Source organism: Gossypium raimondii, chromosome 3 (genome assembly GCF_025698545.1).
Source record: "Gossypium raimondii isolate GPD5lz chromosome 3, ASM2569854v1, whole genome shotgun sequence".
NCBI classification, from domain to species: domain Eukaryota; kingdom Viridiplantae; phylum Streptophyta; class Magnoliopsida; order Malvales; family Malvaceae; genus Gossypium; species Gossypium raimondii.
This window is the reverse complement of record NC_068567.1, coordinates 20,923,665-20,985,984: the sequence shown is the minus strand read 5'-3', so window position 1 is coordinate 20,985,984 and position 62,320 is coordinate 20,923,665. Positions and strand designations below refer to the sequence as shown.

Sequence of the window (62,320 nt, the reverse complement as noted above, 5' to 3'; positions counted from 1 at the left end):
TTGAATTGAATTGTGATTGAAAGTGAAAAAGTGAAATTATGAAAGAGTACATTTAGCAATAAAACAGTTTAGACAGCAACAATTGTGTGATTTTGAAAAATCACCAAAAATGGTGGAGATTGAATTAGAGGCTTAATAATATATGAAATTGAAGCTGAATGAGTCTATTTTCACATAAAAGAAACATAGCAAGCAAAAAAGTTATATATTTTTAGATATTTGAAGTTTAGTTAGACAGAGTCAGAATGAGTTCGGAATCCCCTGTTCTGAATTTGGAAAATTTTCAAAAATTGTAAAAAAATAATTATGGGATAAAGTTTATATTTTTAGAATCCTCAGTGAATCTATTTCCAATAGAAACAAACGGAAAGAATATCTGAATCATGTACAATGAGATAATTAATTTTTAGTGAAGAGAGGTCAGAACTATCGAGCAGTGAAACAGGGGAAACTTTAAAGAATAAATTGTACTATTTGGCTATACCAAAAATTCTGAAAATTTTATGGTAAGAGGATATGTGAATTTAGTTTCAGGTAAAATTTACGGATCTTAATTTGGAGTTCTGTAGCTCCGGGTAAAAATAATTTAGTGACTCTGACTCGAATAGTCAGCTTTGAATATACATGTGAGTGAATAGTGAAATTGTAGTTAATGTTGTTTAAGTGTGTTATACACATTAAGGATGTGGAATGGAGAGGAGGAGGAGGAAAATTGGAAGAAAATATGAATGATTTGTGTATAATTGGCCATATGCTCGATTATAATCGATAAACGATTAAAAAGAAATGATGTTTATAATTGTGCATTATTAGTTATAGTTAAAGTTCATGTGAGAAAATAAAATTTCATAGTATGTGTATGTGGTAACTTGGTATATGATTTGGTATGTAGCAATGTCAGAAATGGTTTATGAATTAACTCATGTTGATAAGTTTGATACATAAATAAATGTGGTGCTTATCCATGCTTATAATGCTTATACTATATGTTTATTTGGCTAGCATGTTTGGTGTGTATGCTTAGGCTTTGGCCAAGTTGTGGCTAGATTACGCCACATTAAATTTATAAAATTATGCATTGAGATGGTAAATGTCTAGATGAAAATATGCTTGTGATCATAAAAGGGTGGTAAGGTTTAAAGTTTGTAATCTTTATTAAAATGGTTTATCATGTGGTTAGTCTTCAAAAAGGCTAGCTTGCGACTACGGTTTAGTGTAATGTTTATATCTTGTATGATATGCATAGGAAACAATAGTGGAAAGGAAATGAAATACTAGGTTCATGCTTGAAGTGTAAAATGATGCAAAAAGGGGACGTTAAGTTAAACGATAAATATGTATTAGTATTGAACTTAATGAAATTGAATTGTACGTGAATTAAATGGAAATTGCAAATGATATGATTTGAATTAAATGAATTATTGTGGTATTGAAATGTATATTGAATTGAGAAATTGAATTGAATCGTGAAAATGAGAATCGTGAATTAAATGAAATGGAAATGAAGTATTGAATTGCATGAGTATGTATTGGGTCTCAAAAGCCCTATTTGTTACAAATATAGTATTTTGAAGTTATAACGTGAAGATTTATAAAAGCATGTTAAAAATTTGAAGAATTTAATTTTGAATGAAATTTTATAACTCGGTCTAACATGTTTATAAGTGTATGTGTTCTGATAATGCCTCGTACCCTATTCCAGCGTCGAATACGAGTAAGGGGTGTTACAATGTGACATCGCTAGATTCAGTCATAACGTTTAGACCAGATTTGGAGTGTTACAAACACCAACATCATCTCCACCATCATGGGCGGCAATTAAGGATTGACCACAAAGTTTGCTGAAATTTAAAAAAAAATAAGTGTAGGGACTTGAACTTGAATTTTAAGAATGAATTCACTAACTTTTAACCATCAAGCCAGTAACTCATTTATGTTTAAAAACGCATATAAAAAATTTATAAAAATTGGGGTGTGACAAAAACTTTAACCAAAATGATTGGTTCTCTTTTTGTTACCTATTCTGTTTCTTTAGTTATAAGAAAAGAAATTTTCAAAATATAATTTGTTTGTAAAATTTGGATTTTGAAAAATAATTTAAATGAATTGAATATTTGAATTGAGTTTGAAAAAGAAAAATTGTGGTATATTTGTATATATGTTTTGGTAAAAATGGCATAAGAGTCGATTTCACAAGCCACTATAATATCGATTCTGAATGTTCTTCAAAAGCATAGAACTTAACTTGAAGATATTATTAATTTGGTTTTGAGAAACATTGAGGAATGTAATGATCTAAATGTTTTTGGTTTGTTATTGGATTCGACAATTTTTTATTATTTCCCATACAAGTTAATCCTTCAACAATAACATTTTCGAGATTTTATTTTTCTAGAATTATTATATAGAACTTTCTATTTTAAAATAATTTTGCATTTTTAATAATTTTTATATAGAACTGGTATCAAATTGACAAAAAATAAAAGTGGACTAAAATTATTATTATACCAACTACAAAAGTGTCACTTATCAGCTGAGTCACTAGAAAACAATTTTGAAAAATTTTAATAATCGGATTATAACTTTTTAATTAAGCGACCAAATAAAAATTTAAAATACAAAACTAATTCTTTTTAACCTTAATCTCACTATAGATTCTTATCATATATGTTCTTTTTATATTCTTATCATATATGTTCTTTTTATACAATACTAGAACAATCCATAACCCTCCAACCCTTAAATAGGAGAATAATCTACACTAACAATAATATCGATGCCAATTCACAAATATAAAACTAGTCATAATGGTAAAAATAAAGACAGCATTGAGCAACTTTTATTTGACTGTTTATTTATTGCATTCATCGTATCTCATTAATTAAAATTCTGAGTCTAGTCACGTGCCATGAGGGATCTGTCCAAGATTATTTGATTTGTTTGGTTCCGGTGTCCCACTGGGCGGGGTGAAACTAAGATTTTCATATTAGGATCGACCTAATATATCCCTCTTTCATTTACCAAAGTATATACATTAAAGTTTTGTGTGTAATGATAACATTCTAATGTAAATCATTATGTAAAATACATGTAAAGTAATTAAAGCATGTGGTGTCATAAAATTATATATACACCATTGCAATTTTTATAAATTGAATCATTATAATAAAAATCTAAAATACTAGATAATTTAAGACATAACACTAATACAAAAATCAAGGTTTACTTTGCACTTAATTCAGTTCTTGTCAATAATCAAAAGAAATTTTAATGAATCCTTCTATTAACCATTTCTGTCTTTAATCATATTGGCTATTAAAATCAAATAATAGACTAATTAGATGGTGACATGCGACACTCATGCTTTAATCTTTCATTTTATAATAAAAAGTTATTAAAATTTATAAAAATACTAAAATTTATATAAACTTAGAAATTACAAAATTTATAAAACTTAAAAGAATCATAAAATTTATAAATATTATAAAACTTAATAAAAATTTTAATAAATTATAAAAAAAGCAATAAAATATAAAATGAATTTCATTAAAATCTTATAAAATATTATAAAAACTTAAAAATTCTAATAAAATATGAAAAAATTATATAAAATATTCAGTTATTAGTTCCTTATTTTGGGAATTAAACCGTGATGGACGTCGAAACCACTAAATATAAATTCCTATGACAAAATAACAGTAAATGGCAGTATAGAGTAGTAGGGTCGAATCCACAGGGGCTAGCTATCTAATTTCGCCTTTTTCATGACTAGAATCACTGTCACGGTCACAATCGTACCCACGACCTGTGCGTAGCAGTGCTGAAAAAAAAAGAAATAAAAACGGGGGATTTAAATTGATTAAGATAATAAAATAAGGAAATATGAAGTGTAATAAAATAAAATAAAATAAAAACATATTTGAAAATGCAAAAATAAATTTAAGAAAAGAAAACAAATTGGTAAATAAAATATTTTTAAGCTCAACATTAGCCTCAGTGTACTCCAATCTTGAATCGATCCTTGAAATAGATTTTCTCTTCCAATCGATAAGCTGATTATAGCAATCTAGGATCCCTCAAACCGCCAACTCTTCCTCTCGTAGCCGATCTTAGTATCACCTGCAAATCGAACCTTATTGAATTTCTAACCACGCGGCACGTACTCGTAATTTAAGACTTCGACAGCCTTGCGATCTGAAAATCCCAACTCAAATTAACGGCCTCAACCGAGTGGGTCGTTTAAATCCGATCACTATCTCCCTTGACGGAATCCAACTAGCTTTTTCCAATTGAACACGCCATTTTGTTCGCGGGATTTAGAATACAACACCGCCGACTTAACTTCCCAATTGTACGCCAAATGATTCCAACCCAACACGCACTTTTTGAATTAAAATCGAATCAACTTTGAGGGACGAATTTATACTATCCCAGATACAGGAGAGATAGTGAATATCGAATTGCAAAGTATTTAGTGTGGGTTCATATCTCATAATTACTTTATCGAAGCGATAATCGGGCTAAGGTTAAAAAGAGTTTAGTTAATCATGAACAATATCATGCTTGAAAATAAATGGTTTAAATGAAATTGTAAAAAGTGGGAAGGGGAAGGGCTTGGTAGGCAATTAATCAAAAAGTTGAAAGTAAAAGAAAAAGAATTGAAATGACATAATAGAGTATAACGCATGAATGGAATAGATAATTTATTAAATGCTAAATGCAAAGTGTGTGTTCAATTGGCCGTAGCCACTAGGTATTTATACACACTTTTAGTGCTAAAATTTAACTAGATTTTTTCTAAATATTATCACTAAATAATCCTAAATATGATCACTAAATATTATCACTAAATAATTCAAATTTTAAAAATCAAATTTAAATTAGAGATTAAACTTAAACTAATTACAGAGTTGTAACAATATAAAAAATCTTTCAATCTTTATCCAGCCACTTTTTGAATCTTCAATCCTTTAATCAAGCCCTCCTCTTTGTTTTTTGTTCCAATTTAGTCCATTTTTGTAAGAGTTTGAATTCAACACGCCAACTCCATTCCTGATAAGAAATCCAAATTTAATAGCATTTTATTCAATAACTAGCCAAAAATAAATATATTAAAAATATGAATTTATCTTGCTATCAAATTCCCCCTACTTAGTCGATGCTTGTCCTCAAGTATGATATCTACTAAAAATAATTCGTCAATCCTTTTCAAAATCAAAACCCCCTTTCCTAGTGAAGCATACTACAAACAATTAGGTGAATAAAAAATAAACAATTGCTAAACTCAATCAATAAACATTTTATAAAATCTCGAACAATATGTCAAATTCAACAATTTCACTAAATTTAGGCTTAATCAAACATGCGAAACGATCATACCCAATATACTTTTATTTATATTTTTTATTATTTATTATTTATTTTTTTTTCGAATGTAGTCAAGTCTTTTGACGCGAAGTGAGATGACAACTCAAGTACCTCACCCCAGTTACTCAACCTGACACGTTCTCTTTATTTAATTATTTATTCTTAAAGAATTCGAGACATAATCAAACCTTTTGATTCGAAACGAGATCACAATCCACACACCTCATCCCGGTTACTCAATTTCACATATCCCTAATCAATTTATTTCTCCTTTCTCAAGGCAGCTCGGTTAGCGGAGTGTTACAAGTTTCGGCTTGTCACCAAACCTTTTGATGCGGAATGAGATGACAACCCAAACACCTCATCTCAATTACTCAACTTGGTCACATTTCTGAATCTTCACTCTTAACCAAGCTATTAGCAAATTTATTTAAAATGAGTACTTTCATTAGGTAAGTTCAAAAAAAACCAACAATTTAATGAAATATTGACTAAGTCATCACATTTTCAATTCAACAAAATATTCATTGATCAAGCAAGCAATAGTTATTCATGATTCACCCACTTATTTAAGTAAACTAACATAAGAATTAGAGGTTTATTTCCGAAATGAATTAAGAATTTATTCTTAGCAAAACGCATGCAAAAAGAAATTATGGCATGATACTCCCCTACTTATCCCACATTGTCCACAATATGCAAAAAGAATAATAAAAGTTGAGGCAAAGTGTACCTCCCGTGTATATTCAATGGGTCGGAGGATAGTGGAAGTGACCTCTTTGTAGTATGTTGAGGATGCTTGAAATGTTTGCTTCTATTATTTCGAGGTGAGCTTCAATGCGATGAAGTAGTTCATCCATAATTGAAGGTAGTTGCTCATCTTTTTCTCTAGTAGCTGGATTGCATCTTCGTCGTAGGACTTTATTGCTTTCAGCAGTTCGTATACCTAAAATATAATGCGAGAAAATGGATTAAACAATATTTTATTTAATTCTCAAATTAAACTAGAATTCAAAATTAAATTAAATAAATGAAGATAAATATGAGTTGCCTTCCATAAAGCGCTTTTTTTAACGTTGTTAGCTCGCGGACTTGAGTGTTATTTGCTTGGTTCCTTGAGAATTAATTCTTCTACTATGTGCACTTGAAAGTTCTCGTAGAAAGATCTCAACCTTTTCTCATTGTCCTTAAAGTATTTCCAGGATTCCTCCATTATAGGTGGATTAAGGCATTTTTGAGCTTTTCTGTTCTGGTTTGGCTTTTCCTCTATCAGGATCCTTAAATATACTGATAACGGTTTGAGTTCCAATTTCGAAGCTTGCAAAATATAAGGCAAGAGTTTAGTTTTAGAATTCGACAGTTCAAAATATTTACCTTGACTTCTAGGAACTTGTGGAGTCTCCAATAGAACAACAGTTTCACGAATCGATTCTATGAATGTCATTATCTCCTCCAATTTATCCATCGTATTGAGGTCTAAACTCTTGCAAAGTACAATTTGTAACCTATCCTCTTCATATTACTCAAAAATAAAATTTCGTTAGTGGTTCAATAATATCAACACTAGAAATATTCGACATTGTGTTGGGTTGGCCCAACACCTCAAAAACATTAAATTTTACCACCTCACCGTCGAATTTCATGTAAATGTTCCACTTCGAACATCAATTTTTGTACGTGTGGTACTTAGGAATGGTCTCCCGAGTAAAATATCAGAAGCATTTCTTGAGTGGTCGTCCTCCATATCGATTGTGTAAAAGCCTGCAAGAAAAATTAGTTCATTTACCTATACGAGGACATCGTCCAATACCCCTTCTGGATATACGCAAGACCTATCTACCAATTGAATAATCACACCTGCTTCTTTCAAATGACCCGAGTTTAGAAATTTAAAAATAGATAAAGGCATTACATTAATAGATACTTCTAAATCACACATTGCTTTCTTTATGTCAATATTATCTATTTTGCAGGATATAGAAAACATACATTGGTCCTTACACTTAGGTGAAATTTTCCTTTGTAGTATTGCAGAAACGTTTTCTCCCATATTTACCCATTCGTTTCCTTAGAGCTTATTTTTTTTGTGCACAGTTCTTTCAGAAATTTTGCATAGCGTGGAACCTACTTAATTGCATCAAGTAAAGTAATATTAATTTTTACCTTTTAGAATATATCAAGGATTTTTTTCTTTCGTTCCTTTTTAACTTGGGCGAGCCTTCCAGGCTATAGGGGAGGTACAACAAATGGTTTATGTGGTGTCGGCTCTATGGTAGCTACTAGTTTGGCCTTTTGTTCTTCTTGTTCAACATTGTGGTCACAACTTATGCCAAGCACTAGTCCTAACGCATCCTTTATGGTCACAACAATTGTATTTTGACGTGGGTTTGGCTCAGTTTGAGACGGTAGTTCCTTATTCTCCAAACAACTAAATGTAAGTGCTAACTTACTTATTTGCTGATCCATTTCCTGAAGATACGCTTCGGTCTTTTGTTGGAACTTTTCGGTGCTAACGGCTAACCTCTCTACTATGGTTTCAAGAGATGGCTTTGGAGGTTGATACTGTTGAGGTGAAGGTGGTCTTGGTTGATATCATTGATTATATCGAGGATTCGATCCATAGTTTAAATTTGGGTGGTCCCTCTACTTTGGGTTGTATGTGTTCGAGCATGAATCACAGCGCCTTTGAGGTAGCCCCGGGAAATTCTTAACAGCATCTACTTGTGCAGTTTTGTCCTCTAGTAAAAACAGACACGAGTAGGTTGGATGATCAGGTTGAGTGCAAATCCCACATAACCAAGCTAGGTTCGATTTTCCTGCAAGCATATTTTAACCACATTAGTAAGTTCATCAATCTTATTTACAATGGAAGAAGTACTTAGCTTATGAACCCTTCTCGTAGGTTCCATAGGTGGTCAATACTATTGAGAATTTGCAACCATAGTCGAAATTAATTCCCTAGTTCTTTAGGGAGTCATATTCACAAGGGCCCCTCCACTAGCGGCATCAATCATCTTCATCTCCATTAGGAGTAACCCCTCATAGAAATACTGTAAGAGCGACTATTCAGTCAGTCCATGTTGTGGGAAACTTGCACACAACTTCTTATATCGCTCAAATATTTATAGAGTGATTTTGCTTCCTTTTGCTGAATTTCGACTATACTCCTCTGTAATTCGGCTGCTCGAGCTACTGGGAAAAACCTATCAAGAAATAATCGAGACATATCAGTCCAAGTATTAATAAATCTCGAAGGTAGATAAAACAACCATTCTCTAGTAGAGTCAGCTAATGAAAAAGGGAAAGCTCGTAGTTTTATTTGATCCTCAGTTACTCATTATGGTCTCATACTTAGACAAACCATGTGGAACTCTTTCAAATGAGTATAGGGGTTCTCATTTTTCAAATCGCAAAAAGTAGGCAGTAAGTGTATTAATCCCGACTTTATCTCGAACAGAGTTTCGCCCGCTGGATAAGTTATGCATAGCGGTTGTTATTAATTTGGTACAGCCACAAGTTGGCGTATAGTTTGATATTCCATATCGCCTGAATCTTCAGATGAGTAAATATCTTCGGTGTAAGATCCTTCTTCAAATTCAGGTTGTGGTTGCTTATCGCACTGAATAGCTTCTTTTCGAAATGTTTGAGCCAACTTTTCTATTTCTGGTTCAAATACTAGAGTCACCGATTCTGACCAGGTCATAAAGAAAACAAACAAAAATTAGAAATTTTTACCAGTCCTGGCAACGGCTCCAAAATTTGATGGGCGTCAAAACCACCAAATATAAATTCCTACGACAAAATAATAGTAAATGTGTAACAGCCCGAAATTTTGGGCTAGTCGGAATAGTGGTTTCGGGACCACAAATTCGACGAGAAAAAATTATTTTCATTATATTTTTACGGTCTACGATTTCACAAAATGATTTCGTGAAAATTTCGTTCGAAAATTTTGACGTTTGGGCACTCAATTTAGTCAAAGGAACTAAATTGTAAAAAGTGCATAAGTTGAGTTCTACATGTTAGAAGTGTCCAATTGTTATGAAATTTTAAGTTGGATGTCCTTAAATGGTAATTAGACCATTGGTTAAATTTTTGGACAAAAATGTACAAGAGATAAGTGAAATAGAAAATTTTTAAGTTGGGGGAATTTTGGTCATTTAGTAATTAAAAGAATTAAAAAGGCCAAAATAGCCAAAAATTTGTCCATCTTCTCCATGGTGAACGAAATCAGCAAGGGGGAAGCCATATTTAGGGTTTTCAAGCTTCCAAGCTCCATAGTAAGTGATTCCAAGCCCTGTTTTTAATGTTCTTTACGTTTTTAGAGTCCCGATAACTTGATTTAGCTTATTCTAGCAATAATTTAATCTAGGGTTCATATTTGGAAAAATACTCATAGGTGAAATATGTTTATTTTGATGTTTTATGGTAGAATATGAAGCTTTAAATTATGTTAAATAACTTTTGCTAGCCGATTTTAAGTGAAAACGAGTAAATTGACAAAATCAGTAAAAATACCTAATGTTCATAAGTAAGTGTTAGAGTGAGAATTTTATGTTGCCATAGAAGGAAAAAATGTTCAGCATGTCATAAAACATAATAAAAAGGAATAAATTTTAATTTCCGAGCTTAGGGGCAAAATCATAATTTTGTGAAACTTTAGGGGTAAAAATGTAATTTTTCCAAAATGTGATTTTTGGACTGGATTGAATAATGTGAGTGTTAAATAAGTTAAATGTGTTATTATAAGTCAAGAAAGACAAGGAATTGACTTTGATTAGTGAAAAAGGAAAAAATGAGAAAAAAAGACAAGGAATTGACTTTGATTAGTGAAAAAGGAAAAAATGAGAAAAAGTGAGAAATTTCCCGATTGAACATTCGGAATAAAAAGGGATACGAATGAAGTGATAGAAATGATCACATATGTGGCATGGACTGTCTGTAGGCCACTATGTGAAAGTGAAAGTGATGGTCACGTGTGTAGTACTATGTGCAGGCTACTACGTGTATCGGATAGTGATGGTCACATGTGTAGTACTATGTGCAGGCTACCATGTGAACCGGTATCATTAATTATAAGGTGGTTGTTATGTGCTGATCCCACCAATATCATTGATTACAAAGGGTGGTTGCTATGTGCTGAATCCACCGTGTATCTGTTATTATTCCGATGTGTTCATCGGGAAATTGACTAAGTGAAAATACATGAGATCATGTAACGATTAAGTGTGATTGAATGATGAATATATATGTGTGGAATTGAATTGAATAATGATTGAAAGTGAAAAACTGAAATTATGAAAAAGTAAAATTAGCAACAAAATAGTTTTGGACAGTAACAATAGTGTGACTTTGAAAAATCACCAAAAATGGTGGAAATTGAATTAGAGAGTGAATAAGATATGAAATGAAATCTTAATGAGACTATTTTTACATAAAAGAAACAGACCAAGCAAAAGAGTTATATATTTTGAGATATTTTAATTTTAGTGAGGCAGGGTCGGATTGATTTTGGAATCCCCTGTTCTAACTTTGGAAAATAATTAAAAATTGTACAAAAATAATTATGAGTTATAATTTATATACTTAGAATCCTTAATGAGTCTATTTTCAAAGGAAATAAACAGAAATATCATCTTAATTCTGTACAATGAGATAATTCATTTTTAGTGAAGATAGGTCAAAGATGTTGAGTAGTGAAATAGGGGTGACTTTAAAAAATAAAATATACTAATTGGCTATGACGAAAATTCTGAAAATTTTATGGTAAGAATATATGTGAGCCTAGTTTTGGGGAAAATTAACGGAACTTAATTTGGAGCTCTGTAGATCTAGATAAAAATAATTTAGCGACTGTAACTTGACTATATAGCTTTGAATTTAAATATAAGTGAATAGTGAAATTATGTATAATGCTATTTAAGCATGTTATATACATAAAGGATATGGGATGGAGAGGAGGAGGAGGACAATAAAGTATATGAATGAATTGTGTATAATTGGTTAAATGTCTGATTATAATAATTAAATCTTGAAATAGGAGTGATGCTTATATTGGTGCATTACTGGTCATGGTAAGCTCATGAGAGAAAATAAAGTTTCATAGCATATGTGTGTGGTATATTTGGCATGAAATAATGTCATGAGTGGCTCATGAATTAACTCATGTTGGTAAGTTGATGCATAATTGTAGTATTCAAATATATACATATTTGTAATATTTTGCTATGTGATTTAGAAAAAGGGAAATAAATAGCATACTGAAAATCCGGCCATGGTGCTAGTTTATGTTAAAGGAGGGTTTTATGGCATATCTTAAGTAATGGAATGTTATGAATTTTGAGATTAATTTGCTAGTCAAATAAATGACAAATGAATTGATTACATATTCGTAATTTTGACATATGCTTGGTATATGAAATGTAATAATATATGCTTGAATAAAATTTAAGTATTCGAATGACATGGATTTGATGGTGATAAGATTCGAACATTGAATTCATGAAGCACAGGTGATGTATTATTGTTGTGTGATAGTTTGGTTTGAGAAATTGGTTAGGTAAATGGTAAGTGAAAGCATTTATGGATATAGAAGAAAATTTGGAGTGAATATGAAATTTAGCTCAATTAACTTTCATCAATTAAACATAGTGTATACCAGAATGTGTTAGTGAATTACATATTCGTAAATTGACATTCAAAGTTCAGTTAGTGATATATGAAAATAACATGAAAAGATTTATGATTGTGATTAATATTGATTCTGACTTAAAGTGGATTCTTCAATATTGGATTGATTTAACGGATATATTTAGCATATGAATAGGTATGTATTGGGCCTCGTAAACCCTAATTAGCGACTCGAAGATAATAATTTGAAAGTTTTTAATTTTGATGAAATTTTATAACTCAGTTTAATATGTTTATAAGTGTATTTATTCTGGTAATGCCTCGTACCCTATTCCAGCATAGAATACGGGTAAGGGGTGTTACAATGTGATATCACCAGATTCCGCCCTAATGTTTAGACCGTGTTTGGGATGTTACAAAATGGCAGTATAGAGTAGTAGGGTCGAATCCACGGGGACTGACTATCCAATTTCACCTTTTCCATGACCAAAATCGCTGTCGCGGTCATAGTCGTGCCCACGACTTGTGCGTAACAGTGCTGAAAAAAAAAGAAATAAAAATGGGGGGTTTAAATTGATTAAGATAATAAAATAAGGAAATATGACGTGTAATAGAATAAAATAAAAAAACAAATTCAAAAATGCAAAAATAAATTTTAAAAAATAAAATAAAATAAATCGGTAAATAAAATATTTTAAGCTTAGTCTTAGTCTTGGTGTACTCCAATCTTGAATCGATCCTTGAATTAGATTTTCTCTTCCAATCGATAAGTTGGTTATAGCAATCGAAGATCCCTCAAACCGCCAACTCTTCATCTCGTAGTCGATCCTGGTATCACCTACAAATCGTACATTGTCGAATTTCTAACCATGTGGCACGTAGCCGTAATTTAAGACTTCGACAACCTTGCGATCTGAAAAGCCCAACTCGAATTAACGGCCTCAATCATGTGGGTCGTTTAAATCTGATCACTATCTCCCTTAGCGGAATCCAACTACCTTTTTCCAATTGAACACGCCAATTTGTTCGCGGGATTTTGAATACAGCACCGTCGACTCAACTTCCCAACTGTACGCCAAACGATTCCAACCCAACGCGCGCTTTTTGAATTGAAATCGAATCAACTTTGAGGGACGAATTTGTACTATCTCATATACATGAGATATAGCGAATATCGAATTGCAAAGTATTTAGTGTGGGTTCAAATCTCATGATTACTTTGTCGAAGCGATAACCGGGCTAAGGCTAAAAAAGGTTTAGTTAATCATGAAAAGTATCATGCTTGAAAATAAATGGTTTAAATGGAATTGTGAAAAGTGGGAAGGGGAAGGGCTTGGTAGGCAATTAATCAAAAAGTTGAAAGTAAAAAAAAAAAAGATTTGAAATGACATAATAGAGTATGACGCATGAATGAAAAAAAATAGAGAATTTATTAAATGCTAAAGGTAAAATGTGTGTTCAATTAGCTGTAGCTATTAGGTATTTATATACAGTTTTAGTGCTAAAATTTAGCTAGATTTTTCCTAAATATTATCACTAAATAATCCTAAAGATTATCACTAAATAATTCAAAATTTAAAAATCAAATTTAAACTAATTATAGAGTTGTAACAATATAAAAAATCTTTCAATTTTTATCCAGCCACTTTTTGAATCTTCAATCTTTCAATCAAGCCCTCCTCTTTGCTTTTTGTTCCAATTTAGCCCATTTTTGTAAGAGTTTGAATTCAACACACCAACTTCATTCATGATAAGAAAAATCTAAATTTAATAGCATTTTATTCACTAATTAGCTAAAAAGTAAAATATTAAAAATACGAATTTATCTTGCTATTAAACTCCTAAAATTAGAATGAACATGTGGCATTAGACCAAGCATTGGACATTAGATTGTTGGGTAATTTTCATGTTGAGAATACTCATTCCTTTGATACCTCAAATGTTAACTTCATTGTCATAATCCAGATAAATTCTTTTTTATAAGACTACAACAAATAACGTAACTCTTTAAAATTTGATTTTCATGTTTTTTTCTTATGATTCTTTATTTACGTCATAGTTGGATTTGCAGGCGAGGAGCCTAATAGTACTCCTTAACAGCTCCTTAAACATCATTTGACTCCATGTAGACATGAGTACAGTGAAAAGGGTTTTTTTGAATCTATAGAAAAAAAAAAGTCCCGCAAGAAGAGAGTATTGATACCGTTTTCTTGTTTTTAAATTTAACTATAATTTCAAAAAATGGAAATAAAAGTAAGAAGAAAATAGAAATATATTTTCATTCAACTGAAATAATATTTAAATAGAATAAGAAAAAATTAACAACTTAAACCTACAATCATATGATCAACAAATGCATAAAATTAATAACTTTGTTGATGCCATTTAAGCTCTAAAGTCTGGGCTGAATTTTAACCATAATTATTGGATTAGGTCGATTCTGAAAAAACGTGTCCTTTAGTGAATATGGTGAGAAAACACTTCCAATTAAATGTGCTTTCAACTTTGACCATATGTTTAAATATTAGTGTTTTTATGTTTGAGTCCCGGGTTCGATTCTTCCCCTATTCACATTTGTATTTTTTAATTTCATGTTAAGATTTTTAAAATTTTAATTAATTTTTAACATATTAGCTCTTTTGTTAGATTGTTTAATTAGTTGCAATTACATCCTTGAGTCTCGAGTTTAATTTCTCTCTTACTCATATTTTTATTTTTTATTTCATGTTACTTTAAGCTTTTTAATTTTTAATTAATGTTTTTAAGATATTAATTTTTTCGTTAGATGGTAAGATAGTTGTAATTACAACATTGAGTCTCGAGTTTTATTCTTTTACTACTCACATTTGTATTTTTTATTTAATGTTGCTTCAAGTTTTTATTTTTATTTTAATTAATATTTTAACATATTAACTCATTTTGTTAGATGGTTAGATAATTACGAATGCATTCTTGAATTTGAGATTCTGTTATTTTTATAAGCATATTAATGTTATTTTTATTTCATATTATTTAAATTTTTTTATTTTTAATTAATGTTTTGATGATATTTTTTTAATTAATTTTATATGTATATTATTATTTTTCTTTCAATTAATATTTGATTTTATAAAGTCTGGCAGCATGTTTTCCTCGTGAGTTTTCATAGGCTGCTAACTGGCACTTTCAGATGTTGATTGAAATCTTATTTCTTTTTTCAACTTTGGCAGAGGTCTTTTGAATTTCGTGTCAGCTTCCTTGAAATTAGTTGCGAATGACATCGGTGATGGAAACCCAAGCCTAGTTTGCCTTATGTTACGTCAACAATATGAAAATGTAGAAAACAAAGGAATTTACCACAAATTACATGGGGAATGGTTTAAATGTAAAAAGAAATAAATTGGGAGCTCCACCGTACGTACAAAGAATCTGAATGGAAAATAGTCAAAATTTTCTCCTGCATAATGGGCAAGATTTATGCCCCATTAACCACTTTTGAACACACGATATATGGAACGTATGGTGACATTGTGGCAACCTATGAACTGTTTCCCACGGTAAAAGGTCCTGGAATTTTGAAACCAACCATCAAGAAAAGCAATCATGAAAATTGATAAAAGAAAAAAAAAAGAAATAAAAAAAAGAGAACCTCAAGGCAAATGGAACAAGGGTTTGTGTTGCTGAGTACATTTTCTTCTGTGATTCTCATCTTTGGAATTTTGTCCATCGAATCCTCTGACAACCCTTCCTTATTCCAGGGGACTTGGATGAATGGAGTAGTAGATTCAAATACGTTTATCTAAAACCCAAAACCAAGGATTTCAATGGCAGCCGCAGGGACAAATGCTTTATAGAAAGATGGTATCTTACCGGTTGAAGGAGATACCTCGTTGCCAATGCCGAATCATTAGAACTGCAAATTAGGAGTGAAATCTGGAACAACTTGATGGACAAAAAACTGCCTTCCATCACTCCAACTGCGACTCCATACATAAGACCCATCTTTGTTTTTGCCCCAACAAAAGCTCCGGTCAGGCCTCCTAAAGTTGCTCCAACTGCATGAACAGATTTTTTCTTTAAAAAAAAAAAAGCAAAAAAAAATATGAAAACAAAAGGGAAAAATGAACTAACCCACTGCAAATATGAAGATGAAGATTGCAAAAAACAGTTCAGTAATAACTGCCGAAGCTGCTGAGCAGCAAAATTTCCTGGCCTCTTGAGCCAGAAAGCATGGCATGATAAAGGAAGAAGAAGGGCAGATGGTAAAGTCCATTGGGAGAAGTTTCAAGTTTAGGTTTACTGTTTGAAGACACCTAGAAATTTATAAATTGTAGGGCAATTGAGAAGGATTTATGGCAATGGAAATATATGAGACTGAACCAAAGGAGAGGTCAAGGAAGGAGGACCAACTTGGTGGGAAGGGAAAGAAGCGGTGATGGGTGAATTAAAAATGATATAGGTGAAACGGAAGGGATAGATAATCACCTAATTGTATAATACATTACTCTGAAACTCCTACTTGGTAAACCTTTACGTTATTTTTTCTACTATAATTGAATAATTATAATATTATTTTTAAAGTTCTGAAGACGTGGTCAAAGTGGTGGGCTATAATCTCCCAACTGAATCTTTTACTGAACTAACAAAAGCAAATGGTACATGTACCAAAAAAAGGCAAATCAAACTTATCTCCTCAATTTCTTATTTCTCTATTTCTTTGTTTCGAAAGCAACGGTTGTGGATCATTTTACAAATATTATACATTATTACTACTCTTCTTATCTTATTTTTTATTAAATTTATATGTGTTTAAAAAAAACGTTTCCTGTTTGTATGAGTTGTCAATGGGATTGGAGAGTTGACTTATCCCCAAAAAAAAACCGCGTTATTATTATTTTAATAATCTTCTTACAAGATCTTATCTATTTTTTTACACAATACCTATAACTAGTCATAACTCATCCCTAATCTATGAACATGAGGATAATGCCACGTTCTCTTATATTGACAACAATGTTCATGCCAATCGAGTTAGAACTCAATCGGCAAAACCATATTACTATCTAAAAATAATATTATATTTAAAAAATTTATATTAATCTTTATATATTTTACTAATTAAATATAAATAAAACTATTTAATTGAGAACAAAAAATTTATATTTAAAATAGTGAAAATAATTCACAAGTTCTTGAAAAAGTTTAAAAATTAAAATAAAAAATTAACATAGGAAAACCAAGAACCAAACTAAGCTGAAATCGAATTATAATGGATGCTTCAAAAAGTCCTAAAAACCCATTCAAAACAAAGCGATATCACTCCTACATATAATTAACATTATGGTAAATTATAGTATTTACAATTAACATTATAAAAAGAAGGTAGATTAGTAATGATGTGTAACCTTAAATGTGCATCTAACCTTATAGCATAATTGGGTAGGAACCCTCACTTGCCTATAAATACCCTAAGGATCAACTTGGTATCGGGACTTCTCTCTACTCTCAACCCTAATACATTAAACCCTCTACCACACTACACCAAAATAGGCTTTTAGCGGCGCTTTTTTAAGTATTTAGCGGCGCTAAAAAACGAAGCTAAAAGTGAAAGCGCCGCAAAAAATACCGCTATTGACAACGTCGCTAACTTTAGCGGCGTTTACGTGAAAAAATGCCGCTAAAGATCATGGTCTTTAGCAGCGCTTTTCACACAAACGCCGCTAAAAATCATGACCTTTAGCGGCACTTTTACCACAAACGTCGCTAAAAATCATAACCTTTAGCGGCGCTTCTATTACAAACGCCGCTATAAAAATAACTTTTAGCGGCACTTTTTCACAAATGCCGCTAAAAACATGACTTTTAAAAAAATTAATTAAATAATATTTATTTCTATGATAAATATTATATTATGTTTTATTTTTGAAATTTAAACTTTAAACTATATACTTTTAAGGATAAAAATATTAATTAAATAAATTTTCTATTAAACTTTTAACTTTAAAGCTAAATATAAAAATTAATGAATTTAAATTTAAATTTAAATTTAAAATATTATGTTTAAATAATGAGCAATCTACCTCACAGCTCATCTGATCTATATTAACTCGGCCAAATATAAAAGAAGCTAAAAAACATGTAATAATTAACAATCATGGTTAAAGAAGCTAGTACACAAGGTAGCTACAAAACCCTGTTTCAATAACACCAAATTCAAGTTCCGACTAAGATAAACGACCATGAAATGCAACATTAAATAACACTCCACTTGAAGAAGTGCCAAGCCTTGGCTTTTCCAGCTTGAAGAGATTGAATCCTCTACTACACCTTCAATATCTAAAGGATGCAAAACCAAATGATCAGATAAACCCCAACAGCATAAAAGTTCAAGAACTCGAGCCCCAACAGCATACCCTGCATCCTCCAGCCTGATACATTTTTCATGAAAGATATTAGATTCATTGACAATAGAAGAGCTATTTACTGAACTAAGCATCATCCCAAATCCCAATATTAGCTTTAATGTTAAATAATCAGATCTCAAGATCAGTCAGCAATGATGAGATTCAACTACAAAACATTAAGAAAAAATACCTTCTTTCTAATTCAGCAATGTTGTCAACCCGAGTTTGATTGTACTGAACAAGCTCAGAGAACAAAAATGCAAAGGCACTCAAGCTAACCTGAAATGGAAGCACAACATTCAACAGTTCAAATTTTGACTCCAAATTGATTTAAAACAAATCCCCAATAAAAGCTACTATTGATTTCGTATTAGCTTTGGTTTATGTAAACACCTTTTCTATTTTCTAAAGTAATAAGATCTCAACAGATTTATTTTATTCTTATTTTGAGACTAATTTGCCTCATTTGATCATAATTTCTCGACTAATTTAATGGATAAATCAAATAATTCAATGAGAAAATAAAAGTTAAAGGAAACAAACTCAATAGATGTCAAATATTGCAACAAGAAGAAAAAGGTGAATTATTGAAACGATCTAAAACTCAGGTTTCTTGCTAAGAATAGGAATTTACAGTTTAAATAAAATAAGGGAAAAGAAAAAGCAAGTCTCTAGTTTAAACTTTATCATTTTCTGATGCATTTCAGCATAACATAAGAGGAAGAGATATCAAGAGAGAGTGAAGGAACCCCTTGTTTGTCCCAGCATCTAACCTTGTCCCAGCATAATGTCAACAACGTCTTGAAATGAGAGTTAAACAAAAATCCCTGCCAGAGACAGAAAGTTTCACTTGGACATCAAAGTTGGAAACAACAAACATTAGATCAAAACTTTAAACCATGCACCAAATGGAAACAAAAACTTCTAGCTAACTTGGATGAGAAAAATTTTGAGGCAGAATCTAGTTCATCTTTAGTTACTACTTTTTAAGGTACCTAATGCTATAAGAGAAAACCTGGTAAATGGTCAATGATGCTCCTTAAGAATATTGACAAACAAACTCCATTCAATAAAATAAAACCAACGAAATTGTAAATATAATGGTTGGTCCAATAATATGGATTAAAATTTTAAAAAAGCATTAGTCAATGCAAGACAACAAATAACATTCGACAGCTACTCCATAACCAGAAACAATTTTGCATCGCTGAAAGTGGTAATAAAGTTCAGGGTTACCTAGATTTCTCTAAAGCAACAACTTTTAAGCAAAAACCAGACATAGAAACTGAAAGAAACTAAAACAATTATCTGAACTTAACAATCTTCCACCAAATATTACTTCCATTATCACTTATCACAAAAATAAATGAATAGGAAAAAGCCTAAAGTGTATCATACCTGCTTGAAAAAGCCATATACCAAAAAAAATTATATTAAAGATATTGAACTCTAATAAATTTGAACTCTAATATAGCACTTGGATATCCTTTTAAAGATATTGAAACATCTTCCATCTCTGCAAAAGCTTCTTCTTTGTCTCCAACCTCGTATAAGGCCAATGCCCTACCAACTCTTGCATAGTCTAAGAATGCAAAATCTTTATAATTTTCAACTACCTGAAAGCAAGTGATGAAAATTTATTCACATACACTGCTGCATCACAACTTCACAAGCTGGTCTAAGTTCATAGGCATCAGAGGTGCATTAAAAATATTACGTTGTATATATGTAATATGCTATGGTCATAATAATCCTCTTGCAACAAAATAAGGTCTGAAAAGGGCAGAGACACATTATACCTTCATATTTTACGATATATTAGACAGTAGAATTCAAATTCACAAGCAAATTGCTATAAATCCTGTTATACCTCCACCCCTTGGAGACAAATTTATGGCTAGTATTTTCTTCAACATCTGGTCCATCATCTTTCAAAAGAAAATCATTACTCAATATGTGATAAAGGCCCTCTGTGCCAGCACAGAGGCGAATCTTATGACCTTTTGAAAATTTAATTACATTTATCTGATTGCTAGCTGATGGAATGAAGTGGATCCAAAAGAAAACAACAAGGAGCCATTGCACTCATCCAAATTGTGGGAGAAAGAATTCGGGTCTTTTTCTTAAAAAAAATTTTTGATCAAATAAAATATTTTAAAAAATTTCAATAGTATTATATTAGTTTCTAAGTAATACAAACCTCTGCTTCTTCAATAGCATCCTCTCCCCTGCCCCATGAGATACCATCAGAAAGAGATGCTTCTGCTCTTGCTCGTCTAAGTGAAGCTTCTCGGTCTAAAATCTCTTCTCGGATCTTAGCTTCTCTTATGACTTTCAAGTCTTTTTCCTAGAACACAAAAGCATGAAACAAATTACAGCAATCAAACACAAAAAGACCCTTGGAAAATATACAAACGAGTTGAGCTACGAAAAAAAAGAAGAAAAAATTAATCTGAATCTGATATAACTTTTTTCTTCCAAAAGTAAACAAGCAAATAAGAGTGCAACATGGTAAAGGTGAGAGCAATGAAACACTAAAACTTTTAGAAGTTTAGAACCTTTTGAAAATCATTACACTGGCATTGGGTATAAACAAAAGGGTGTTTTTTTGTTAAAAGTTTGCAGCGGGGATAGCCATTGGAGAGCAGAAGAAGAAGGGGAAGTAGAGAAAACGATGAAGAAGGAGTTCAAAACGTCGTCGTCTGGTAGCGAGATGGAAAGCTGGGTTCATTTGATAGGGTCAGGTGAAGAGGAAAGAGAGAAAGAGAGAAGGGAAAGGGTAATAGGAGAAAGGGAGAGCAGAGTGTTTGTTGGAGAGTGGTAATTGAGAAAATATTGTCGGCCATGGGAAATTAGGGATTTCAGGGGGAAAAATTTGGGGTAAAATGGTGCCATTTTTCAAAGTTGAATATTTTTGCGGCGTTTTTTGTAGAAATGCCCTATTGCTTGTTTTTTGTGGCGTTTTTCATATAAATGCTGTAAAAAATCATTTTATTTTGAGCAAAAATCATTTTATTTAAACTAATATTTAAATATATTTATTAATTCTATTTAAACTAATATTTAAATATTTAAATATATTTTATTTAAACTTAATTATTAATTTTATTTAAACTAATATTTAAATATTTAAATATATTTTATTTAAACTTAATTATTAATTCTATTTAAACTAATATTTAAATATTTAAATATATTTTATTTAAACTTATTTATTAATTCTATTTAAACTAATATTTAAATATTTAAATATATTTTATTTAAACTTATTTATTAATTCTATTTAAACTAATATTTAAATATATTTTATTTAATCTTATTTATTAATTCTATTTAAACTAATATTTTTAAATTTTTTAAATATATAAAAGCATTAATTAATGGTATAAAATTTTATCATTTAACACCATCGTATCTTTTACAATTATATATGAAATTATTTAATATATAAATTAAAATGAATCAGTCATGTTCCCCAAAAATTTTAAAATTATTTTAAATAATAGTATTTTAAATTTTCCATTTTTAACAAATATTTTTCTATGTTTTTATTTCAAATTATTTCAAATATATCCATTTTTAACAAATATTCGATTAAAAATAAATTGAATTTTAATTAATATAAATAAACAAATTAAATAGTAAATAGACAGATAAAATATTTTTTCGGCGCTTTTTCAAAAACGCCGCTAAAGCACCGAGAATTAGGGGCGCTTTTTCAAAAACGCCGCTAAAGTTCCGAGCATTAGCGTCGCTTTTTCAAAAACGTCGCTATATCCCCGAGCTTTAGCGGCGCTTTTTCGAAAAATGTCGCTAAAGCCCCGAAAGGTCAGACGCCGTTGGGCTTACGTTTTTTGAAAAACGCCGCTAATACTCGATTTGTAGCGGCTTTTTTTTATCCAAACGCCACTAAACATGCCGCGAAAAGCCTGTTTTGGTGTAGTGCCACCTCTACCTAAGTCCCTCTACCTTTCCTACTCTCAACCCTAGAACAAGTGAACCTGCCTTCTTTGACATTTCCCCCTGTCCTCCTTCTCCACTTCTGTTGATATTATGCATCAACAATTATAAAATATACAATTAGCAGAATATAATTAAGGTAAATTACTAGATTCGTAATGATATGTAATCTTATACAACTAAGTTGTTATAATGCAAATTGTTATATTAATGATCTTAAACCCTAAGTTCAAATCTTGTTATAGTATTATTTTACTAAAAAATGAAAAGACAAAAAGCATCCTTAAATTAATATTTGTTAATATGTAAAGTAATAATAATTTAGTAATTTCGAACTGAGTTGGTGCTCATCAAGAACTTAACATAAGATTACAAGTATAAATATTAAATAATGGATTTGCTGACAATAATATAATAAATAAATTTTTTTAAAATTTGGTATTTAAAATCTAATTAATCAATAGTTTTAATATGAAATTTTAAATACTAAAATATTATAATTATTTTTAAAGTTGGGCACATAAGCATAAGTACAACATATACCCACATCATATTAAAAAAAATCAACAAAACCCAAAAATCATTAAAAGAAAAATAAAATAAAATTTCCCCAATTGAAAACTCCCCAACCACGAATCTCAAGTCCCATTTCCCATGCCAAAACCTAAAATTTCCCCCAAGACCCCCTTAAGCCTCGACTAACAAGCTGTCCTAACCATTGTCTAGCACTGGTCAGGCACTGCCGGCCGTCAACCACCGACCACTAGCCTCCATATTTATGTCTGCTTTCCATTATTCATCAAAATATTGAGCACATATATGAATGTTGTCCTTAATTAGTCCTTACTTATTTCGATGACTTGATCAATATTTTAATGTCCTTTTCAATAGCATGTTGGTGACTGAATTGTTCTGGGAATTTTTCCAATGGGTTCAGATTTGCATCGCTATTATTTTGGATAACTCATTTTCTAAACTACTTTCTATTAACCGTTTGAAGTAATTTTAAGTAACTGGCTAAAATATTATGAAATATTTAAATTTCACAGGTTGAAACTATTATTTGAGATTGTTGTATGTTTTTTTGTTTGCAATTATTATGTTTCTTTTATTTGGGATTGTTGTGGTAGTATCTTTTCAAGCTTTTTTTTAATACGTTAATATTAGAGTTGTGCATGGGTCAGTTCAGGTTAAGTAAAAAATTTAGACTCGTTTTTTTAGGTTTGAGTCCGGCTTGACCGAAAAATGGGCGTAAAATTTTGCTCAAGTCAAGTCCAGATAAAAATACTAAAACTCGAACTCAGCTCAATCTACCCATATGAAAATTTTTATATTATTGTTTTATATAAAAATAAATTTTAAAAATACAATACATCAAGCACACTAAAAACATTAAAATAAGTGTTTTTCAACAAATGGAAAAAGATAAAAAAAATATTTAGATAACACTAAGATAAATACAACTTAGCGAACAAATACCTCTAAAATAGTAGCAAAATTAATAATAAAACAACAGTTATACAAGATCCAAACAATAATAACAAAATAGTAGCAATATAATAGCGAAATGATAGCAAAACAATGAAAAAACCAATGGCAAAATAATTAAAAAAAGCAGTAGCCTTTTTTTTTTTGCAAATTCGAGCTAGGCCAGAGCCGGGAAAAAAAAGCTTACTCGAGGCCAGAACCGTTTAAAAAACAGGCCTTATTTTTTTTATCAAAACCCATTTTTTGGACCTATATTTTTACTCAAACCATCCCATTTTTCAGGCGGCCCAGCCCATGTACAAGTCTATTTGATATTGTGTGATTTAAGATATTAAGTTATTTGGAGTTATTATTGAAGTTTTAGTTTGTTTGGAATTTTTATGTTTAAATTGTTAGGAATATTTAAATTTTTGTTAAATTGTTATATTTAATTTGTAACATCCCTCGCTCGATCCGATAACATATCAAAATAAGAGATGCTATATTTAAACACTAAACCCATCACTTAAGCTTATTCTTCTATTATATTTTTAATTAACATAGCACTTTATCACTACATAATTACAACTCCACATTTTAATGAATTATTTCATATCGTAATGGTATGAAATTTCATACTAATATTAGCACCATTAAACACTTATTTATAATATTAAATTTCATAAATCCTAAGCTTACAAACTTAGGAGAAGGATGAGTACTTATGATACTTACCTCAATGAATGCTCTATAATGCTTAATCAAGCTTCCATAAGCTTTATTCCATTATCAATCAAGCTTGAAAATCTAGTAATCACTGTCTCCTCATTTTCTATAAACCAAAATATATTCAAAATTAATATAGATTCATTCTAAGCTTTCTTAAAGCAACCATTTACAAAATTTAACTTGAGATGTAGGAAGCAATTTATTACCTTGTTTGAGCTTTCTCTCTTTAATTTCAACTTCTCTCACAAAAGCTCCATAATCCCTAGGTTGAGAATGATAAAATTGATGGTGGAAATGAGTTTAGGAAGTTGTTTCTAAAAAAAATTTAACAAAATCTCGAGGTGGGTAGTGAAAATTTTGGAAGAAATTAAAGAAGTAACCAAAGAAAAGAAAAAAGAAAGAATGGAAGCCATGAAAAGCTTGCTACTGGCTAGAGGAGAAAAGAATGAAGCTGGTGAATTTTTTTCCCATCTTTACAATACCCATAAATGGGCTTTGGGCCCATGTCAACATGTTTCAAGTCTATTTTTTTTGTTAAATTGAGGTGTTACACCCCAAGTTTTTCTAGTTCGCGTTTTGGTTGGTTGACTAAGTAAGGTTGGTGATGACTCACATATGAGCTAGTCAAATTCGCAAGAATTGACTTGTTTCATTTGGCAAATTTTCTCTTGCGAAATACTCCGCTAGGTTCTACCATCTTGCAGATTCCTATTCCGTATTTGGTGAGATTTTTCGTTGTGAACCCGCCATTGGCGAGTTCAATTGTGGTGAATAGGTTTGTTGTTTTAGAATCTAGAATGGTAGGACACGTACAGGAAACGTGTCAAGTCCTATATAGGAAACGTGTCATTTTGCATGACAACTATAGTGCCTCGGTAATGGTGTCTGATTAGTGGAACCGTGTGTGATTAGTGGAATCGTTATGTGCATGTAAAATGATTAGGTAACAAGTTATAGTGGAATTACAGGCTAATTCCTATATAAATAGGATAAAAGCTTAATAGAGAAGGACTTTTTTTTTGGAATTACAGGCTAATTCCTATATAAACAGGATAAAAGCTTAATAGAGAAGGACTTTTTTTTTTTTTTTTACTTTTCTCTATTCATCTTTGTTCTTTCAAAAGAAACCTAGTGTGTTCTTCGCTGCGTGAAAAATGTACCAACTTTCAACTTGATTAGTAACTGACTTTTTCAAGCCAACTGTTTGTACATTCTTGAGTCCTCAATGAGTTTAATATCAAGGAATGATAGGGGTGTAGGAAAAAATTATATAGGTTTCTACTGGAGATTGAAGGGAAGGAAACTTCTTTCTAGTTAATGTTTGCATATTTCCGATTCCTGTTTTTACATTAAAGTTTAGCTGTTTTTGAACTTAATAAAGTGTGTAATTTTATTTAGCTAAAGAAATGGTAGAAGGCCCTAATGCAAAAGGGAAAGAACCCATAAATTAGGCAAAGCTTTTTTTCTAGTACTCTCTAGTGAGTTCTTTTCATTTGTGTTCCTGTTAAATCCCAGCTAATTTCATGATAATGTTGTCTTCCATGTATGTAAGTTCATTTAAAATGCATGTCTGTGTTAACAAACTAAAATGATAATAACAGTATATGCATGGATGATTGTAAATTGATACTCTTCCTTAGCCCACAAGCTCCGTATCTGGAATGGTGGAAGGGGGGAAACGGTGGGAACCGTTAAGATGTGGTGGGAGAAATGTATGGAGATTATGGTATGATATAAGAGTTACCTCTGATAGGGCATGTAATGCAAACCACGATAGGTGAATACACTGACCTTACAGGAGAACATGTAAGTGTTGGAATTAACAAAGAGGATTTGCAGATGTTCAGTTGGATATATGAAATATCGGCTCAATGGAGCAATACCGTGAATGTGAAACCATGGCTCTTTGGAGTGATATGTGGATCAAAAGCTACCACAAGGAAGGGGTCCATGAATAGTCCATGCAAAGCATGCAAGTGTTATGTAAAGTTAATACACGTGAATAGTGCTTAGATGAATGAGTATCCGCATGATTTGTGCTTAACAATGAAAAGTATCTAACTTTGGTTGTGGTGTGAAATTGTCTATTTTTGGGATTTGACATAACTAATATTCGCATAAAAATTGAAGTTACTAGTGATTGCATTCTGCGATGGATAGTATCCGCCAACGAACCCTAATTGTTTGGTGTTATGAATCTGCCAACGAATCGTACACAACTATATTGGTGTATCCGCGTGTAAATTGTTGGTATTACTAAGTGCTGTTAGAGCCTAGCTTAATTTCACTTCTTGAAGACCTTGTTTGAAAGTTTATTATTTATCCTTGGAACTCACTAAGTTCGTTATGAACTTACTTAGTTTCCCTTACCATGTTAGGATCTGTTGAGAATGTGGACTTTTGAAGGGACTTAGCTAGACAACAGACTCTTTTGTAAGCCATTCATCATACTGTCGTAACATGCATATCAAATCGGGACTATTGTTTAAGTCTCTTGTAATTGAATTGTGTAAAAGCAAAATTGAATCTTTTATATAACTGTTGTATATAACGAATGATGGCACTTTACCAATTTATTAACTTTTATATTATGTGAATTAAGGCTTACTCTTATTTTCCCTTGATTTATGCCTTAATTCTTTTAATCCACCGAGTGACATTTTGGAATGTATACCTTTATTTTCTTTTGGTTTTGTTTTAAAAATACTACTTTGCCAAACGTCATCTTAAGGTTGTTTTATTAAAATCATATTGATTGACTTAGCTACTAAAACCAATGTTTTTGTCATTACGAAATGATTTATATTTTCTGATAACATCACCATTCGTCAGTCAGATGGTCAAATTGGGGTGTTACAATTTTTATGATATCAGAGCTTCGGTTTAACCAATTCTCGAAAGATAGAATTTAGTAGTAGCCCCCGATATACATGTTACAGGTGTCTAGCTAGTCCTCTTATTGAAATGCCAAGTTGAGTTTGTGTTTTGTAGTTAATATTGAACTTGATGTCGACAAATTCTCGAGATGCTATCGGTGAAGGATAGAGAGCAATGCTTCTTCACAATCTAGAGGTCCCAGCTAAATAGTGATAAGAGTGTAGATATCACAAATAAATTGTTTCATTTTGGGTACAATTTAATATATCAAATACAGATTATATTAAAATAATAAAATCTTGGAAATCTGAAATCCATCCAACTATTTTCAGCATTTCATCGTTATTTGCTTTTGAGATGCACAACGTAACTAGTTTTGATAGCAAAATAAATCAACCACAACAAAAGAGAAAACCACCTTGGGTAATGAGATGTATTCATTCATAATGTAATTTCTAAATTTCTAGAGGCCGCCACCCATCTTCCTATCTCCTACATTTTCTCACTATTACCATGGGGAAACACCCAAAACAAATATGAATCTGTATATAAATTAGGTCAAAAGATACATAAAATTAAAGAATAATGGACCTCAGTGTAAAGAGTTACATGAATCTGAATCGCACTTTTATCAGTACTATACCGCTATGACGTGTGTAGCCAGGTGTCCTGTCAAGAAAAAAGCATCGCCTATCAGATTCAACAGCTACAAATAATAACACCAATTATCCTTAAAGCGAGTATTTATTTTTGTTAGCAATGGAGTCAAATTCCAATAATTAATACTCACAAGCTTAGTTGTACATTTTTGTTTTTATTAGCATTGAAAATTAAGTTCGAACCAAGCATGAGAACTTGAGCTCCATAGTTCTATCTTTATGTTGAACCAAGCTCAAACTTTAAGATCCTAATGACCTCAAAAAAAAAAAACACTCCTCCACCATTAGCATATATACTTACATTTCTCTATGGTAGTGTATCCTCAAAAAACACCGCTATACTTACATTTCTTGTACTCATTAACATGCATCCACTTGGTAGAGGACCATTTGTCCCCCACAATCACCGGGCACCCACCTGCCACCAGCCATAAGACAGTTAAATTCTTTTGTTTATTTGGCTGTAGATAACTAAAAGTTGTGATGAATGAGAAATGTTTTTTAACATAAGTGTCACAATATTATAGTATGGCTGCAGATATTTTTCCCATGGAAATGCAAAACTGCTCAATCATTCTTGAACCATACAAGTAAAGAAAAGCCCAAGAAAGGTAGGTAAGGGATTGACTGCAAACCATGCAAACTTGAAGGATCTACTGTGGCATCCGGTTTCATGCTCCAGAACAGCAATGCATCACCCATCTTAGGCTTCACAGCAAGACCACCTTTGCCACATTTGGACAATGCATCCCACCATGGAACAGCGCTAATATTGCCCTTGGCATTTGGAAATATTGTCTCCCCCCCTTCTTCAACATCTGACCTGCATCAGTAGCATTGACTAATGTAAGCGGTAACATTTCTTTTTCTTTTAACTTGGGTTCAGTTTCCATAGGCATGTACAGAGAAAATTATAAAACTTACAAATACATGAGCATAGTAGCCAAACGCTGGCCTCCATGTCTAGTATTGTACTCATCAACGAAGTAATCAAAATGTGGTTCATATTTCTGTCCAACTTCATAATGGAGAACTTGAAGACCTTCTCCATGCTCTGTAGATTATGAAATTAGCTAACTCGTCAGAAAAAAAAAAGAAAAACAATCAGCCACAAGAAAGAAGCAATAATTGGAAAAACAAGGACAATCCATTTAATTGCAAAAGGACATTAAAAATATGTTTACCAAAATTATAAAAGTATCCCGTTTGCATGTGGCCGCTAAGGTTTAATTGAGACTCATAACCAGGAGATTACAGGGAAGAAAAGAACATGTCAACAGATTTTTGCACAAAAAAGGAATTTAATTATTGCTTCAGAGGATAATATCTGTAGAAGGTTATGCTTTGTGTTAGAATCTCATACCTATAGGAATGAAACTGTACTCTGCTATCCTTTTTTCTATATCACTAATAATTTTATCTTGCCCTCTTTTCAGAAACATACCCGAACTTGTACGCACCCTGTGAACAGTACAAGTCTAACGTCATAAGATGTAACATTGGGTCCAGTGTTCAACACATAAACTGGTCTTCAAACAAAACAGGGCTTCCTCAAATAAGTTTTAGAACTATACTTGAAAAAAAAAAATTGATTTTCAATATACATCTTTCGTTAGCATTTATAATTACAACAAAAATAGAGATGGAAGGATAAGAAATGCAAACCTGCTATCTTTACTCTTCCCTGTTTTGCTATCAACAACACTGGACTTTTTCATGAAAGGTTTAGCAATTTTTATTAGGTACTCGCATTCTTCTTTGGACTGTTCAAATTAGTTTAAACAGTAAAAAAGTATTACATCTAATGAAATTGTGAGTGGAAAATAGTATCAACATCATCATCACCATCATTATTACTACAAAAATACATATGCCGTTAACTTTCTTAGCTGTAAATATATATATATATACTTGAAGCAAAATGAAACTGAACAGCACTACAAGAGGATCATGATTATGAAAGCAAGTTGTGTTAACTAGGCAGAGTTATATTAGTTTAGTAACAAGAAAAGGGACTTGAAAGGTTTCCTCCGTCTTTTTTGGAGGGGGGGGGATAATTTCAATTCTTTTAATGTTTAAAGGAAAATTTCGTAGCGTAAGCACATTAAACCAAAGGGATGAAATTGGGAATTTCAAATAATTGATACTGACCAACAAATCTCAAGGATATATGAAACGTTGATACATTTTAGGTAAAATAAAGATTAAAAAAGAAAAAGAAAAGAACCCAACCAAGAAATTATGATAAATGGAAGCTCTAGGTTCCCAAGAAAGGACTTCAGTCCACTTCTCCCTTCTGTTTCCCAATCTTCCTCTGCATCAGCGCAAATGTTAAACAATTAGAAAATGCTAATGAAAAGAGGTGTCAATGCGACGAAGGCTTTACCTTTCAGAAGCCATGCGTCTATAAGAAGTGAGATCATAGGACGAAGAATCGTCGGTGGTCATTGGGAGGGAGAAAATCCCTAATCCCAAAAGCATCAACAAAACGATTGTTAACATAAACAAGATCGATAATACAAGTGTTACTGTCAACCTTTTCTTCGCTGTGAATCGAGAATGTCTCACTTTCGCCATTCTTGAATCTAAACAAGAAAGATTCCAGCTCAAAATCCTAAAGGTCAATCCAATAATACCAAATTCCTAATATTTTTCAGATTGATAAACTTTTGACAAATTTCCTTCCGAAAAGGAAAAAAAAATGAAAGAGAACTATTTGAGGACTAACCGAATTTACAACGTCCATTCAAGAACGCGCCTTTTTATACAACAAGACGGTTAAGAAATGACAAGATAACCCTTGTTTTTATATTTTATTTCTTTTATGCTTCGCAGTAAGATTGAGCGTAAAATAAATGCATAATTGTAAAAAAAATACAGAGTTTTTGAGTTTGAGCCTTTAATCTTTTTTTATTGGCATTCTCAGCATTACGATTTTTTTCATAAATCAGCCTAATTTTAATGGAAAACGTGAGTTAACTATCAATCAAACCGCAAATCAACAAAGTAACCTATATTGTTTGCCACATAAGTACGAGGTTATAGATAACATCATCTGTAAAAACAAAATTATTCAACAAAATTCCTTTTCTTTTCTTTTTTAAATTTTATTTTCATCTTCTTTGTTCTCCTCTTTCTCTCTTCTCCTTCTAGCTACTATCGTCGTTGTGCCCAACCAACGATCGATCATATTTTCACATCGGCTTATTTATTATAGTGTTTGAGAGAGAAAAATCAGAGCCATAGATTTCTAATCCTTTTCTTCCTCTCTTTTTTTTTTTTGTTAGATCTAGCGGTATCTAAGTAGATTTTCTTTTGTTTTCGTTTTAGGTTCTCTTGAAAAGGCAAAACGACAGAGAAGAGGCTTTTTTTAGCGTTGTTTTCTTTTTGTTGGAGGTTTCGGTTACATTTTGGAAGAGCTAAGGGAGATTGATTAGTGGATTTATGTTAATTGAGTTTGATTTGGTTTTGGTATTTTCATGGTATTTCCATGGATTGGACTATAGAAGAGCAATCTATACTCGAAAATGGGTTACAATAGTGAGTTTTCTTTTTGCTTTTTCTTTATTCTTTTGGTTGCACGGAATTTCGGGTGTTTGATGAAATTGTCTTTTGTAAATAGGCATAATTGTCGAAAATATCGGACCTTTACGCCAAATGATTTACAAGGATGGTTACGAAGAAAATGAAGATGACTCATCGCTCCCTCCTCTCATCAAACGTCTTCTTAAAGACTTCGGCGATGGTTCTGCAGACTTTGACAACATGACGATGCCGGAGATTTTGAGACCGTGATTGTGAAATCCACTCGCGTACGTAACACTCGCGGTCAATTGTCGTATTTGTTTAAGCCTTTGGTTGTGGTTGTGGCAAGCCTGATGAGGGCTAGGAGAGATGGATTGGATGTTAAGGATGATAATAAGGATGAGGAGGATAGAGATGGAGATGGGGAAGGTTTTGAGATGTTTGTGGTGAGATTGACGGTGAGGAGTAAGAGGGAACGCGGCGGTGGTAGGAGTTGGGTCATGTGGAGAGAAGGGAAAGCAAAGAAGGCTTCTTGGAGTTGGAGATGGGCAAACTACGAGAGTAGAGGGAAAGAAAGAAAGACATGAGAGAAGGGTAGGCATATTTGAAATTGGTCAAGCTTCTTTGACACGTCATCTACCTATGGTTGATTAACTATCAACTCACGTTGAGGGTGTCAATCAAAAAAAAAAAAAGGTTAATGGCTCAAACCCAAGATCTTTTGCAAGAGGGTTGGCTAGAGATTTCTTGTAAAAACATTAGCCCCGCTCAATTCATAATGACAATATTTCGACCTTTTTTTTAATTCCATGGATTATTCTCATTATGCACATAAAGGAGGAGCCGTATGAGGTGAAAATCTCATGTACGGTTTTGGAACAGAGAATTCTTTGAATCGAATGACGACCGTAACGGATGTTGGCTCAATTCGAAGGAAATTATGTGGAGGCCTTACAGAATTATTATGAAGCTATGCGACTAGAAATTGATCCCTATATACTATATAACATAGACCTTATCCACACAAGTAATGGAGAGCATACAAAAGCTTTAGAAAACCCATAAACATTGAGGGTATCTTTTACAATTATGCCAAAAAAAAAAATCAATTCAAATTCAATTCGATTTTACTTTTTAAAATTTGTATTCTATTTGGTTTAGTTTTCTACTCATAAATTTAAAATTTGCAATTTTTAAAGGTGTGATGATAAATTTAGTTTTTAATGTTTACATTTGTTGTCAATTTAATATTTATTTATTTTAATTAAATTTAGTCTTTAACTTTTCAAAAAAAAGTCTAATAATTTTTTAACGAAATGATTATTAAAACATTAATTTTAACGTTGTTAATGTGACAAATTGCATAACAGTTCATGTGCACATCATACTAATATAATATCATTTGTCTTATATGTCATGCCAACAAATAAATAAAAATTATAAAATAAAAAATATAAATCAAAATTAAAAAATAAAAAAAGTTCACAAAAATTTAAAAAGCAATATGGAGTACATGTGGATTGTCATGCAGGTTGCAGTGTTTCAAAATTTAACATTTTAGTTAGTTTTCTCATTTAAAAGCCATCATCTTGACTTTTTTTTCAAAAGGTTCATGATCAAATTTGACTCATTTTAAAAGGTTAAGGAACAAATTTAGCTAAAAAAAAAGAAAAATAAGGACCAAATTGACAAAAATGTAAATGTTAAAGGCTAAATTTGACATGATGTTTTTCTCTAAACTATGTTGAATTTTATTTTATTTATTCATAAGTAATTTTATTTCAATAAATAAAATTAAATAATTTATATTAAAATATTAAAATTATTTTAAAATACGAAATATAAATTTTAAATATTTGTAATAATATTAATTATTTGTAAAATTTTATTTGAATATATAATTTAAAATATAGTTATTATAAATTTAAATATATAATTTTATATATTTGAAATAAATTTAAGTAGAAGTATAATTATTTAGTTAATATAAATGTTGACACCATTTTTTTGATAAAACGAAAATGAATGTGGGAGTTGCCACCAATCTTTTTTGATGAGGTGTGATCGAGTCACCTCGTAAAATGGTTATTTTTAATAAACGGTTTAGATTTATTAAAACGATGCTTTTGATTTGCGAAATTCAGAAAAATAGGTCCAGGAGTAAGTTACGTGTGAAGAAGGATTAGCACCCTCGAAACGCCCAAAAATTGGTACCTAGTTGATTAATTAGTGTCTTAGTGTCGAAGGTTGAAAGATTTTAAAATACGATCCTTGTATTAAAAACTTGGATAAATCAAATTAGCCGTTAAGACCCTCTCTTTTCGGAGAGAGAAAATATAATACCCAATGAGTTAGGGTATGATATTTCACCTCCTCAAAAATGAGTTTGTCTGAGAACTCGTGCAATAAAGTTTAAAAGGATATCCAATTTTTTAAATCAAATAAGAAAAATCGCAGCCCAATACGTTAGGGCACAATTTCTCAAATTTCTAAACATTGAATATTGCTTTTATTATTATTTTTAAAAAATCCTCATCTCGAGAAAACGTGTCGTATCCAATGCGTTAGGACACAACGTATTGGGGTTCCCGATAATGAGCTTTTTATGTTTTTTTTTAAAAAGAGCGTTCTCGATTATTTAGATTCAACGAAGAAAATTAGAACCCAATACGTTTGGGCTCAATCCTCTCGAATCTAAACACGAAATTTTGCTTATTTGAAAGTTGAAACTTATGCGTCGAGATAAATTAGTCTAACTCAATAAGCAACAATAATACGATAGGATGTACACATGCAGCAATAATAAGAATGCATAAAAAGGGACGGATGATAATATGCAAAATAATAAGTATACGAACAAATAAAATTAAAACATTTTTATTTTTTTTAAAAAAAATAATGAATGAATAACTAAACAAATGAATCAAACGAATAAAATTATAAAAAATGCAAAAAATGTATGGATGTACACATGTATGTAAATAAGCATGCATGCATATATTTATGAAAATTAAAAGGTATGTACATGGATATGTGTACAAATTACATACTATAAACATATAAGCATATGAATATGTATATGTCACAGGTTGCGCGTGGGAGCACGCAACCATGACAAACTTGTGCGATCCATCGTATTTGAAGGAGGTCATTTGGCCCAACCAAACTGGCCCGTTGCTTGGAGAGATTAAAAGCCCATCCCAAGAGCCTGGTAAATATGGGAAGTGATCCAAGAAAATATGATTATGTAATCTTAGAATTCTAATTGTATACAGCTTCTAATTGTGTCTTCGAGTTCTAATTGTATACAGCTTTTAATTGTAGCCTTTGATGTACTTTGAGGCTCAACTATAAATAGAGACCTCTTTGCTCATTGTAATTCATTAAGTTATCAATAAGAATTTTGAGAGTATTCACTCAAACTTTTCCCTCAAGTGTTCTTGCTTTTCTGTGGCTTTCGTTCATCTTTCAACGTTCGTTCTTACTTCGTTCTTCTGCTGTTCTTCGCGGGTGCCTTGAGGAAATTCTGTTGAATCCTTTATCATTGCAAGTTAGGCTGACTTAGGCATTTTTAAGCAAAGAAACTGCCTAAGGTCGCACGGATCGCGTGAGAAACTCTAATGAATAAGGTACTTTAACCATTTCTTGATCGTTTCGTGGTTGTTTACTTTGATGATATTGTGGTGTATAGCAAGTCTCTTGAAGAGCACATGGGACACTTGAGGGAGGTGTTCCAAACTTTGAGGGAAAATGAGCTGTTCATCAATGAGGAGAAATGCTCATTCGCCCAACAAGAGGTGTCATTCCTAGGCCACATTGTGGGAGGTGGTAAGATACGAATGGATAAGAGCAAGGTTCGAGCCATTTCAGAGTGGGAGCCTCCAACCAAGGTAACGGAGTTGAAATCCTTCTTTGGGTTGGCAAATTACTATCGACGCTTTGTAGAAGGCTACTCTAGAATTACCACTCCTTTGACGGACATGTTGAAAAAGGGGAAGGTATGGGATTGGAAATCGGAATGTGAGAAGGCATTTAATCAATTGAAGCAAGAAATGACGAGGAACCCGTACTTGCCTTGCCGGATTTTGCAAAGCCTTATGAGGTACGCACGAATGCATCAGATTATGCTATTGGGGGAGTACTAATGCAAGATGGGCACCCAATTGCTTTCGAGAGTCGAAAGCTTAATGAGACGGAGCGTAGATATACGGTCCAAGAGAAAGAGATAACTGCGGTAGTACACTGCTTGCGCACATGGAGACATTATCTATTGGGTTCCAGGTTCGTGGTCCTTACCGATAATGTTGCCAATAGTTACTTTTCTAACCCAGAAAAAGTTGTCTTCCAAGCAGGCTCGTTGGCAGGTTTTACTAGCAGAGTTTGATTTTACAATGGAATATAAACCAGGAAGTGCCAACATTGTGGCTGATGCACTCAGTCGAAAGATGGAATTCACAGCAATTAGTCAACCTGATGGCTTTTTGTTGGAACGCATTCGAGAGGGATTGTCCCATGATCCCACGGCCAGAAATTTGATTGAGCTTGCCAAGGAGGGAAAAACAAGAAGATTTTGGCTTGATGGGGACCTGTTATACACTCATGGACACTACCTGTATGTGCCCCATTATGGAAAACTCCGTAAGGAAGTCATGAAGGAGTGTCATGACTCGAAATGGGCAGGCCACCCAGGGATGCATCGCACTTTGGCCCTTTTGGAGGAACGTTATTACTGGCCTAACATGGGTGCTGATGTGGAAACCTATGTGAAAACTTGTCTAGTATGCCAACAAGACAAGGTTGAGTTAAAGACTCCAGCCGATTTGCTTCAACCCTTGCCAGTTCCGGAAAGGCCATGGGAGAGTTTATCCATGGATTTTATTATTGGTTTGCCTAAGTCTGACGGGTTTGGGAGTATTCTTGTTGTGGTGGATAGGTTTTCAAAGTATGAGACATTTATTCCGGCGACCAAGGAGTACCCTGTTGAGGAAGTAGCTCGATTGTTTCTTAGACATGTGGTGAAATATTGGGGAGTGCCACTGTCTATTATCAGTGATCGAGATAGGCGATTTACGGGCCGATTCTGGACGGAGTTGTTCAAGTCAATGGGCTCAGATTTGAACTTCTCCATGAGCATGCATCCACAAACCGATGGGCAAACTGAATGAGTGAATGCATTGTTGGAGACATATCTTCGACACTACGTAAGTGCCACACAAAGGGATTGGCCAAAATTGTTGGATGTGGCCCAATTCTCATACAACTTGCAGTGAAGTGGGGCCACGAATCAAAGTCCATTTAAAATAGTGACGGGTCAATAGCCACTCACACCCAACGCTGTTGTGACCCATTATACAGGACCAAATCCGGCAGCCTATCGATTCGCAAAAGATTGGCAAGAGAAGAATGACTTGGCTAGAGCTTGTTTACACAAGGCAAGTAAGCGTAGGAAGAAGTGGGCTGATAAAAAACGAAAGGATGTGCAATTTCAAGTGGGTGACTCAGTCCTCGCTAAACTACACTTGATTTTGCGATATACTGGCTTGCACAAAAGTCTTGTGCAAAGGTATAAGGGGCCGTTCAAAGTTGTGAAGAGAGTAGGCAAGGTGGCCTACAAGCTTGAGCTGCCAGCAAAACTTAAAGTCCACCCAGTCTTCCATGTAAGCATGCTTAAGCCCTTTCATGGGGATCAAGAGGATCCAAATCGAGGCAAGTCTGAACGAGCACCGATGGGGGTAAAGGTGTCGTACGATCGTGAAGTCGAAAACATTGAGGCAGATCGAGTAATTAGACAAAAGTACCACCGACCACGGCATGAGTACTTAGTACGATGGAAGGGACTTCCTGATAGTGAAGCAAGTTGGGAACCTGCCGAGGCATTGTGGCAGTTCCAAGGGAAGATTAACCAGTTCCATAAGAAAGATGCGACGAGGGCGTCGCTAGAACAAGTGGGGGAGAATGTCATGGGTTGCGCATGGGAGCACGCAACCATCACAAACTTGTGCGATCCATCGTATTTGAAGGAGGTCATTTGGCCCAACCAAACTGGCCCGTTGCCTAGAGAGATTAAAAGCCCATCCCAAGAGCCTGGTAAATATGGGAGGTGATCCAAGAAAATATGATTATGTAATCTTAGAGTTCTAATTGTATACAGCTTCTAATTGTGTCTTAGAGTTCTAATTGTATACAACTTTTAATTGTAGCCTTTGATGTACTTTGAGGCTCAACTATAAATAGAGACCTCTTTGCTCATTGTAATTCATTAAGTTATCAATAAGAATTTTGAGAGTATTCACTCAAACTTTTCTCTCAAGTGTTCTTGCTTTTCTGTGGCTTTCGCTCATCTTTCAATATTCGTTCTTACTTCGTTCTTCTGCTGTTCTTCGCGGGTGCCTTAAGGGAATTCTGTTGAATCCTTTATCATTGCAAGTTAGGCCGACTTAGGCGTTTTTTCTGTTGAATCCTTTATCATTGCGAGTTAGGCTGGCTTTGGCGTTTTTAAGCAAAGAAACTGCCTAAGGCAGCACGGATCGCATGGGAAAACTCTAAGTTCGTGACATATACACGTACTTATGAAAATTAAAAAAATGTACATGTAGATATATATAATTACGTATGTAAATTATATAATATAAAAATACATAAGTATGTATATATATAAAAATCCTTGTACTTATATGCATATATCAAAAAATAAAATATAAAGATAAATTTATAACAACTTTTAAAGGTATACGTATATATGTTACAAAAATATGTGCGTGTATGTAATATATATAACAAACTTTTAGAATAAAAAATAAAAAATACATAAATGAAATGAGGATAATAATACTAATAATAAATAATAATATGGTATGACAATGTTAATACTATTAAAATAATTGATTTAATAGGAAGAATGATTACAATATCAAATTAAGGATTAAATCAAAAAGTAAACAAGATTTTAAGGCTGAAATTAAAAATAAAAAAACACAAAAGGACTAAAATCAAGACGCGCCTGAAAGGACGAGGACCGAGGAGGAAAATATCCCCCGCTGATCAAACGGTGTCGTTCCAGCGGGGGTTAAATTGAAATCAAAAAACAAAATAAAGGGGGAATTTAAAGAGAAGAAAAACTTGATTGCGAACGTTAAAAAAAAGCGAAGGGGCTAAAAGAGCAATTTGCCCCTCCGAATGAAAACACGCGGATCCCCCTAGAGCGAGTCGGGTCCTGTAAAACGGCGTCGTTTTGGCGCTAAAATTCCCAGCTGAAACGACGTAGTTTCGTTTATACTATATAAACCAAAATTCGTTTTATTTTTTTCAATTTTCCCTTTCTTAAAACAAAAAAAAAAAAAACTAAAAAAAAGCTCCCAAACTCCCTTTCCTGTCCCAAAAATCGGCCAGAGTCCGGCCGTCAATACCGCCTGCCACTTGGGTCTCGGCCCAGTAGCCATTGTATGAAAGCGGTCGTGAGCCCAAAAGTACCCCTTTTAAATGCCCTTTCTTGAGGAGTCTCGTTCTGGAGTTAGAAACACCGAGATATCAGCAAATCGGGCCGAAAGGGGTAAAAACCTTCCGCTTCTCTCTTTCGCCGTCGATCTAAAACAGGTAAATCTAACCCTTTTTTGTTTTTATTTCGTTAGATTATTAAAAAAGAAGTAAACAAATAAACACAAGAAAAAAATACCTTAGAAATATGATTGCTTTATATTTCTCATTCGTTTTTTTGAAAAGAAAAAGAGCAAAAATAAAAAAATCAACCCCCCCCCCCCCCGAATTACAAAAGTTTTTATGGCTTACAATGTTTTTTAATCTATATTCTTGCTTGTCACTTCTCTGCAGGCAAGTGGGTTGATGGGGCGGTAGATTGGGCTGGGTTGTAATTGGGTTTGTTTGGTTTTATTTGGGTACTGGGCCGGGCAAAATGAGCTGTACAATAAATATTACATAAAATATATTAGAGTATAAAAGCTAAAAAAAAACTATTGCTTTTAGGTTTTTTAAAATTCAAAAGTGTCTGTTTAGGTTACGACTCCAAAAACATTTTTAACAAAACTTAAATGATTTGGACCGATTTTTAAAGGTTTTGGGCTACTGAGTTTTTTTCCTGTTTGGGCCAACCCAAAAATAGAAAAACCAATTCGATCGTTTTTTTATCAGGTCATGGTTCGTTGTTCAACAGTGATTCTTTTTGGTAAGCAGGTTAACCAATTTATTTTTTTGAAGTTTCACGTCAACAATCACATAACTAGTTGTTTTTAGTCTGGGCTCAATTGAATTTTTTTTTTACAATATTCTTTTTCCATTAAAACCTTTAAAAGGACCTCATTTTGATTTTCTAGAAAAATTCTTAAAATCCGAGTTTACTGAAAATTTAAAATAAATAGATATATATTTATTTTGTTTTCACTAAAAATGTTATCAAAATTTGAAGCTTTAAGTTTTAATTTATAAATTAATCCTAATTGAAGTCCTTAAAATCTTCTTTTCAAACACTCTTTGAATACCAAATCCTAACTCAGGTCCCAGGCTACAGATAGATGTAATTTTTTCAATTTTAATTAAATAAAAATATAATTGACTAAAATAAAATTATTTTATTTCTATTCTATCATTTATGTTTATCTAAATTAATTTTATTTGTTGTTTTAGTAATTATGTCTTATAATTTTATTGTAAAGAAATAAATATTAAACATATTTTCATATTTTAAAAAACATATTCTCATTTACAACACATTTCTAAATTAAAAAAAGAAAAGCAATTTGTTTCTTAAAAGAACTGCTTCCCTAAATCATTCAGAACCTTAATTTTCAATTTGGAGGAGATCGCCTACAATCTTCAATTGACGCTATTTCAACTTCTCTTTTTTTTTCTGCCTCGAATCATCCTATTTTTACAATAATCTATTTTAGCTTAATTTTTATATTAAAGATTATCATTATACACTGGAAAATAATAATAATAAAAAGTTAAAAGAAACAATCTAAAGAACAAAGTATAATTATTATAGTAAGGATCTGTCAAACTTTACAAAGACAAGACTCGAGATTCAGAAAACTTAATATACACAGAACTGGAAAATTTGACAGGGTTTTAGTCTCTTATTTAGAACAATGAAAAGGAATACACAAGACTAATCCAAATTATGACTAATAATGAAATCAATAGAAGGAGAAATTAATTGAGATAATTAAAGAAGGTTGGGTGGTGACCGGAGATCAATGGGCACTAACAAGGAAAGGATGCTGGCAAACCCCACATTCAATTGTCTCAGAACCCGAGCTGGGAACTTGGACCTGCAACATTTCTCACTCAAATCAGACACACAATCTACAACAACATAACACTTCAATATCCGCTTTGCAATCCAGAAATGACCATGGATTGCACACACACACACACACACACCTGCAAATGAACGGTGCAGATAGGACAGGCAACCTCCTTCATCCGTCTATCAGATCCATCTGACTTGGAACCTGACCATTTCATCAAGATCAAATTAAATTGTCCATTTCAGAAGGGTCAAATTTCCATTATCCAGGTAACACTTTAAACTAAACATAAATATGTAACCCTTTTGCATTTTATTTCACTAATATAATAATATACAAATATTCATTCGTGAAAATAACTCAAAAGTTAATTATTGAATTTAAGTTCAGTAACTTAATTTCTTCGATGGGCAGAAATGATAAAAACACCACTCAGGGTACAAGAAATTACCTGATGATGCTCTGCAATTTTTTTCCATCTCCTGTTTTATAAAATCATCACAACCAAACAATTCATGGAATTAACTGATCCAGATTTTAATAAATTAATGTAAGATGAACACTATAATCATCAATCTTAAAACGAAGGCATACCTCAAGCTTCCTAGCAAGATCCTCATGACTCTGTAAAGCAGCAGGTTTACTTGCCGTTTCCTTAGCAATACTCAGCCTCTGAGTCACTTCAGCCTTTAACACAACAATAGGCTTAAATGTTAAGTTATATTGACCAAGAAAAATAGCAAGTTTACATATGACAATTCCTTTCTCCAGAAAGGGATTACGAATAATATTATATGTTCATTCTTTCCTGCACTCAACCCTTCCATGGTTAAACCACTAACAGAAAAGCTATAAAGGAGCAGGGAAAATATTTCATGGTTAATCCACATGAAAGTAGATACTGCTCATCCTTCATAACCCTTCCATTGGTCAGTCACCCAATGATAGGCTTAAAATTAAAAGACAGCTAGAAATGCAGATTCTCTAAATGTTCAATCAAGCAAGTTAACAACCTATATAATATGTCCTTGACCCACAGTAATGACCACACACCAATACCTAACTGGTTGTGAAAACCATGAACAGGAGAAACCGCAACATACACCGTTTAGCTTTGAAAGAAATTATAAGAAACAGATAAATAAGCTTACCATGCATCGGTCGCAAACCCTAACTGGTTGAGCATTCTCATCAGCAGTTAGAGCGATTCTACCTTGAGTACATTTGTCACAGAAAATATCCCCACAGTTCCTGCAGTGGTGCTGAGAGAAAAAAGGATAATAGAGCATTAAACTTGAATCCAAAAGAAACACAAGCAGGAAACCCTTTTCATTAACACAGAATGAGATACCTTGCGCACAAAAGCTCCAAAATCAGTTCCACATGCAGTGCACTTTGAAACAGCTTCATCAGGGACCTAACCAGAAGAAGAATGCATAAATAAGCCCATTATGAACTTTTTAAATATTCTTTCTATTTGACCGGAACAGGTTTTAAAAAAAACTTCCTTAGGACCCTAATTTTACCCAATGATCTTTCTCCTCGGTGCCAGGCTTCATCAAGTTCATCCAATCACCAAATCCTTTCTTCTTTTCTGAAGGTTGTTCAGTAGTCTTTAGAGAGTCAGGAGGCCGACTTCTCCCACCCATCTCCTTGACCTGCAATTAAAAGGTGAAAGAATAGAGTCATAAGACTTACACATGCAAGTGTGAACGTATTTCTGAAGTACCAATCAGAGGACAACAAATGAAAAAAGAATCAAGCCATACATGATAGAGGATTAGTGGAAAGAAAGCAACAAAATCTCCAAAGAAAAACATTTTGAGCCTCAAACACTAGAAACACACAGATGCCTACAGCCTAAAGGCTACAGAAACCTGATAGAAGAAGCATGACAATTTTCCATATCCTTCACATGACTAAAAGGCTAATTATTTTAAAAATTTTGACCGCTGTAAATGAACTAGAATATATTGCCATTGCTCTCTCTTCTGATAGGCACTTTTGTCAAATTCCTAATGGTCGTTTTAAGAGAATGGTAATTATTCTTGCAGATTATATATTTCTTAAGCTACAATAAACCATGCAAAATGATAATTCACTATTTTCCTTCTCCAGACTCCTGAAAAGAAATGAGTAGACTTTGTACATATGTGTGTGTATGTCTTTCCATGAATTATTTACCGAGTGTGCATTTTAAGTCAGCTTTTGTGTCCATTTGCAGGAATGCAGAATTCATCCAAAGTATGACTCTAGAGAATTTACCAACCATGACCCGGGGGGGGGGGGGATAATGATAATGAAGAAGTGATAGAAACTAAACAATGAACTGTCATAAGAAATTAAGAAAATTATAACTCTCTGACACCAACCTGTACAGTTGCAGCTGTTACAATATCCAGAAGGGTGTTTGTAGTGTAACTGTTTGATTGCAACCCGATCCGACTTGGTTCAATGTCAACAGAGCTCTTCGACCAGAATGCAAAAGTAGATGTGTCGGTCACCTACATAAGAAGAAAATATACCCAATGGCCACGTCATTAAAAGAGAAAATTACAAAGTAAAACATATTGAGGAAGGAAAAAAAAATTAAAAACTTAAATACTATGTAACTTACTTCACATCTTGTGATGTTCTCAATGGGATATATTCTCAAAGTTCGGCTGGTGCTAGGGTCAAGCATACGAATACCATCTAAACCAATCTGACACCAAAAAGATGAAGCTATATTATGAGTCTAAAGTACTGGATGAATATAAGAACGCATTTATCTGCTATTAATAGGAACAACAATATAAATAAACCATACAGAACTAGAGACTTCCAATATGAACTAAAATGTTTGATTAACCATACAGAACTAACGAAACTCCAAATCATTTTAGCCATTCAGTTTAAATTCACACATAATTCAACATACTGGAATTGATGCCAGGAACTTCATCTTTCCAGACAAAATTAAATCAAATTCAACCAACCTAATTAAGAATTACCTGGCAAATTACATCCACGGGGCCTTCTCCTCCACCTTCACTCAACAACTTAACCCGAAACTTCTGGACCCCACTCTTTACGGCTTCCAGGGTCTCCGCCTTAGGCACCGCCCTCACAATCTTACCAGAAGATGAACCTGACGAGTCCTTCCCAGAAGGGAAATTAATGGCCCGCCCATAATCGTCGAATTGGACCCAAGTCGATGATTTTGGGGCTGTGCCACTTGCCCCATAAGGCTCCACCTTTCCTCCTTCATAAGCATAAACCCCATCACCGTATCCACCATCATCACCGAAGTGTGAAAAGCTATCATATCGCTTACCATAGAGATCGGATCCCATATCGTATCTGCTCTGGTTATATCGTGCTCCGAATTTATCGTCGAAATAACTGCCACTGCTTTGATCCAATTTCATGGAATTATCGTAGGGGTTGTCATAAGCAGGAGGGACAGAGGATTGTGATGATCCTATTTGATTATATGGGGTTGAATAGTATGGCGGAATAGGGTTGGGGTTGGAGTCTGGCGGAGGAGGTACATAGCTAGGATGCTGATCATAAGGCTGGTAATAAGGTTGCTGGGAGACAGGTGAATCATAAGGCGGGAAAGAAGGGGCAGCGGGAGCCGACGTTGGCGCGATCGGATGCTGATTGAAAGACGGTTGCGAATTCAGGGTAGTTGGCGGCGGAGGAGCATAAGAGGGATCAGGATTTTGGTAATCGGAAGGGGAAAAAGGCGGTGCTGATGCGTAAGGTGATTGATGAAATTGGGATGGGTTGGAGGTGTTAGGGTTTGAAGGGTGATAATAGGAGGAGCTGAAATCTCCTTGTTGCATGGCTGATCTGCTCTGAATCCTGAATTTGATGCTAACTTCTAATACTATGCCGAATTTGATGGGTTATTATTCCGTCTTCCGAAAGCAAGTGTTAAATAATTTAATTTTGGCAATAATTTCACACACCAAATGATGATTAATCATTATTGCCCTCTGGATTGAAGCCCATAACTTTCCAAGCCTGCTGGGCTTCCATTCCCTTTTATTTTTTCTTCGTTTGTGAGAATACTACTTATATCATGTACATTGCATGCAGTATGATGACTCTCATATTTAGAGTTATTTAGTATAATTTTCATAGTATTTTAGGAGTTAATTTTAACATTTAGGTTACTTTTTATTGCATTTTATAGTTTTTTAGATTACTTATACTTTATTTTATTTTTGCTTGTTTTTATCATTTTTATAATTACTTTGGATTCATTTGTTATTTTTCTTTCTCTATTTTTGGTCATAGATGAAGAAAAGAAAACTTGCAGCAAAGAGCCAAAAGTGGTGAACAAAAGTCTTTCACTCCACCAAATTTAATTCAATGTAGTGGACGTTCCACTACAACTTCTGCATACGATGGAGCGATGCGATTGAAGAACCAAAAAATAAGGGTGGTTAGATTTAAGAAAAAAAAACAAGGAGGAATAACTTGGGGATAAAGAACAACTCTCTCCCATTAAGAAGAACTTCAAACTTGCAAAGACAAGAAGAAAAAGAGATCTAGAGCGCTTAGGCATAAATTTTATAACTACTTTCTCTCTAGATTGTTTCTTTTTATTTTTTATTGATGCAAGTTTGTTTTAAATATTTTCTTGTGTAATTTTTCAACTCAATATGAACTAAACTCTATTTTCTTAGAATAATAATGAACCATATTTCTTAGTTAATTAAATTATTTTCTTTTTGATTGTTTTGATCATTGTTAATTATTTATTCATTCCAAGGCTTATTTAATCTGCTTGCCCAACCACCAAGTTGTATTAATTTGATAATCTTTATTCTTCTTGAAGGAGAAAATTAAGGTTGCGATCTAGACTTAATAGATTAGGATTAACTTTAGTAGTGTTGACGAATGAGTTAATTTGTCGCTAGGATGGGTGTAATAGCCCAAATTTTCCTGGCCCACATACAGTTCAAAAATTAAAAAAAACCAAATAAAAATAAATAAAGTCCAAAAATAATAATATCCATTTACAGATAGCCCAATAACCCAAACAGATCCCAAATACCCACTTAACCTAGCCCAAACCAAAACCCAATTAACCTAGCCCAGCTAATGTGGAAACAGAAAACCCTAACAGTATCCAGCGCCGCATTAGCCACGAGCGCCTCCTTCTCCCCACGCCTCCACGCGCTGCGCCATGCCACGTTATCGTACGACCATTCCTACAACAAACGAAAGACGAACAACGCAGCAGAGTCAGATCCCCGCGCGTGTTGCGCCTCCGCGCCAGGTCCACGCGCGCCTTCTCCAGGCTGGCCACGTCCCTCTTCCGTACGACGGTTTCACTGCAAAAACACGCAGCAAGAAAAGCAGAAAGGGGACAACAATAAAGAAAATAGGCAATAGGAGAAAAAATAATAGCAAAAATAAATTAGAATTTTTATTATGATTGTATTTTTATTTTTATTTTATCTCCGGCTATAAAAAGGGAGAAAAACAATGTAAAAGGGGCCTTTTTTTCCTTTTTTACACACACGATATCAATACAAAGGAAAAAAAAACATTTTAACAAAGCAAAAATCGTTCAAAAGGTGATTAGCTTCCCGATTATTGTTTGATTCTTCCTTTTTCTCTCTGAGTTTGCATTCGTTTTCATCGTTTTTATCTTTTTGAAATAAAAAGGGAGAGCCCTTAACTAGTTAAGCCGGCCGTCGAATCCCTCGTTGGTTTCATTTGGAACCAGATGTTTGGGAACTCTGATGCTGAAGCGGCGCATGGGGGAGGGCCTCTCTGCCTTAGGTTTTCTTTCAAAATAAAAGAGGGCTGCTGATACTTTAGGTTTTTTTTTTGGTTTTAAGCAACATAAGATGACGTCGTTTGACGCCAATGCTATGGTTTCAAAACGGCGTCGTTAAAGGCCTACAACCCGCGCGGTGACCCGACCCGGGGAAGGATCCGCGCGTCCAGCCTTTCTGGTCTTTTTGCACTCCAAGTCCTCCTTGTTTGCGTTTGATTTCAAGCTAGTTTATGTTCTTTCTTTAAATTGGATTGCGTAATTTCCCGCGAATTTCATTCCGGTCCTTATGCAACGCAGCGTTTTGGGGACAAGATTTTTCCTGTTTCAGTCCCCCATGTTATTCGTGCTTTGTAATTTGGTCCCAACCTTTTATTTATTTTAGATTTCCTCCCTGAGTTACTGTTTTAATGCCAATTAAGTCCTTTGTTTTGTTATTGTCGCTATAAAATTATTTAAGTGCCTTAGTTACTATTGTTATCATTGGTATTACTATGTTAGTTTACATGTTTATTTATTTCTACATATATACAATATTTTATTTTGTTATTACTGAAATATTACAAATATTTTATTTTAGATCTTTATGTATATATATATATATATATATATTCATTTGAATTTTAAAAATCACACAATAGCATTTCATGATCCTTTCATAAATATATATATATATAATTTATATTAAAAGTATTTTATTGTACATATGTATGTAATATAATGTTATTAACTTCAAATCGTAAATTTTATTTTTAGGCACAAATATTTTATTCTTTCTAAACTTGCTATTCTATTTTTATATACATTATTATTATGTATATACTATTGTTTACATTAAATTTTTTATTTTATCTAGATCAAAATATATATTAATTTTAAGATTTATTCACTTTTATTTTTTACTTACAATTCTTTCTTTAAAATTCATTTAAACATTTTATTTTTAGTTATGTTATAAAATGGCTTCAAATTTTATATTAATTACCCTTTTTTATATATTTTTGTGTACATTTTAAATCCTAAATTTATTTGCTCTCATTTTTGTTTTAGGAGTTGCATTTTATTTTCCTTTTAGGTTGATAAATTTTGAATGTTGGTGTTAATATTTGCATAATGTATAGTTGAAATTATTGTTATTATGTTTATTCATGTTTATTTATTGATTCATTATCCATTGGAGCGTATTTTCTATTCAAATTTTGCATGATTCATTGTTTATTTAATTACTGTGTTTTTTTTGTTTTGATAAAAGCATTAGAATCACTTTTTTGACAAAATACCGGTATTCGCGATTCTCGAGAGAAGTGTGCCCTAACTCACTGGGCTTCATTTTTTTTCCGATGAATTTAGATAGCCGAGTACCTCTTTTGTAATAAGACCATTTGATTTCTAAATAAAGCTTTTAGGGATTTCAAAACGTTGGATCCTAACTTACTGGATATGACATTTTGCTATCTCGAGTTAAGGATTTTAAAATAAAGGCAATATTTGGTGTTTAGGAATGTCGAGAAATTGAATTCTAACTTATTGGATTCTGATTTCTCGATTGACCCAAATAACCAAATATCCTTCTCAAAATACAAGAATTTTTTAAAAAAATTTAAAAGATATACATAATTTTGAAGAATGGACTGTTACACCTTAACTCACTGAGTGTGACGTTTATTACTTTGAAATGGGTATGTCTTATCATCTGATTAAGTTATGTAAGTTTTCTCACCAAAGGATCGCATTTTTAAAATCTTTTCAAAATTTCGACACTAAAACATTAAGCAATCGATTCAGTACTAATTTTTGGGCGTCACGAGGGTGCTAACCCTTCCTCGTGCATAACCGACTCCAGAACCTGTTTTCTCAAAATTCGCAGACCTAAAATTATTTTCAAGGTGATCCGATCACACCACAATAAAAGATCGGTGTTCACTCCCATTTTCATTTTTAAAGTCGATCCCTATTTTTTAAATAAAAAAGATGGTTTCGACAATGGGAATACAATTGATGCCTTAGTCAACCCAATAGGTTTTTTCTTAGTGACTTCACCTGACTTGTCTAGTATAGGAATTTAGCTAGGGAGGAAGGGGGATTAACTTAGCTAGATACTGGTAGGGTCTAGTTAATGTCATTGAATATTGGATTAGTAATTACATAGATTGAATAAATGAATGTGAGATATTTGATTAACTAGACTAGGTAAAGTTAGAGTTCCGAGTCTTTAAAATTGATTGAGAAATTTAGAAATTTTCATTGTTTTAGTTTGATCAAATATTCATAATTTGCTTAGTTTAATTTTAATAGTAATTATGTAACAACTAGATTTTCAATGGTGTCGAAAAAGGTAGTCTGGGAACCCTATTTCAAGAATCGGGTCTTTAAATATTAAATAAGAATATTTACGGAGTTGGTATAAAAATATATTAAAGTTTGGTCCCTCAATTTTGTCTATAAATTGTTTAATTTAGGTATAAAGACTAAATTATAAAAGTCTTATCGCTATAAATTTTTAATTGGACAAAAACTTGTGGACTTAAATTGCAGTTAGCCACAGGTCCAAAATGGTAATTAAACCATTTTGTAACATGAGTTAGTTGCATTTGATGACATCTCCCACTTATATTAATTAAGATTAGTTTATTATAAATTGAACCATGCTAATGATAATTAAATTAGTTAATTAATCACTAATTAAACAATATAAGTTAAAATAATAAAATATTTCATCTTATTTTCTTCTCCATTTCTTTTTTTCATAGATTAAAGGAATAAAACCTAAGAAAATTCAAGAAACATTAGGACCTCCATTAGTAAGTAAATTTAAGTAATTTTTTATATTTTTATGTTTTTGAAGTCATGAGAGCTTAATTTAGCTAGACCATGAACCAATTTGCAAAATAAAGTTTTTGAAAGTTTTCATTGTTGATTTCTTGAACAAATTAGTGTTAAATTGATAGATTTTAAGCTATATATGAAAAAGGTCTAGATTGTAATGTTTAAATTGTTAGCTTTGTACATAAGGACTAAAGTGAATGAATTGTCAAATTGATGTGAAATTTTAGTCATAATTGATAGTAGAGGGACTGTAATGAATGTAATTGTAATTAGTTTTAAAATCGAGGCTCAAAATTCAAAGACATGGCTATTTCGATTTTAGGGACTAAATTGAATAAAATGAAAAATTTAAGGGGCATTCAAAAATTGGAATTAAATAAGTTCATGCATATCATGGAATGATATAAAATGTTTGGTATTGATGAATTGTCTAAAATAATTGTTTAGATCAAAAATTGAATCAAACTAGATAATTAGGGAAAAACCAAAATTGTCGAATAGTCGCTGGAGATTCAATTTATTTGTTGTTTTGACCAGGTAAGTTCATATGATATTTATGCGTTTAAATAATTATGAGTTTTATTTGTATATATATAATTGATAGCGAATTAATTGGTGATACATTGGTATAAAATGTGAGATTTGGACTAAATTGTAAAGAAGTGTTAATTTGTGTAATAGATGCACGTTTGAACTTAGTAAATGTAAGATATGATTGGCATGTAAATAGGGTTTTTGTGCACTATTGTATGGGATTGGTTACAGATATTACTGAGATCCAACATTTGTTGCGGACTTTAATGTGACACAAGTTTAGCCTAGACTGGTAATCTGATGTCCGTTTTAAAGGTTTAGCCCGGATGGGCAACCTAACATATATATTTTTAGCTTGGATAAGAAACTAGACGTATCGTTATAAAGGTTTAGCTTGGACTGATAACTTGACACGAGTATACTTAGCTCAGACGAGCAACTGGAGTAACAGAGATACATGTGTATCCGAGTCCGTTTACTAGTGCAACACCTTATACTCGACCTGATTTATTGGACCTAGATATAGGATGCCACAATACATAAATACTTGACAAAAAATTTACAACTGGAGAAAACCATACTAAGCACACTTCTTATTTATTTATATTTTTTCTGAGTCAAAAGATTTTGAAAGAAACATTTATTAATTACTACAGATTATCAAAAGAAGTATAAGACATTACAACTTAAATATTTGTTAAAACAAACTTATTCATGGCGTAGAGTACTATTCGCAATATTCCCTAGAGTTCCCCTCTGTATGCATAATATCGCACCTCGAATTGTCACCTTGGCACATTCTTGGCTTGGTCCCTTTTGGTGTATTAGTTCAATTCCTAGAACATGTATTACAAATAGACGCCCGTAAGTTCAATGTAACTTAGTGAGTCTCAACCAATATTACCTTTAAAAGTTGTTGAATTCCTCGACTTGAAGATTCAGGACTTCCTTTCAGACTTTGGTAGATACTTTGTTTATTTCCAACGGATAACTATATGCCAACCTTTGCATTTGACCCCCTTATGCACATTCTGCTTGATCTGCCACAATTTGATATGGCAAATTAGGCTTTCTTAATTTACTTAAGAAGTTTACTCTCGAGCAAAGTAATGTCTTTGTCATAGTTTTTTCTTGTTTTAATTTTTAGATTTTTTAGTTAACAAGTGTAAATGTCTCGCTTTTACTCATTTTGTGAACCAATTTGGCCAATGGTGTCATTGGGGAACCTAACGTGTGGTTGAGTGGTGTACGAAAGTGTTGGAGGTTGAAAATGAGAAAAAACGACAGTAAAAAAAGGGTATCGATACCTCCAATAGGATGGAAGATTGGAAACCATCCTTTAGTGGCATCGGGATATTCACCACCAAGAAGATCCATAAGTTCGAAACTAACTAGGGTATCACGATATCCTCTTCTAGGTATCGTGACATCAACATCGTGAGGGGGACAAAATTGGACAAAAAGGATAATCTTTGTCCACCTGATCCACCAATCACCCAAGGCTTGTGTACGGGAAATTTCGGCAACAAAATTTTATTAACATTCAGCCTAAAATAGCCAATTTTGGTTGAGGAGGAGAGAGACACACATTACTTTAGTTCCTCTAAGTTTTCTTTAGTTTTTCTACAACTTTTCTATGATTTTTATTTTCTCTTTTTCTTTCTTAGTTTAGGGTTTATTTTTTTGCACTTACTTCTTATTCTTAGTGTTAGTTAAGGTATTTATCACTGTAGCTTAGGTTTATTTGCACTTTCAGTCTCTATACCTTGATTGTAAGATACTTCTAGTTCTAGTTTAATGTATGTTAGTTTCTTTTACTTTAAATCAGCTAAAGTTTGTTCTTTTTATGTTTATTGCTTTAGATTTTCTTGTTGAATGCCGTTAGTTTAATGTTCTTTAAGTTTTCTTGCACAAAAATCCAAACTTTTATATTTTTATTAAACTTTTCTTTAATGTTTTCTTTGCCTTTCATTTCCATACCCATTCTCTTTATTTTCAGCATGAATAGCTAAACCAAAAAAGGGGATTGGTTGATGGAGATGTGAATAAGTTGATTTTTTTGGACAAGGGACTAAATTATAATAAATTGGACTAAATTGAATAGACCTAAAAACTTAGGAAGTGATGTTCCTAAGGGAATATTCCCCATAAGGGAATATCATTAGTCCTAAATTAACCGGTGAGATCGAGAGATAAATCGGATTAATTTGTTTAAGTTGGTAAAATTAAGATCAAGAGATAAAATAGACCTACTTAGTAATTTAAGCGATTTTAGTCCCTCATTTGAAGATCGGTGAACCACATCGAAATCAACTAACCACCATTAGTCATTTATTGATTAATCTCTTAGTTTTGTACTATTTACAATTTGGTCCCTAGATTGCCATATTCAATTTTCATACAAAACTTTCTTGTTATGATTTGTCATACTATAAAATCATATAAGTAGCTGCTTAGATTCTGTAGTGTACGCTATTTATCACTAGATCACAATCTCCTTTGGGTTCGATCATTGGAATACTTTAGTGTTTCATTGTAACACTACAAATATTACAATAGACATGTATGCTTGCAGTCACCACTTAATTGGTAGGTCACAAACTTTATGCCTTATCGCAGATCCTATTTCACAATCTATTTGAAGATAGAAGTTGGATACATTCTTCAGAATGATATACATATAGATACTACTCTTGGCGGATTCTTATACTAGCTCTGGTGGGTTGTAAGAATGTCAGTTACATCGTATCTTCAAGTCGATCCAAACAAACAAACGTGGTCTGATGAATGTAATATTTTAGATCATCTAACAGAAACCTAGATGACTTTGATACATAATGTGAAAATTACCTACTTTGGCAGACACTTAAACCACCCATAATTATAGATACGCCAAGCTCTCTGTCTTGGTAGATTTTTAAGGCGGATTCATCAGTTGGGTACATTACCAATAATTCTTTCAGAAAATACCTCAAAGGCATACCTAGATCTCGCTACAAAGGCGGACAAACAACTTGCCACTTAGGCGTTATAGAATTCGTGATATAGGCTTTCTAGATAACTTTGTCACTAAGGCTTCCTAAATAATACGCCACATAGACTTTTCAAATAAATCGCCATAAGGGCTTTACAGATAACTCGCCCAAAGGCTCTATTTGGTTTTCCACCAATACACCACATAAATTGTCATATTTGATGATTTGGATTTTCCTAAACTCATCATCGCCTAAGTTTTGTCCATGATCGCCCTCGGGATACGCAAAAACCCTAGTAGACAAATGCGGCTCATCCATCTTTTCTAGAATGTGCCATGGCCATGGTTTTTCCACACATTTGCCACACTGGCCATTTTTCATGTTTAATGTCCTGACGGGCCTCATGTCTATGATCTGGCGGGCTATATTTTCGTCATATTGGCCTTCGTGTTTACTATCTCAACGAATGTCATCAAAACACCATCGTAGAGTCTATTATCATATCACATACTTTCCTGACACCCCACCCGAACCGCTTTATCACCAACCATACTTGGTCATGCATCATTCATTTAACATAATGAACACATTTACATAGATTTCACTCATACCCATAACAGAATCATAGATCCCAATGCATAATTTCCCACGCATGATTACCACACATCGTCATATTCGTGTAGCACATCGTACACTTCATTTACATATATGTAGATGCTTCATAGAAAACACACATGCATACAACAAATTTTCAATAAGACATGCATTACTATAGGGACATCAACTATACAAAGAATCATCATAAAATAACATACAGGGGTTAGGTCTAGAGACTTACTAGAAACAAACATTTATCTAGACCCGAAGCTTCTATTTCGATCGTCCTTCTGGATTTAGCAGTAGTAACTATTTAAAAGGTCATGGAATTTTCATTAAAATCTCTATTTACAGATAGTTTGCTAATGTTTCAACTACATGCAACCCCCATGTAGGGCCTTTCACTCACACCCTACTATTCTTATGTCTTTTAACATCCTTACTCTTTAACAATCGTAACATACAAAGCTATAAGACTTACCGGAAGGTTGAATCATCCACTGATTAAAAAAAATCTAAGCTCTAGCTTAACGAAAAAGAAGAGAACATTTAGGTTAGAAAGAAGGACCAAGATGTAGAGCAGAAAGAAAAAACCATCTGGAATGCCTCCAGCTACATATACTCCTGGTCCCCCTTTTGTTGATTTTGACAAGTGGCGATGCTTACTGAAATTTTCCCTTAATTTCTCTACAAAATCTGGGGGAAAAATAAAAGAAAATCCAATGAAGATGAACATTTCTTTTTGACCAGTCATGGAGAGGGTCAAATCAACTCAGTTGACTCCCAACCAATCCCGTTACAAGAACCCACTTGAATAGTGTTTAAGCAAACTGAGCGTACTATACCTTGGTGGTGACTCACGTATAGCATGGTCTTAAAGACAATTAAGTCTTTTACAGCTTCTCATACACTTAGTAGGCTCTTCATCTCAGCCAAAACTCTAAAGTGTACTCTCCCTTAGGCATATTCTTTTTTCAATTAAATATACCTCAAAATTTAATCCTTATATACCGCTAATGGGCTGATACTTTAATGTTAGTATGAACCAATACTCTAATTCACCAGCAAGCCAGCAAGGTAGTGGATTATGCTACCATAGTGCGCCAAGACAACTAACATGCATACCTCACTCTCCTTTTTGGATTTGTCATTTTTTGGGGTGTGACAACTCTCCTCTTTTTCACGAAAATTTTGTCCTCGATTTTTTTTTACCAACCTGGTAACACCATTACCAATTATATGTGACCAAATTATATGTGACCAACTTCCTGGATCAGATGTGGTATACTGCTTGGTGAAATGCCCAAACATAGTCATAATAGACTTCTCGTCCATGACAAATACTCTAGAAATTCCAACTGATATGAATGTAGACAGACAATCTCGATTGGCGAATTCTAAGCTTGCGATCATAATTGGCAGGTATCCCCGTGTTTTTAAACATCCCGTAGCCTTAGCCTTGACAAGTGTTAAGCTTTGATTAAAGAATTTGAACGGTTGGCTTTGAAGTTAAAATTTCTCATAGACGCTTAATTATTTTAAGTATTAGGTGTTTAACACCTTCCCCAAAATATTTCACTACATCATTGGAGCCCTAATTTTATTTTCTATCAAAGTCTCTTTGCCTTTTTTCGCCTTCAAATCACAACTTCTTCAGAGGTAACTCTCATTATCTTTCTTTTACTATTACTCAAAATGGTCAGAACTACTTCTCGTGGAAGAGACCGTGGTAGTCGTGCCCCAAGTAGTAGAAGTGACAGCCCTAGAAATGCTATCGAGATTGGACCTAGAGGTCTTGATGGTACCCGTCACATGCTCGCTTCTTTATATGAATGCAACACTAGTGAGGATGATCTAACTCGATACCTAAGGGCTGGAGGTATCCTTCGTCCAAACTTTGCGTATGATTTTCGTTTAGTCTAAGGGGAGTGTCATTAGCATGACAATACCGAGGGCTTTATTTTTCCAATCTTTCTGCTCGAGGATAGCTTTCACTTGCCTCTTCATGCCTTCTTTTGCTTGGTGCTCGACGAATATGGAATTATACTAAGGCAACTCTTCGCCCTTTTCTGGTGGACATTGGTAGCTTATTTCCTTGACTTCTGCTTGCACCATGAGTCGCCCATACTTGGCATTTTCCAAAGGATTTATCAACTCAAAATTAAAAGACAAGGTCCCTCGGCCGGGATGGCCCATTTTAGTACACGCTAGAGTTACGACCCCATCATCTAAAAGTGGACCTTAAACCTCTATCTCAGAAGGGATAAACTCTTAAGAGTCAATTGCAAGCTCAGAACTGATTTTGGCTTCCTCACATTATGGTCTATACCCCAAGAGGACATATTCCTACAAAGCCAACATGTTGATTTGGAAATTGTTTTTAAGCAATTTAAGCGATTAAGGATTGATGGTTACTATCCAGAATGTTTTTCAACAGTACTTACAAGGTCTGAGTCCAAACGGTCGTCGGGCGAATGGCCTTCTACTATGGGAAAATTATGAAAATGTTCTTTCTGCTAAGCTGGTTTGGCCTTACAATGCCAATGATGATTTGACACGAATTCAAGTGGGGTGGATGAGGGAGCCTCACTTTTTTTCTATGAGACTTGTGGACTACGTCCACGCCATTGGAATATTATTTGTTATGGTACATCATCCGCTCCTTCTCCCGGTCAAGCTAACTCTCCTGTTTTTGTTGCAAGGTCTTCTTCTCCTTCTCGTACATTTAGTACCTCCCCGCCTACTCCAATAGCTAACATGGACTCCTTTGCATTATTAGATGCAATTTGTGAAAATGAAGGAGTTTTCGTCATACCGTCGAGAACAATGGATGATAAAGCTCAGAAAAGGCCAAGGGTGGAGGGAAGCACCCAAGACACCGAAGGCAGTGAACGCCTACAAATTGGTTCATCACAGATTTAGGTTACAAATTGAGAGCCATCACTTATCCTGCCCTTGCCTTTTCTCCTACTCCTGTTATGCTAGTAGAGTTTGCCAACTCTGTAGACTCTCCAATCCATGCCACAAATCCACCTGCTGCAGTATTTACACCAGAGACAATACGCCAAAACCAGCCAAAGACCCCTCTTGGTTCCTTACTCATTAATACTCCATCTAGCGTAGCATGTAAAATTTTCCCATGACGAGATCTCTTAAGGCTGAGGAAATATCCCTTCTCTCTTGATTTCATCCAGTAGTAGTAGAATAACAACTTGCCCTAGCATACAAAAAAGGTTTTCCTCTCTTTTTCATCCTCAAATCCTCATCTACTCACACTCTCAGTGCTGGCAGGGTCCTTTTAAGTTTTAGCAGCTGAATGCGAGCTTATGAGCTAGGCCCTTTAAGAGTCTTGCAATCACAATAGCGTCAAACTAGCGGGCTTAGAAGAAATATGCATTCTGGTGAACAGTCCTCAGCTCAACTACGCCAGACTCATGAGGAGGCTCTTAGTTAGATTAAAGAGCTTGAATCCTCCATCTCTTTTTAGAATGCCAAATATGAAAGTTTAGAAATCCAGGCCAAGCAGATGGAGGAAAAAGTTAATCAACTAAGGTCTAGAGAGTTCTATTTGGAGGAGAAATTCAAATCTCAAGACCAATGAATTTTATCAGAGTTGGAACATATATGCCAATCCAACGAGGAAGCTTTGAAAAATATACTAGGACACTAAAAAGAATATGGCAGAAGCCTTGCCCATACTACAATCCAACCTGATCCTTCATGCCCAAGTTGTTACGGGTCCTCTCAATCTGAGTCGAGTGAACTTCAACTGCTTACAGAAGGTCACCATTGAGTCATTAAACTTTAATGTTTATAATTCTAAGGGCGAAGATTAGGAGAAGTTCTAGAGGGAATGGAAGCAATCAACCAACTTCTTCATCTCCAGAGAGCTAGAAATAGATGAGGCAAATTTGGAAGAGTCTGATGCTACTGAAGGAGTCCCCAAGGAACGCCCTCAGCCAGAAAGAGTCCCTACTAAACCCACTGACCAACCTTTAGAGGAGGGAGATTGAAGACTATTTTTTTTGTACTAAATTTCTATGTTCAGCTTGTATCATCTTCCTTCTCTTATCAATCCCAATTCCAACTAGAATTCATTCTTATCATTATTTAAAATTAAAATTCCATATCTTTTTGTCTTCTTATCCTAATTTGAAATTATATCTTTTTTTTAAATAAATTCAAATTCAAATACAAATAGAAATCTATATCTTTTTATCTTTTATCATAACTAGAATTCAAATTATTCCTTTCCAAATCTTAATAGAATTTATCCTCATTCTTTCTATTTATTCTCTATTTTTTCTTCAAAACCCATACCGCAAAATTCTTTCAAATTCTTAAGTTCTTTCTTTTTCTCTTCCATTGTTAAATTAGTTTTCAATCAAGGAATTCAAAACCTTCAAAATTCATCCCTCTTTTCTCAAGTAGATAATCAATCTTTCCAAAGCTAAGGTTTATAAGTCTTCAAATCAAGTGTGGGATCTAAACTTAAAACATTATGTATGATTAATTTTAGTGTTAGGAAATTAAAAGAGTTGTTACGTGAACAGTATAATATGTGAACCTAGAGGAAATAACATGCGAACACTATAGGAATTGTAATGTGAACACTTAGAAGTTATATGTGAACCCATAGAAATTATATGCGAACCTTAGCTGTTTAATAGGTGTGTTTACATATTTAATTATTTGAACCCTATACATACTTTATGCAAACCCTTGTATATGCATCATTGTTATTCTTTGTATACGCACCAATATATGTGTATATGTGAGATTGATTGAATACATGATTGCATGGCATTTGATAATAATTTGTGACATTAAATGTGTTAAATAAGCATAGTATTAAATATTGATAATAAGTATGATATGATGAGTATATGTGCATATTACATGAAATTGGAAATAGAGAACGGAGGAGTTCCATTGGAGACAGTGGCAATTTAAGTCCACACCAAAAGTCAGTACTGCACGAAGTAGGCGGCAATGTCATCCAAAACGGAGAAGCTAGGATGGTAGGCTAAAAAGCCACAAAGCTAGGTTAACCAAGATGATAGTTTATGAGTAAAGCCATCTAAATCGGACAAGATGGGATGGTTGTTTTAAAACACCATCAAAACTGGACCAAACCGAGGTGGTAGTAATAGTCATTATCATTGATGACTAGTGAACGACCATTGTCGTCGAAAATCAAATTCGGGATGGCCAGTTATTGTTATGTGTTATGCGATATGGTGTGTCGAGCAATGCTCGAGGGCGGTTGAGATGGACGGGTGGGAAATTAAAATATAAATGCATCATAATTATATTATGTATATGTATTGATTTATTATATATTCCTCTTATTATGCTTAAATTATTATTATGCTATGAATTAAATACTTTACTGATCGATTGATTATATATAATGATTTAAGATTAGTCTCACTCTAAGCTGTTGTAAGCTCATTCCCCCTTTTCCTTACCTCTTAGGCAACGCAGAGAATAGGATTTGAATTGGCATTGGAGGACCCTCGAATTAGCTAGCCATTTTTTAAAGTTAAGTTCTACTATTAAGTTTTATTTAAACTTTTCCTTAATTGTTTATTTTGGGTTTGTAATTATTTAGTATTTTCTTGTTTTTATATCTTAGGTTTGGAATTTTTATCTTATTTATTTTGTGTATGACATTTAAATATTACTCTAATATTTGCATGCCATTCGGTTTAAAAAACTATCTTTTGATTTCCGTTGCTTTATAAAATAATTAAAGTTTTGAATAAATCCTTTCCTCAAAACCTTAATCAGTTTTTTTTTTCAAAATCTAACATTAATACTATTGTAATTAAATTACTAAGTAAATTCAGTTTAAATTAAATAATGTTTTTCCTAAAAACTAAAGAGCGATTTCCAAATCAAATAAACTCAAGTAAAAAGAATGGCTTTACGAGATCACTTCAGTGATCGAATGTAACGCTTTCAACTTAGTCGAAACTCCTAAACCTGGTTGAGGGTGTTATGTGGTACGAAATTCTACGATTGATTACAAATGATTTGATTTAGACTTGATTGTAAAGTTGGGATTTAAGAACTAAATTTCCAGCAAGAACTTTGAGAGAATTTTGCAAAAGAAGGTTTGAAGGAAAAATAGAGAATAAATAAAAGGAAGGAGGATAAATTCTATTAGGATTTGAAAAGAAGTAATTTAAAATTCAAATTAAGATAAGAAGATAAAAAGGTGATGGAATTTTAATTCTAATTGAATTTTGAAGAAGGATAAGAGATGAATTCTAGTTGGGATTGGATTGGGGTAAATTTCTAAGCTTTACAAACCTTTGGGGCATTATTGAAATTTTTCCAAAGTTGGGGTGCCACCTAAAATTTCCCTACTTTGGCCGAATTTAAAAGGAAAAGGAAGCGAAGAGGCGTCGATCAATCTTGGGCAAAGAGGGTGGAATAGGTGATGCTTGGCCATTAGGCTAATGCCCATTTTATGGTCATATTTTACCACATTTATTTCTTATACTAGATTAGCTTTCATCCTTTGTTGCTGAAAAGTAAAGAGGAAAAATACAAACAATGGGGCTTGAACCTTGGTTGTCTAAGGGTTTTATTAAGCTCTTAACTACTAATGCTAAGATCTAGTTGATGTCAAATTTAAAATTCTAACCTCCTAATTTTTGGGGTGTTACAACGAGATTCATTATCATATCACATACTTTCTCGACACTCCATTCGAATCGCCTTATCATCAACCATACTTGGTCATGCATCATTCATTTAACATAATTAACACATTTACATAGATTTCACTCATACCCATAATCGAATCATACTTCCCAACAAATAATTTCCCATGCATGATTACCACACATCGTCATATTCGTTTAGCATATAGTACATTTCATTTACATACATGCAGATGCGTTACAGAAAACACACATACATACAACTCCTCAATAAGACATGCATAACTATAGGGACATCAACCATACAAAGAACCATCATAAAATAAAATACAGGGGTCGGGTCTAGAGACTCACTAGAGGCCTACCTTTACTTCAACCCAAAGTTTCTGTTTCGATCATCCTTCATGATCCAGCAGTAGCAACTGCTTAAAAGATCATGAAATTTCCATTAAAATCTCCATATACAGATAGTTTACTTATGTTTCAACTACATGCGACCCTTATGCAAGACCTTCCACTCACACCCTACTATTTTTACGTCTTTTAACATCCTCACTTTTCAACAATTATAACATACAGAGCTATAGGACTTATTGGAAGGTTGAATTATCCACTGATTAAACAAAACCTTAGCTCTAGCTTAACGAAGAAGAAGAGAACATTTAGGTTAGAAAAAAGGATCACGACGTAGAGCAGAAAGAAAAAAACCATCTGGAATGCCCCCAACTATATATATACTCCCAATCATTGTTTTGTGGATTTTGACAAGTGGTGTAAGGCCCTAAAAATAGGTCTAGTCATTTCGGGTAAGTTTACTAGGTTCCGAGTGAAAATTAAGAGTTAATTGGGTTTATTAGTGAATTTTTAGTTAGCTTAATTCCATTTAAAAATAGGGAAATAATATTCCAAAAAATTAAAAATATTTTTAGAAAAATTAATTTTATATTTTAAAATAATTTTTGGGTAAAATAAATGTTTTAGTTCAAATTAGAATTGAAAAATAAATTAAAATGAGGGTTTAATTAAGAGGATTTAAAATATTAATTACATAGGACCATTTTGCAAAATGAGGGAAATATTTGAGTGGTTCTATGGAAAATTACCCATATTTTCAGAATTTTGGAGGCAAAGGATTATTGAGTAAAACAAGGGAATTATGTGAGTGGGGCTTGATGGCAATTTCCCCAATTTTTGGAAATCAGGTGGGGGTTCTTCAGTTCAAAAATGCTGCAGCCTCCTCACTTCACACACAATTCTCACCCAATTTCTAAGCATTTTCTCTCATTTTTCATTTTCATTTTCGAAGTCCATATATCAAAGATTGGATCTCATCTTTTATTCTCTCAAAATTCTCCAAAAAAGATTTCCAAAGTTGAGAAAAAACTCATCCGAGTTCTTCAAATATCTTGATCCAATCTTCAATATTGGTGATTCCAAATCGATTGAAGGTATTTTCTAAACTCAAAATTCATTCTAATGTTGTTTTTAATCATTATTTTCAATCTAAATTGAATAAAATGGTTTTTCAAATCTTGATCTCTTAACTATTGAACATGAGATTCATCAATGGTGAATTCATGGTTTTGAGTTGGAATCGAAGTTTAAATGAATATTTAAGCTTAAATCATGTTTATTAAGAGGTCTTTTTATCAGAAAACAAAAGATCAAACTCATTTGGTTGATCAATTTTGACAAATCCATTTTTAACTAACATGAGTTGATTTTCCAAAAAATTATGAAATGGTTTGTTTGATGAAATTGATGCTTAGGTTTTGTGTTGATAGATTAGGAATGATGTTTGGAAATGGTTTTTGGTGCAGAGAATGTCATTTAGGGGCTGAAATTTGTGTTTCTGCTAGATCGTGAGTTTTCGGTAAGGTAGATTGGAGAGGCTTTTTAGATCTGTGTAGTTCATGATTTTTCAATTTTCTTATTGTAAATGATAGCTTGTAACATGTATTTTACCTCTGTTTAAGATCCACATTGAGGAGGGGCCACTGCTAATTAGAATTGAGGTCCAAACACAGCTACTTGATACACTTTGGCTTGATAAGTAAAGTGTGAATGTGAGTGGT

The 62,320-nt window shown here is 33.0% G+C and overlaps 3 protein-coding genes and 1 long non-coding RNA gene across 5 annotated transcripts; all 4 read right to left on the bottom strand.

Annotated features, from left to right (window-relative positions):
- Window positions 1-15,265: 15,265 nt before the first annotated feature.
- LOC105793839 (NEP1-interacting protein-like 1) lies at window positions 15,266-16,462 on the bottom strand. Of its 2 annotated transcripts, none has more exons than XM_012622697.2 (4): window positions 16,108-16,462; window positions 15,847-16,031; window positions 15,626-15,775; window positions 15,266-15,543 (listed from the first exon to the last, which is right to left on the bottom strand). In XM_012622697.2, exons 1-4 carry the CDS (start codon window positions 16,247-16,249, stop codon window positions 15,421-15,423), a joined length of 600 nt encoding a protein of 199 aa, XP_012478151.1. In that variant the 5' UTR covers window positions 16,250-16,462; the 3' UTR covers window positions 15,266-15,420. The 2 variants fall into 2 exon arrangements, with proteins under 2 accessions (XP_012478151.1, XP_052483739.1); XM_052627779.1 differs by having other exon boundaries at window positions 15,847-16,016.
- A 1,632-nt stretch (window positions 16,463-18,094) lies between these two features.
- On the bottom strand, window positions 18,095-21,236 carry LOC105793840 (uncharacterized). Its single transcript, XR_008194332.1, has 6 exons — window positions 20,939-21,236; window positions 20,581-20,727; window positions 19,779-19,996; window positions 19,154-19,207; window positions 18,571-18,659; window positions 18,095-18,404 (listed from the first exon to the last, which is right to left on the bottom strand). It is a non-coding gene; the product is annotated as an uncharacterized LOC105793840 (long non-coding RNA).
- A 6,583-nt stretch (window positions 21,237-27,819) lies between these two features.
- Window positions 27,820-30,740, bottom strand: LOC105793838 (probable prolyl 4-hydroxylase 3). The gene is made up of 8 exons (XM_012622696.2): window positions 30,459-30,740; window positions 30,305-30,386; window positions 29,738-29,835; window positions 29,436-29,533; window positions 28,997-29,126; window positions 28,708-28,895; window positions 28,419-28,490; window positions 27,820-28,082 (listed from the first exon to the last, which is right to left on the bottom strand). Coding segments are annotated over exons 1-8 (861 nt in total). The 5' UTR covers window positions 30,650-30,740; the 3' UTR covers window positions 27,820-28,080.
- Window positions 30,741-40,569: 9,829 nt separating this feature from the next.
- On the bottom strand, window positions 40,570-44,766 carry LOC105793837 (protein FREE1). The gene is made up of 10 exons (XM_012622695.2): window positions 43,854-44,766; window positions 43,478-43,564; window positions 43,233-43,364; window positions 42,387-42,518; window positions 42,212-42,277; window positions 42,012-42,122; window positions 41,455-41,547; window positions 41,312-41,342; window positions 40,994-41,064; window positions 40,570-40,881 (listed from the first exon to the last, which is right to left on the bottom strand). The coding sequence occupies exons 1-10, from the start codon at window positions 44,688-44,690 to the stop codon at window positions 40,804-40,806; spliced, it is 1,638 nt and encodes a 545-aa protein (XP_012478149.1). The 5' UTR covers window positions 44,691-44,766; the 3' UTR covers window positions 40,570-40,803.
- Between the last annotated feature and the right edge of the window lie 17,554 nt (window positions 44,767-62,320).

Coding starts and splice junctions, on each gene's coding strand:
- LOC105793837 (XM_012622695.2), bottom strand. CDS start 44,690: ATGCAACAAGGAGATTTCAGCTCCTCCTATTATCACCCTTCAAACCCT. Junction 43,565..43,853: donor CCGTGGATGTAATTTGCCAG/GTAATTCTTAAT, acceptor TTTTGGTGTCAG/ATTGGTTTAGATGGTATTCG. Junction 42,519..43,232: donor TAACAGCTGCAACTGTACAG/GTTGGTGTCAGA, acceptor TTTTAATTGCAG/GTCAAGGAGATGGGTGGGAG.
- LOC105793838 (XM_012622696.2), bottom strand. CDS start 30,649: ATGGCGAAAGTGAGACATTCTCGATTCACAGCGAAGAAAAGGTTGACA. Junction 29,836..30,304: donor CCATTTATCATAATTTCTTG/GTTGGGTTCTTT, acceptor TAATTTGAACAG/TCCAAAGAAGAATGCGAGTA. Junction 29,534..29,737: donor GGGAAGAGTAAAGATAGCAG/GTTTGCATTTCT, acceptor TACTGTTCACAG/GGTGCGTACAAGTTCGGGTA.
- LOC105793839 (XM_012622697.2), bottom strand. CDS start 16,249: ATGGACTTTACCATCTGCCCTTCTTCTTCCTTTATCATGCCATGCTTT. Junction 16,032..16,107: donor CATCTTCATATTTGCAGTGG/GTTAGTTCATTT, acceptor CTGTTCATGCAG/TTGGAGCAACTTTAGGAGGC. Junction 15,776..15,846: donor CGAGGTATCTCCTTCAACCG/GTAAGATACCAT, acceptor TTTGGGTTTTAG/ATAAACGTATTTGAATCTAC.